Below are 72,089 nucleotides of genomic sequence, written 5' to 3'. Positions count from 1 at the left end.
GATATCGATATAATAAGTATACGTTTTGATAAAAATATGTCTATTAAGCGGGCCACCTTGGGCTAAAATCCTGGTTCTACCACTGTCATGTCCACTTACAATTCCAAACTACTTTGTGGGTGAAGCACAAGAAGTGAGATTATTATGCAACTACATATTTGAAAATGAAAAAAATTGTGAATGCCAATTGCAAAGCCCTATGTGTTTCTGTTCTTTGGTTGGACTATAATTAATTTAATACCTCAATATAGTGTTTTGTTCATATATTTTTTGTTACTAAGCTACTTGAGTTCAAGTAATTTTTAAATACCCTGTTAAAAATTGCTATCAATGCTCCATTCCACCGTCCAATAGTCAGCTACATGTGTAGGTAAGAATGTTTAAATAAATTAACTCTAGTTCATATACTATGAACCCTATGTTTTGGCTTCGATAAAATGACCAAATAATCTATACAGTGCAAAATAAGTTCTCATAACAAAATTACAGATTTACAGAGATTCAAAATTTGATAACCCGTGCAACTTCTTGAAAAAGAAATAAGACAACAAGGAAATACAATGTGATAACCAAACAGGCCTTGACTACAGCGAACCATGGATGTGTTCAAAAGCATTCTAATGCATGCAAGTCTTACACACTGCAAAAAAATTTACACACATCGAATGACTCTATATGCATCTATGTTTAATATGTAACCTAATATGTGTGTCCCATAACTTAGACTTTCCATTTATATTCACCATATATGCAAGCACCGGAGATTAGAAATTTAGAATTTGTGATTCATGGCATCTGAAAGATGTTAATTTATACAATACCTTTGGAAAAATCAAATGATTGAAAATAGTGAGATAAAAGTAGTACCGGTTTTTTCTTTTTCATTCTAAAAAAGAGAAGAATATCATTAGTCCTAAAGCAAGAATAGATAAACCAAGATATTTGGTTTATAGTCTATACAAATTCTCTGAGTAGACAATACCATGTGCGTTATCCAAAAAAAGGCAAAATGAAAGTTGTTGACTTTAAATAAGCATCTTCTAAAACTAAGTTGACTTTTTTTTTTTAAATACACTAAGACATATAATTAAATAATATATTCGCACGCAATACCAAGATACGATTATAGTAAACCCTATCCAACGAGGAAGATTTGACACACTAACTCCTTAGATAAAGATAGATGCGTAAAAATCACTTACACCCCACATCTATCACTTTTTATCACTTACACCCCTCATCTTTAAAATTTATCACTTACACCCTCTCATCTACCAAATGTTATCACTAAACCCCCTTACTTAAAATAACCGTCCAATTTATGGATGGAAAATGGTCAAAAGTGAAGAACAGGTCAAATATACCCTCCATTTTGTGGAGGCAATATTCCCTCCACTATTGCTCTCTCTATATATCAGTCCACTAGACTAGAAAAAACCTAGGTTCTCCCTCACCTTTTCCCTTTCTCCTCCATTCTCTTGCTCCATATATCAGACCAAAACCCAGATTAACTCCAAGCCTAACCTATTCAACAATCACAAGGCAGTAGCATTCAAAGCACTACACTAGCAGTGGAAGTATAAAAAATTGCAGTTGCATTCAAACTTACCAGTTGGATTCGAACTGTACCAAAAGAAAAAAATCACTTGCAATTGCATTCAAACTGCACTTAAAAAACCACAACTTCCATTAACTGCACTTTGGTTCAAAGAAAAGAGTTCACAGTTGGATACCGTTTCACAGTTCCTTACCAGTTCACTATTTGATACCAGTTCATAGTTTGATACCATTAACAGCTTACAAAAGCCAAAAAAATGACAGTGACAAGAGCATACTAAACCCCTTAACTGCAGCTTACAAAAAAATGCACTTGCATTCAAAGTTCATGTGAGAGAATCCCAAAAACCAACTGAAAGTGAAAAGAGCATACTAAACTCATTAAATGCAACTAGAAGCGTAATTACGTTTTTTCTAGAAGCATTTTTGTTTCACGCCTTCCTTGTTTTTTCTTCTAACACAAAAACACGGGGCTCTAATGGAACTTATGGAGAAGCTGAGCACCGAACTCGATTCTCGTTCGATCAACTGAACAAACAAGAGAAGACCATAGACGACATACGTTTTGAATAATGATCAGTTCCCTATCATCACTCATTTTGTGAGAATAAATTATAATATGGCAGCCTCTGAAATAAAGTTAATCTTTGTCCACTCTACATCCTCGTTAGAACTCAACCATTCACTTCAACTTTGCAGCAAACCATGGATCGATGACGACAAACCGATCAATGGGTCATTCTCCACGGGCTAGACCAAGACCTTTTCATGACCCCCAAATTTGTGCGGATTGTAGGGATTTGACATCAGCCCACCTTCTATTCGACAAATTATGGTGACCAAATGTGTTTGCTTGGACTGCAATCCTTTCGATAGGTTTATTTGTCGGATGAGTGCATTGGGTTTCAATTTCGAATACCGGTTACATCTGATGGCATCCATGCACCTTGAAGGTGTGTAACTTTAGGCTCCACAACAAGTTTGCTAATGAGAAAGGTGTGTATGTGTTGACGCACTTTTCTCGAAGAAGCAGGAGAAATAGAGCCCAACAAAAGTTGGCGTGTGATGAGTGAAATCACCTAGCGGGACCAAATGAAAAGTGTAGGGCGTGCCAGGAGTAGAAGAGCTCCACTAATAAACTGAAATAGCGCCTAATCTAAACCTCCTACGAGTGACTGGATGAAATTCAAGAAGAGAAACAAGCTAACAAACTGGATTCAAGCTGCCTCAATGAAGATGACTTAAAATTCATCAGAAACTTAAACTAAGTTAACAAGTGCTAACGAAAAAGGAAATTTGCATTATAATGACTAAAGTGATTGAGAGAAAACAACGTCTAGCTAGATAACTAAGAATGATATTGAACTAAGAAAAGTGTATGACTGTTATAAACTTTATTGGTTTGTGGACCCCTCCAGAAATCGTCTAAATCTTGTATTTATAGGCCTCCAACTGTCCCCTAGAATAGCTGAAAACAAACTGATCTATAACCCATGTTTTATGCACATGATCCCCTGAAGTACTCAAAAACTACCATGTGTCCCTTGACCAAGTCCAAGATCCTTCTTATTCCTTGAAAACGAATAAAAGGCTGCCACAAGTCCACTTCTTCCAAAATTGCTTCAAACCGTTTAAAGAACATGGGTTGAAAGTGGGTTCAATATTACACGTACACAAGGCCAAAACAATAGAGATAAAAATTAAATTAACCCTTAAGGAATAGGAACCAATTTAAAATTTATATTATCATCTCCACAAAACACGGGATCCTCCAACCTTCCCATCTTTGAAAATAAGCTTCTCCTACTAAGAAGCACTTCGGCTTTATCCAGTCGAATTTATTTAGTTAATGTAACGCCCCGAATTTTGGGAACGTTAAATAGACAATTTTCAATGAAAACTAAATAGAGTTTGGCTCAATATTACAGCATAAATCTCAAAAGACTACTTTTGTTAAACAATAGGAGGGAAACTAGGGTTCCTAACTACAGCTCTGCCTGCTCCTCTATTCTAGCCAGCTCTTCAGCTCCAAAACTCTCCAAAGTGAACAGTTCGTCTTGATCATCTATAAGGTTTGACAAATTATACCAACGTCGCCACCGACATAATATGTCAGGGTCACCAAAGGTAACACCATGAGCTACAAGAGCTTAATAGAATAATCCATACTCACTAACCCATAACTTATAAACAATAGAGCAGATACAACAGACAATAACAATAACACATCCATATTTGCTATTCAAACTATCGTTGGTGTCCCTGATTTTTTGAGTATCTCTTACGCGACTCATCGTAAACCGTGTCATCATTTTTATATACTGATCAGTATTTCCAAAATCATTTTCAAAACACCCAACCTCGGTTCCACCGCGCCGAGTTCCCATTGGCACACAAAACTTTGCATTGGCTCATCTCCGCGAATAACCAAGCCATATTACCAATGAAGCTACCACGTCCGGCCCCGTTGGCAATCTTCACAATGGGCTACCAAGTCCGGCCATATTGTGGTTTTCACAATCCACGCAATGGGCTACCAAGTCCGGCCACATTGCAAGTTTTCATTCACACAACGGGCTACCAAGTCTGGCCATGTTGCGGTTTTCACAATCCACACGATGGGCTACCAAGTCCGGCCTCATCGCGGGTTTTCATACACACAATGGGCTACCAAGTCCAGCCATATTGCGGTTTCAAAACACATCTCTTCATTAACCACACCCTAGGTGTTATGTTTCTACTTTCTCGATTTTTGTGTCTCGTTTCATGCGACGACTCCGCGGTAGGACTTTTCACGTATACATAAATCATTCATTGTAATCTTGAAACTAAACTAGCAAGATCATCCAACTCTATGTTATTTAGCATGCTCAAATCACAACTTAAAGCATAACGCCACATGTACGGACGCCTTTGGAGTGAAAATCACTTATGCTTTACAACAAGGCAAGTAATACAAACAATTCATAATACATGCTCATATCCATCTTAAAGATTAAAATAAGAATACTTCCATGCATTTCGATATACAAACAACATACAATATACGTAGAGTAAATAAGTAGAGGTATTCTACATATACTTAGAGATAGGGGATAAGAATAATCTTCATGCATTACAAACCATGTATACTTAGAGATAGTGATTAAGATTAATCTACCGTTCTTCTTGGCGGTAAGGCGACTACGGAAAAGTAAGTCGGCTATCGGACGGAGTGACTTCCTACGGTAAGCTTCCGGTAGCTTCGAAAGAGAAAGGTTTCTCTCGAAACTAGTTCTTGACTAAAAACTACTAACTTTTGGATCGAGAGGGTGGTCGGGTGGCAGTTTACTGGCGGCTTAGGATGAGCTTCAAGAAGAACTTCAAGAAAAACTCAAGAACTTGAACTTTGGAACAAAAGAAGCTTAGAAATTCTAGAGAGAAATTGGAGTAAGGAGTGAAGGTGTGAGTTTAAGCTTAGAATGACTTGCTCTTTATAGGCCAAGGCTCCTCTCTCTCTCTCTCTCTCTCTCTCTCTCTCTCTCTCTCTCTCTCTCTCTCTCTCTATATATCTCACTTTTTTTCTTTTTGTCAAGCTTGATAGGTTAGGTCATTGTTTGCTTGTATAACTCCTACCTAGTTCTTAGGCATGCAAGGCTAGATTTGGTACTTTGGATTGGATTATGGAAAGATTGGTGGATGAAAGGAGGATGGTACAAGGTTTTATATTGGTAGATGTACAAATAAGGACAATGTGAAGGGATTTTGCTTGAACAAGTGTATATCCATGGATTGTATTCAAGTCAAGTACAATGTAAGAAGATCAAGGAAGATCAAGACAAGGTACACTCCAATCTCTCTCTCTCTCTCTCTCTCTCTCTCTCTCTCTCTCGGCATTTTCTCTCTCTCCCCCCTCTCTCTCTCTCTTGTACTTTGTAAATATATATATATATATATATATATATATATATATATATATATATATAAAAGTATGACCATGTATATAAATAAAGGTACAAGGTACTAGGTGATCTTTAACTAGATTTCCAAATCAAAATTCCCTATTAAAGAATTCCAATTTGGCACTTGAGTACTTTGTAATAATATAAGTGTATATAATAAATATATAAGTCCAAGTACACACACACACACACACACACACACACACATATATATATATATATATATATATATAAGTGTGTACCATGTAATCTAGGTAGATTTTCAATATACAATAAAAAATTATAAGATCAAAATTCCCTATTAAAATAACTTATTAGGCACATGCTCCATTAAAATATTAGATTATGTTCCTAGGATATCTTAGGGTAATATATTATATAGTACATACATATATATACATGAGTATATCATCCTATGGGAAATCTAGGAAATGATTTAATTAAATAACATTGGTACTTGTTGGCAAGACTAATACTATTATCCAATGGGTTATAATTTTCCTAGCGGTTATTGACCAATGGATAAAAGGGTGAGGTACTATATACACTAGAATAATACCATATGTCCTTTAGGCATGTGTATATATACCTATATATAACTATATATTTGTACTCAACAATCTTGCATAGATATCTTTTTAATGGAAGGTCTATTATCCAATGAATAAAAGTTTCCCTAACTTTTATCGTCCAATGGGTAAAGATCCAAGATGACAAGTATGACTTGATTGACTAGTCATATATATATATATATATATATATATATATATGTATATAATAATAACCTAGGTCCAAAAGGTTTCATTAGAGTTTGAAAGGTTCAAAAGGCTCATCTAGGGTTAGGAGAAAGTAACTAGATGAATTGGTAGTTAGGTTCCTCTAACTAATTGGTTAGAAGCTAATTATACTTGCCAAGTAGGGCTTTTAATCAAGAGACGAATCTAATTATGACGGATTTTTAGAAATTAAAATGAAATTTTTGGAAGCGAATTCAAGTATTAAAATAAAATTCAAATTTTTAACGAAATTTTTACGTACTAAAAATCAGGGTCGTTACAATCTATCCCTTTTAAAACAATTTCGTCCCCGAAATTGGCGCGTGACTATGGATTAGACATAGTTGCTATGCCGGTTAGCGATCTAAACAGGATTCTAGTATTCTGGCGACCTACAAAAACGGTTTGGCACTACACGATCACTGTCTAAAGGCTCTGGCAGGTCTTAGAGGTATGACGGTGCTTAAGGCATCCTTCACAATCTTATACACGTTTTGTTAATCGAATTAAGCCTCATTACTTGCTTAAAGAGATGGGGTTGAAGTTGCTTCTGCTGTCGCACAATTTTCCTCGTCGTACGCCTTTGGTAAGGTTTCTACTGTAAACACCAACGTCAAATGCAAAACCTCTACCAAATCCTCATGTGGACCCGTATCCTACAAACGTTCCATATCACGTCCCTATCGAATCAGTATGCTTCCCCACTTAAACCCGTTTCTAAAACTAAATAACGGATCATTTGGGCAGATTCACTCTATCATCGTAAAATGTAAGTACTCTATCCTTATCCGGAAAAAATCGAACATCAGCAAGTAAGCCCTACGATACAAACTCGGATAATGTCCGCAAAGGCACTGAAAGAACCTATGCAGTCCCGGGAAAATAAGACTTTGGCATCATCGACTTCTGGCGGTAATTTCAGAGGTATAGCTGCTTGCAATCCAGTATTGCTTTAATCTTACTTTCGCTCACCTCGATTCCGTCCTTGGACACCACATGCCCCAAAAACTTAATCACTTCGCATATTCTTGCATTGGTATAAAGTTGGCTATCTCGGAGTACTTGTAGTATCATTCGAAGGTGTCCTTCGTGCTCTTCTTAATTGATCAAATAGGTCATCGATCCTTGGGAATGGATATCGGTTCTTAATTTAGCTCCCTATAGTTGATGCATAGTCGAAGAGTCCTTTCCTTCTTTTTCGCGAACAGTGCAGGTGCTCCCCATGGTGACGTATTTGGCCTGATAAGCCCTTTGTCCAATAGCTTTTGTAATTGGGTCTTGAGCTCAGCTGGGGCCATTCGGTACGGTGCCATAGAGATTGGTGCCATTTCCCGATTGGAAATCTATAGAGAAGTCTATCTCTCTTTTGGGTGGTAAGCCTGGAAGTTTTTCAGGGAAAACATCAGCATACTCACACACGATGTGTGGTAATCCCACTTCCATCCTATCGGCTTCTCCTAACTGGAGGCTAGCTAGCCATCCAAACAGTTGATTCTGCCACCTGGATCTTCTCGTCGTCGGGCTCACTGTTTGTCTATCCCCCTTAAATTGGAAATGAGTCCCTTCGGGGGTATACACGGTCACCATCTTCTGATGGCAGTCTATGACCGCTTGATGTGCCGATAGCCAGTCCATCCCTGTGATTACGTTGAAATCCGCCATGTTGATTACTCTAAGATCGCAGGTCAAACATAGGTTGGCTATTACTAGTTCGCGCCCTTTACGCACTAGACTAATAGCTATACTCCCTTCAACTGGTATGTGGCCAAGGCCACACAAACCCCGTCTTGGGTGATCCCTAAGGTTCTGAGGATCATTTTGACCTCATTTAGCCATGTCTCGGCCACGACGGGATTGGTGTCTCTGTGAAAAGTTGGGGGTCGGCGTTTGCAGAACTCGTTCAACGCTCAGGTTCGGGTTATAGGTCCGTCGTTGTGGTTTCGGTTTTGGCGGCTGGCGTTCAAGACAGTTATGAACGCTTGCATGATCTGGGCTAGGTCGGGGTTTACGTTTGAGGGTTTCCTATTATCGTGTCCTAATCCACTACGTCGGTTCACATCTACGAGTAAAAATTGAAAGGGGGAGTTTTAGTCTACCTAAACAAATTTTCTTTTTGCAAATGGTGTTTCTTTCAAAAGTTGAAAGTAGTTTATCAAGTAGTATGCAACAGTACTCTCTTAACAAAAGCAAGCTTTTCACAAATAAGCAGAAAATTACAATCATAAGCATAGAGTTCCACTATAATGGCAAGTAGGGATAAGGATAAGCGTGTACATGAATAGTGATCAAGAGACATATAAGAATAAGTAGTAACTGAAATAAGCATTTTTATTATCAAACGAAAAAGTACAACTTAGGGAATTTTTAAACAGACAGCGGTGATCCTAATTTTTCCAATATCCTACATCCCGAAGGATTACAGTCGTTACTAGCTTTATCTAAGGTACGCCTACTTGGCTTCCTTGGTTTTTGGGGTCTCGTCTTCTTTGAGATTTCCTTCACCTAACAGGTTTTCCTCCTCGGTCACCTCATTGGCGTCCTTATTACCATCGACTTCTTCCTCCTTAACTCCAACCTCCAAGTTTTCCATCGGGTGTAAGGCACCAAAGAACCCATAGAAGGCATACAGGATTGGGAACATTTCAGGAAACCAAGGGTCCTCCTCCACGGGAATAGGGGTATTCTGCTGCACCCTCATGAAATCTCGTTGTTCTGCGAGTACAGCGGCAATAAAGTTGGGATTCTTCACTAGTTGAGTTGTCATGGCTTCTATGGCATCCTTGAGTTGGCGAGCTCCAACCAATAGGTCAACTAGGTGGTTCATCTACAAGAAAGAGTTTTAACCTCAATTAGTGATGTCTTAGGACAAAGGTTTACTATCTTCTAGAGAAAATTTTCAAGTTTCTAGTTCCACATTCGATTCTTGATTTAAGTCATCATCCAATTGTTTGGGAATTCCCAGCTCGGTGGTACTACCAATTTCCACACCTTGCTTCAATCCGAAGATTGTTGTGTCAGAATTCCACCCAATTTGGGACGGTAAACTTAAACTCAATTCTCGTTTATGCAACGGTCAAACTATCTTACGGTTCTACCCATGGCCGAGATTTTGAACTTAAAGCTCTGATACCAAGTTGTAACGCCCCGAATTTTGGAAATGTTAAATAGACAATTTTCATTGAAAACTAAATAGAGTCTAGCTCAATATTACAGCATAAATCTCAAAAGAGTACTTTTGTTAAACAATAGGAGGAAAACTAGGGTTCCTAACCACAGCTCTGCTTGCTCCTCCATCCTAGCCAGCTCTTTAGCTCCAAAAGTCTCCAAAGTGAACAGTTCGTCTTGATCATCTACAAGGTTTGACATATTATACCAGCGTCGCAACCGATATAATATGTCAGGGTCACTAAAGGTAACACTATGAGCTACAAGAGCTCAATAGAATAATCCATACCCACTAACCCATAACTTACAAACAATAGAGCAGATACAACAGACAGTAACAATAACACATCCACATTTGCTATTCAAACTATCGTTGGTGTCCCTGATTTTTTGAGTTTCTCCTACGCGACTCATCGTAAATCGTGTCATCATTTTCATATACTGATCAGTATTTCCAAAATCATTTTCAACACACCCAACCTCGGTTCCGCCGCGCCGATCTCCCGAGTATCCTCACAATGGTTTTGCCGCGCCGGGTTCCCATTGGCACATAAAACTTTGCATTGGCTCCTCTCCGCGGATAACCAAGCCATATTACCAATGAGGCTACCACGTCCGGCCCCGTTGGCAATCTTCACAATGGGCTACCAAGTCCGGCCACATTTGATTTTCAGAATCCACGCAATGGGCTATCAAGTCCGGCCACATTGCGAGTTTTCATTCACACAACGGGCTACCAAGTCCGGCCACATTGCGGTTTTCACAATCCACACGATGGGCTACCAAGTCCAGCCTCATCGCGGGTTTTCATACACACAATGGGCTACCAAGTCCGGCCACATTGCGGTTTCAAAACACATCTCTTCATTAACCACACTCTAGGTGTTATGTTTCTACTTTCTCGATTTTTGTGTCTCGTTTCATGCGACGACTCCGTGGTAGGACTTTTCACGTATACATAAATCATTCATTGTAATCTTGAAACTAAACTAACAAGATCATCCAACTCTATGTTATTTTTGCATGCTCAAATCACAACTTAAAACATAACGCCACATGTACGGACGCCTTTGGAGTGAAAATCACTTATGCTTTACAACAAGGCAAGTAATACAAACAATTCATAATACATGCTCACATCCATCTTAAAGATTAAAATACGAATACTTCCATACATTTCGATATACAAACAACATATAATATACGTAGAGTAAGTAAGTAGAGATATTCTACATATACTTAGAGATAGGGGATAAGAATAATCTTCAAGCATTACAAACCATGTATACTTAGAGATAATGATTAAGATTAATCTACCGTTCTTCTTGGTGGTAGGGCGGCTACGGAAAAGTAAGTCGGCTATCGGACAGAGCAACTTCCTACGGTAAGCTTCGTTAGCTTCGAAAGAGAAAGGTTTCTCTCGAAACTAGTTCTTGACTAAAAACTACTAACTTTTGGATCGAGAGGGTGGTCGGGTGGCGGTTTAATGGCGGCTTAGGATGAGTTTCAAGAAGAACTTCAAGAAAAACTCAAGAACTTGAACTTTGGAATAAAAGAAGCTTAGAAATTCTAGAGAGAAGTTGGAGCAAGGAGTGAAGTTGTGAGTTTAAGCTTGGAATGACTTGCTATTTATAGGCCAAGGCTCCTCCCTCTCTCTCCCATCCGAATTCTCTCTCTCTCTTTCTCTATATCTCACTTTTTTTCTTTTTGTCAAGCTTGATAGGTTAGGTCATGGTTTGGTTGTACAACTCCTACCTAGTTCTTAGGCATGCAAGGCTAGATTTGGTACTTTGGATTGGATTATGGAAAGATTGGTGGATGAAAGGAGGATGGTACAAGGTTTTATATTGGTAGATGTACAAATAAGGACAATGTGAACGGATTTTGCTTGAACAAGTGTATATCCATGGATTGTATTCAAGTCAAGTACAATGTAAGAAGATCAAGGAAGATCAAGACAAGGTACACTCCAATCTCTCTCTCTCTCTCCCCTCTCTCTCTCTCTCTTGTACTTTGTATATATATATATATATAAGTATGACCAAGTATATAAATAAAGGTACAAGGTACTAGGTGATCTTTAACTAGATTTTCAAATCAAAATTCCCTATTAAAGAATTCTAATTTGGCACATGAGTACTTTGTAATAATATAAGTATATATAATAAATATATAAGTCCAAGTACACACACACACACACACACACACACACACACACACACACACACACACATATATATATATATATATATATAAGTGTGTACCATGTAATCTAAGTAGATTTTCAATATCCAATAAAAAATTATAAGATCAAAATTCCCTATTAAAATAACCTATTAGGCACATGCTCCATTAAAATATTAGATTATGTACTTAGGATATCTTAGGGTAATATATTATATAGTACATACATATATATACATGAGTATATCATCCCATGGGAAATCTACTAGGAAATGATTTAATTAAATAACATTGGTACTTGTTGGCAAGACTAATACTATTATCCAATGGGTAATAATTTTCCTAGCGGTTATTGACCAATGGATAAAAAGGTGAGGTACTATATACATTAGAATAATACCATATGTCATTTAGGCATGTGTATATATACTTATATATAACTATATATTTGTACTCAACAATTTAGCATAAATATCTTTTTAATGGATGGTCTATTGTCCAATGGATAAAAATTTTCCTAACTTCTATCGTCCAATGGGTAAAGATCCAAGATGACAAGTATGACTTGATTAACTATATATATATACATATATATATGTATATGTATATAATAATAACCTAGGTCCAAAAGGTTTCATTAGGGTTTGAAAGGTTCAAAAGGCTCATCTAGGGTTAGGAGAAAGTAACTAGATGAATTGGTAGTTAGGTTCCTCTAACTAATTGGTTAGAAGCTAACTATAGTTGCCAAGTAGGGCTTTTAATTAAGAAACAAATCTAATTATGACGGATTTTTAGAAATTAAAAATAAATTTTTGGAAGCGAATCCAAGTATTAAAATAAAATTTAAATTTTTAACGAAATTTTTAAGTACTAAAAATCAGGATCGTTACAGTTAATTTGAATATTAATCAATTAGCCGCTTAATTAATTTGGGAAATCCCAAATATGGCCCAAACAGTATGGTGCGCATGACACACGTAGAAAAAAACAATAATTTTTTTTTTTGGAAGCATGCATTAGTTAGCGAATCAGTAGTTTCTAATCTAACTACCACTCAATATGAGGTTATAGCTTAAGGGATAGGCTTCTCAAATGTGTACACAAAACATACCAACAAAAGTTTTACAATGCGACATCAGTTAGGCTATTCATGAAACAGGGCATCAGTTTGATCCACTGGCATCAAGTTTCGGGAAAATTAACTTCAGGGACTGAAGAAGCTTAAAATGGTATTTTCTGGATATCAAGAAACACAATACTCTTGACAAAGCTCAATGGAGATAACCTCAATTGATGGGAACTTAAGGATCGATTTTGATTTGATAATGAAAATTTTCTGCTGAATCGAAGTCCGGAAGATCATTTTACAAAGGGTTTCTTATTATGATCCCAATAAAGATGTTTGACATTGTGATTTGGTCAGGGTCACATTGTGAAGGGAAGGCAACAAGGATTTGTTGTTCAAAATCTCCTTCTCAGAAGTCAAATATCATGTTTGGAAGGAAAGGAATCTTACAATTTCCGAGAACAAAGGAAATGACAGTCTCAGTGTTGCTCCAAGTCCGAGCATAGTGAAGCACGTGGGAGCCTTCTGCTTGGAGGAATGTTAAGTCTACTAGTGAAAATTAAATAATTTGTGAGCCATGTGGTTTGTTCGACTCATTTTTAGGTCAAGGAAATAATTGGAGAAGAAAAGCAAACTGAGAGGCTGTGCTAATTTTTTAGTCAGTTTATGCTGGTGTTTATTTACTGCATTGTTGGTTTGTTCAGGTGTCCTTAGGTAAGTTAGCTAGTTTCTTGGCCTTTGTTAGCTAGGCTGTGGTTTCTGTGTTTTTGATTTCCGAGGCTATACCCTTGATCCTCTTGATGGTGGTTTCTTAGTGAAATTATTTACCTCCCAAAAAAGAGAGCTTGATATGTGGACTTATGTTTGCTGTTCTACTAGGAGCTAGAGGAATGTCTTTGATGGGGTACATGGCATAGTTTGTTAGTTTACTTTTATTCCTTGAATGCATAGTTTGGCTTATATCATTCTTTAGGTGATGTGTTTGAATCTTGAATCTGTTTATTTGTTTTGTTTAGTCCAAGACCTGTTGGGTCTTATTTGACTTCATCCGCTGCTTGAATTTCTCAGAGTTAATATGGGTGATGGGGATCATCAATATGAAATCCGTGGTGGGCCCAGAAATTCAGGTTCAATTCACGTTGAGAAAAATTGAGTCTTTGATATGAAACTGCAATACACGCCAGGTTTTTCTAGTCCACAAACGTTTTGGCAAGTGACTTACTAGACATCCCTCATAAACCCCCAAAAATCATTTGCGCTATCCTATGACGAGTTTCTGATCCCCCTGAAATGCCAATTGTGTTGAGGGTATGCACGAAAATGTAGCCCCAGCGATCGTTTTTCCCTCAAGGTTTGTTGATGGCTTTGGTCATCTAGTAGGACGTAAACATTTGAGGATCACAAACGCGTTGCGTTCACGTAATCTTGGGGCGAATGAGCCGGTACACCTGCAATTACCAATCCGATTAACCGGACCACTAGAAGAAGGAACCCTTCTTTGTACCCTGGTCCTTTGGTGTAAGGAATAATGAGGCTTCTAATGAGTTCCCAAGCTGCATTTATGATCTTGGGTATGTATGACGATGGTGAGAAGTAGTTCTTGTTTGGCTGTTCTCCAACCACCTGCCATAATATAAGAACTAGTAACACTTTCCTTAGCATACAGTTTTGCACAATACAAAATCCTGAGAGCCAGACCTATTATTTTCAATAGTTGTTGACAGTAATTATGTAAGAGAGTAGCGGCTTCGAAAATTTTGCACGAGATTTAGTAAACAAATGAAAGTGTCTTAAGCTATTTTGCACACGCCTATTAATCTAACCAGTTCAAAAAACACATATGGGAGCTTGTTATTGATTAGTATTTGAAAAACTGAGATGAATTTGAGTTTACAAAATCTCGTCAGTAGTTTAAACAAATTGACAGGTCATTCATGGATTATTTTCAACCACACGGCCTCACTTCGATAATTAATTAAAACCATTCATTTTTTCAGTCCTTGTGTATAAATTATGGAGTATAAAAGAAAGTTTGACCTCCCGTAAAACTACGCACCCAACTAGAAATAAATCTAATTCTTCCTAATATACGCGTAAATTCAGTGCCAGAGAGAAAGAGAGAGAGAAAGAGATGCCCACCTTGCCTTCATAGAAGCTGTTGAAGTATATGCAAGTCCCAAAGTGCTTAAACATAAGTGTGGTGCCATCATAAGGCAACCTAGGAACCATATCATAACCATACACAAACCTGTAATACTTAACCTTATGCTTTTCAAGTTTCTTCTTCATAAACTCCCCAAATTGCTCATCTCCAACTCTTGGTTGTCCAAATGTGTAAACACCCTCTAATCTCTCCAACAACCAGTCCCACTTCTCCCCATGATATGCTAAAACTGCTGGAAACAATATTGCCAGGGCACCACCCAAGCTGTGACCAGTCAATATAAACCTTGCTCTATCATTTCCCTGTAGAAGCCCTATCAGTAATTTCCTAATGGCATAGTATGCCGGGGCCGGTTTGTCATCAGCCCACGAGATGTCCTCAGGCCAATCTGCCTTGTTTTGCATGCCCAGGGCCTTTGTAAAACCGCTATGCACCTTCCCAATGTCACGTAGCTTGTACCAAGAGATGTCGAAGTCGGTGCACCATGCATCTGCATCAAAGCTTTCAGTGCCCCTAAACGCCACAATGATCATTTCCGAGTTGACATTCTTCTCGCGAAGAATGAACGCTTGTGTCGTAGCTTTCTTTTGGTACTCTGGCAAGCATAGGATTTCACTGATCAGTTGACTTTATAATGTAGTGATTCAACTTTGCATAAGACCTATAAATAACATGACATCTTTTGTGTGCAAAAGCAAGATGTCCCCAGTCACAAGTTTCTCTCACTTGCACAAATGCATTTGTTGTAACATTATCTTGTTAATAGAGGCTGGATGAATAACCAAAATGTTCATGGCAATTAATTTGATTTATTAGATCAACAATATCGCCGATCTCAATCTTCTTTTAGTCGCAAAATATCAAAATTCTTGCGACATGGCCCAAAAAAGGCACGAGGCATGGAATCAACAAGGCGCTTAGTTGGCAAATCTGATCCACTTTCTACTTCAGAGATCACGGGGTCAAATTTTTCCATATCTGATTCTTTCTCCTATTTAGGATTGAGTCTTTAGTTTTCAGTTTATTTCTTTCTCATATGATGTTGTTTCTTGAGTTGCTATGAGTTGGGCCTGGTTTAACTATTGCAGAACTTACATGATAGATATAGTGTCCCGTTATTATTGCTCTTTGAATTTAATTCTCATACTCTAAAACATTTTTCAGTTGCAAGTACGATATGTATGTGATTTAAGACCCTTAAGACAGGGAATATGGTACTTTTCAGATGGAGAATCAAGTCTCGTGCATAGATAGTTAATCACTCAATGCAAAAGCATGATTCTCACCATTCCAAAAATCATAGGAATCCAAGAACTCCATCTGCAAGGGCATAAATACAGAAAACATTGTTAGACATTTCAGGTACTACAATGCTCTTGGTTACAGCAGAATTGGAAAGAGGAAAAAAAAGAAAGCCTAGAAATTGTACCTTCCAGTGGTCATTGACTGTAGTTTCAATGTAGGCTTTGTTCTCATAGGATGCTTTAGAAGCCATCATTGAGAGTGCCCCATAGTATCTGATATCACCATGTTTGATGTTTTTGTCTAATTCCACCCGCTTGTCGAGATTCCCAATAAATGACAAGAATGTTTCTGAATTTTTATCTGGCATCACTACCTTCCCTGCAATAATCCCTCTGCATTTTTAGCACAATGTCTATTTTATAATTGCCATCATACCATGGATATCAAGTGAATGTAGTATTTCAGAAAGAACATTTGAAAAAGAATTACAATTACCTATTTTAGCAAGTGGTCGTTGCTGAGTGCTGACGTAAAACTAGGAACAAAGAGAAAATTAAAGGAAAGAAACAGAGAAAATATTTAACTCTTTGTAGAGATGGAATCATGCCAAGCGTTCTTTTAATCTTATTTTGGAGCTAAAAGTCCCAAATTAAGTTCACTTATTCTTCTTAATTTATGTCAAAATAAGTTTTGGGTCAACGCTTTCCAAAAAAGCCTGCAACCACATGTGAAATGACAAAATGCACCTCTCTCTCTCTCTCTCTTCTCGATCGGACCGTGTAGATGCGAACAACACTCCCTCCTCCTCTTATGCCGAAGCTACTTCCCAGTGACCGAAGGCTACCAGAACATCTAAAGATCTCAAATCTGTGGGAAGCGCTAAAGTTCATCCCGATTCCAGTTTCATTGCCACCGGCCGTTTTCAGACTCCCAAAAACCAAAGTACGTCATCTTTTCTTGTTTGTTTGCTTCTAGTGTGCTTGAATTTCTGTTTGTGTTTCTCCAGCCAATGGCAGACAATTCTTGGATGGGTTTTCAATTTTGAAATTCTGTTTGGTTTGTATTAGAGCAGGGAAAAAAATTTTAATTGTGTGGTGTTTGCAATATTTTATAAGGAAGGGCAAAATGATAATATTATGCATTACGGTGTGGTGGCCGAAAAGAGTTGAGGCCGATAAGATTGCATTAATGTGGATAACTTTTCAAAATGGAAAAGGCAATACTATACTAATTGTGTTTGTCTAGGCCGAATAAGTTTTTAGGAGAAATAAGTCTAGCTCCTATTTTAAGTTCAGGAGAACGCCACCTAATTTTGCATTAACAACTAAATAATCGACTTTAATTAGATCAAATCAGTAGGGGGAAAAGACATCCCCCTATGTTTGGTTATTTTCCCATCTAAATTCTTTTGTGGTATACATGATTTTTTCCTAGGCTTAATTTTTAAACTCTAGGTTCAGAAAATAGAAAGTAATTCCCATCAGGTCTCTTCTAATCAGGTCTCTTCTAATTAACGAAACATTGAAACCCTATGAAAGTGCCTAAAATCATAAACCGTGAAAGTGCCTAAACCCTAAGGTACTCTATGAAAGTACAAAAACTGCAAAAACCTATAATAGGAAAGTGCACTCTAAAACCCTTATGAAAGTGCCTAAACCTAAACCCTAGGGCTCTAAAAAAGCGCCTAAACCTAAATCCTAGGGTACCTAGGGTATCCTCAACCCTAAAACCCTAGAATACCCTAAAACCTAAGGTACCCTAAAACCCGAGTACTCTAAGATTTTAGGGTATCCACTAAAGTCCTAGGATACCCTAAAACCCTAGGGTGACACTTCCGTTAATGGTAAATGTATTTTTGTAAAAGTGGACCTAGTGGTCATTAAGTATTTCATCTCTCCTTAATGGGAATTAAGTTTCACTTTTCTATACTTCGTGGTAAAAACCTCTTTTTTGCTCGGATCGATTCCAGTGCATTGTAGACATTTGTTCCACATTTAATCACGATCATAACACTAAGGTAATAGCTTTTACTCTTTCTGTCCCGAAATGGATTACAATATACTTTTTTGAACCTTTGAAAAAACAATTTGTAATTTTCAGTTATAAAATTTGAGGAATGATATGCCACTTCCTTTTTTACCAATGTCACTCCCCTTTTTGTCTTGTAGTGTATGAATTTACACAATAGTCCATGCATTTTGTGAAACTTTATTACATTGATGGGTAAATTAGTAAATTCACCTAACTAAAAGACAAAAGGGGAGTGGCATTGGTAAAAAAGAGAGTGGCATTATCATTGGCCCAAAATTTCTATATGTAATATGAATCTTATTTAATAGATCACAATCGATTCTATTAGACAATATTTTCAACATTAAAGGAAATTATAAGTTACATAATGGAATCAAATTTTTGGGAGGCACAAATGTAAAACTTGTCATCCATTTTTTGTGACGGGGTGATTTAGTTTGGTTTTCATGAAGTTCCATCAAATTTTCTTAGGGAGTCCAAAATAAGTTGTGAGACCGACCATAAAAGTCAAGAATGTTGGAGAGACCTGTAGAGGAATTTGTAGATGGAAAAGAAATACTCCTATTAGTCCTATAGGGGATTTCCCATCAGAAAGAGAATTTCCCTCAACTTTAAGTTCCCCCTACATGGCCCAAACACATCTCCTAGTGCATCATAATTCCGGTAAAAGTATAGTTGTCGCTTCTGTCCCCACAAGGAATTAGCTAGAAGAATCTAGCTTGGAATTAATTGATTGGACAATATATAGAGATATCATTGCTTAGAATCAGTTGCGGATAAAAAAAAAAAATTGATTAAAATCAGTTGCAAATAAATGTGGAACACATGTTCCACCTATTCCTTTGTTCAAAGGAGCAATAATTTTCCTGATCAATGTCCCCACAAGAGGTCCTCTTTCTAAGGGGCAGAATGAAAGCAATGGCTAATATTTGAGGTGCAATAGCATTTATCAAAAACAATCATTCTACCACTACACCCAACTACACACGTAATCACACATCTATACTCACAATAGAGATGAAACCTGCACACACTACACATCCAATATGTGTGAGACCCATACTTATTGTGAATGAGTGTATGTAGTTGGGTGTGATGGTAAAATTATTGTTTATCACATGTCCAGCGGGTCGCTCTCACCTTGGCACCAACGTGCGCGAAAGGCCAAAGGAGCATCTTTTTTCTATTGTACACCCATAATGGAAATCATAACCCCCACTAATAGGGCTTTCATGATGGCTTGCACCGTTTCAAAATACCTTATTAAAAAATAAGTACTTATTTCACATTTTTAAATTCATAAATAATGTAAATTAAAAATAATTTTTCAATTTTTTGTACTGTTCAAAAGATCTCAATGAGATCTATCAAATAAGATCTATATTGCTAGAAAAATTATTTACGTAAACACATTATTTTTGAATTTGAAATTACCTTTTAAAAAATAAGTACTACTTATTTTGAGTTCGGGGACGGGCCTTTATAATATTACTACTTGAGAAAGACTTCTTTACGGAGCAATCCATAAATAAAGTTTACGGGGCTCAATCGCATGCGTCCAAAAGTGTTTTGGACAGTTTAGATTGAAAATCAATTTTGATTGGTAAAAATTAATTGTTATTGGTCAAAATTGAAAAGCAGATCTTAATCATTGATTACCGAAATGGACAGTTGAGATTGTGTGGAGCCATGAATAAGTTTTCTCTCATTACTACCTCCGTCCCAAATTGTTTTATCTATTTTTTTTTGTGATCTTACAAATATTGTCTATATTTCATAATCTATAATATTTTTGATAATTTTGAAATCTGTATTTGTTTAAACAAAATTAATTGAGATCTATAAAATAAAATTCATATTTCATATACAAAATATTATAAATTAAACGATACAAACAATTTTTTGAAACATCCCAAAAAGGAATCAGGCACAACCTTTTGGAATGGATAGACTAGTAAATTCAGGGAATCTAACTACGGGGCAGTTTTGGAGACACCTAAAAAACACCCAAAGTTCCCAAATCGAGCACTTTTCGGTCATATTTTGAGTTGATTCTAGCAAGTACTCTTAAAAACACATTTTAAACATATTGAATGGCTCGGATCATCAAAATTTGATCGGAAACTGTGAGATTGAAATTTGAGATATTTATTTAGGTGTCCCTGAAACCGCCCCGATCTAATTATATAAGATCAAAGTCGCAGTTGGGGGAGGTTAGGTGAAGTACAAAATTAAGCGAAAGTGCCTAGCACATGTGTACATAAACTGAATAATGTACATCTTGTTACTATGTTTTGCCTTTTTCGTGATCAACTATTTTGAAACTATGTTTACTTTATGCTAATAGAATTTCTGTATAGATTACGGGTCGGGCTGATATTAGAATTTTCTTCATCTTACACTAATTTTTCTTATTTTGCGTGCATGTAACATTTGCATATTATTAATTGGTTTTTCTGAACAAGGGCATAACGAATAAAAAATTAACAAAAGAAACTTTAAAAAATCTCACTAAAGAAACAAAAATGATTCCAAATTAGTGAATTTTTTGGATTGTAGGGAACGTTTTAATTTTGGAACATATTTATCTTTGAAAAAAAAATGGTTTCAACACTAGATTGAAACCCATTTACTTGTTTATCTGAAGATTAAGTTGTCCTGAAATCATATCAAATGGTAACTGATCAACTTAATGAAATCACATATATAAAAGAAAACAAATTAGATTGCAGAACCAACCTCTCATGACATTCAACAGCAGGACACTGGCGTTCCGGTTACAAGACAGAAGATTCAGCCACATCTCCACCAAGTTTCCAAACCACGCCAATGGCCCAGCCACTAACTGCAGAATTTTCTGCACCAAAATGGACACAAATATCAGCCACCTGTATTTAAAGCTTTCTTCTGTCCCCCGAGGAGAATCAACGAATTTCCTCTTCTCTATATCACTGTGAAATAAGATCCGGATGAGATCATGTAAACCGGCATCTTGGTGCGTCAGCACCATATAATTGTCGGAAAAACTCTTCGTGGAGGCCATTGCCGGCGTTGCCATTGGGGTGAGAATGAGAGAGGAGAGTGGGGAGAGTGCAGATTTAGAATATAAGTAGTTGTGTTTATATATTGGGAGGCTGTTAACTGTTGATAAAAATTAAAGATTCCTTTCCTTGAAGTTTACCAATAAAAGCGTGGAGTATAGTTCCCTTTAATTTATACTACATGTGGGAATAATACATTTGAGATATTTTATAATGTTCTTTCATAGTTCATACCTGGTAATTGTTTGTTGGTCTATCGTTGTCTTCTCATTGTTTGTCTTCTTCCTCTTTTTTTCCCTAGAAAAAGCTATGATGCACATGGCGTGTACGCAACAATATTAGTATGTACTTTTCAATCTATGTGACGCATTTTTTTTGGGTACTTACGAATAGATATGTATATATAGTAAGAAAGAGAAGGTACGTACGCCCATATTATGCTCGGATACAAGTTTTGTGGTTATTTACGAGCCTCAAGGTTCATGTGTTAAGATGTTCCGGCATATATTGCTCAGTGGCTTTGAACACGCTCTCCTCGGAGCTCCTCCATCTATCAGGTCGAGAGATTATTCTCACCAGCCCTTTTCCTCCCCCCTTAGAATAGAATAGATGTTGAATTTGCCTTGTTAAAAAAAACAAAAGGTTGATGTGCTATGTATTCTTTTTGTTTGGTTTTTTGGCGTAATTTTTTGGTTCATTTGTAATTGTCTATCACGCATTTTTCTAGTCAACTACGTATGTGTATATGCACGAAAGTATTACGAGTTGTTCCTGCAAGTAGTTATGAAAATATATGGTTATCACTATGATTTATGTTTTGTGAAAATATAAGGTTGAGTTGTTTCTGCAAGTTGAAAATACAAAGTACTCAAAAAATAACTCTTCTCGTCCAATTTAATGTCATTTTGAATGTAATTTTTTTTTTAGTATGTGTGGGGTACGAAGATTATCTAGTGGACGAATTTGAGACAAGATTGGATAGGTAAAGAAATAAAAACTGAGAGACGACATTTTGTGATGTTTCCATCTCTTTTCCGTCTACCTTTTAGTTACACTTTGTTTCTTTCTTTTGGTTCCGCCTTGATTGTGAACTCTCTCTTTTTTTGGCGTGATTATTCGGTGCCCTTGGCCTTGGGGCATGGTAGTAGGTAGATCGAACACCTACATATATTGAATTAAGTTGAATTTTCAAGGGCCCACTCGATAATTTTAAAATTATTGAACAGCTCGGATAATCCGTACAGGATCCGGATTGGGCCCCGTGTGCCGGGACGTGCACCGTCGGTGGTTGTAGTCTAGTTGCCTAACCTTTTTTGGAGACAGATGTCTCACCCCATCCCGATTATATATGGACGCAGACCTCTCATACCATCCGCTCTCAATTTTGGACTCAAACCTGTCACAGTCCCTTTCAATTTTGAGACACAAACCTCTCATTCCCCTCTCTCTACATCCCATCCCAAATTTGGATGCTCCCCAGTCCCCACCCATTTTTGTGTGTGTCCATCATATTTCTCAAATTCAAATAGTGGGTATTGGGGCAAGCTAGAAGTGAGAAAAAACACACACCTAGAAGTGAGGGCACAAACCAGGGGTGGATACACATGCACCGCTTTTAATGGACACACTCACACTTAAGTGAACACACACCCAGAAGAGAACACACACACACTCACACCCATACTTTATCAAAATTCTAAAATGCTCCTCGATTTGTAGACAAAATCATTAATAGAGTAATCACATTGGCCCTATTTTTTCTTTACCCATATAGCAAACCTGGTAAATGATCCCTATTCCCTACCCATTTGATTTCCTTTTATTGAAATATAAATGCATTCCTCACCTTCCAGACAAACCACTTGACTGCAAATAGGATGGTATCCCAAATGAGTATATTTTTTCCTTTTTTTTGTTGTTCTCACCTTTCCACCTAGGGTTGTCCACGGTCCAAATTGGATTGGAATCTTATGAATCCAATCCTAATCCGTATCTCACGGTTTTTAGAAAATGCAATCCAATCCTAATCCAAAAGTCCTACGGTTCGGTCCCGATTTTATCCACGGATTTCCTTCCATTAAAATAAAATGATGCTATTGCCAACTAAAAATGCAAAGTGCAAACACTTATTGGTTATGACATTCCATAACATTACACTTATTATCCCTTAAGTTTAATATATCGTCATATGTAAAATTATTTAAAAAAATCATAACAATTAGTAAAGTTATAATTATTTACAAATATTACGCATACACATGTATTTTTTTTAATTTTATTTTTTTAAATATCTCATGGTCCGGTTTAGTTAATCCATGGTTTTGAAAGGATAATCCATGGTTTTGAAAGGAAAATCCAATCCTAATCCGTATCTTACAGTTTTTAATTTTTGAATCCGTATCCGGACCATTAATCCACAGACAAAATTCAAAAGGCACGGATCGATTCGGTCCGGACTAGTTTCACGGTTCTCGATCTTGGACAGCTCTATTTCCAGCTCTGTGAAAGAGTTGAGACAGAGGGTGAAGAGGGCCATTATTGGATGCCCCACCAGTTAAAGATTTCAATCCACAACAAACTAAGGGACAGTGGAGTGGTACATGATCCATAATTTCTAGATCCACCCCACAAAATATGCAACCTGCATCCATATCTTCATGTAGAATCCCCAGTCTTAATAGGTAGTCAGCAGTTTTCAATCTACCTAGTTTAACTATCCATCCAAAGCAATGGACTATATGAGGAGCTTCATTGTGCCATATCAGTTCTAACACTTTTCTTTCCTCAGCAGTTGGATTAGGTTGATTGAGGTTAACAACTAGCTTGTACATGGATGAGACTGAGTACTTGTTTGAGATGCAACCCTTCCATATCAAGTGGTCTCTATTGTTTTCTAGATCAAAACTTATCCTTTCCAGCATTTTAGAAATAGAATTTATCTATTCCGCTTCCTAAGAGTATAGAATTCTTCTAAATAGGAATTCCCATGATTCTAGTTCCTCTTTTCTCTATAAAACTGCAGCCACGGATTATTGTTTGAGTGACATAATGCTGATGATTCTAGAGAAAGTAGAACATAGTATTGATGGGGCCTCAAGCCAAGCATCCATCCAAAATACTGTCTTAGTGTCATCCCCAATCTTGATACTGATATTTTCCTTCAATTTTGCAAAGGCAATTGGCCTTTTTGTTTGAATTTACATGGCATTCCGGATTGGAGAGACCTTGTTGTTTAACTCCATGTGTGTTAGCCAGCCAAATGCCAAAATCGATGTGGTAATTTGAATTGAGGAGTCTTCTCCAAAGAGCCTCTTTTTTTGTGCCAAATCTCCACCACCACTTAAGGGACAAAGCTTCATTCATTTCCTTTAATACTATGATGCCAAGGCCTCCTATTTCCTTGTCTTGCATAATTTTGTCTGTAACGCCCCGGAATTTTGGGAACGTTAAAAGGACAATTTCATTAAAAAATAAATGGAGTCTGGCTCAATATTACAAAATAAATTTCAAAAGAGTAATCTTATTCAACAAAAGGAGGATAGACTAGGGTTCCTATCTGCTGCTCCGCCTGCTCCTTCATCCTAGCCAGCTTCTTAGCTCCAAAAGCCTCCAAGGTGTACTGTTCATCTTGATCATCTACAAGGTCTGACACATTATACCAGCGTCGCCACCGATATAATATGTCAGGGTCACCAAAGGTAACACCGTGAGCCACAAGAGCTCAGCAGAATAATCCTATACCCACCAACCCTTAACTTACAAATAGCAGGTCATATATATAGCACACAAACTCATGATTGTCACATAACTCATGCATAAATGAATAACAATGACACATCCACATTCGCTATCTTCCTAGCTTTGGTGTCCCTGACTTTCTGAGTTTCTTCTACGCGACTCATCGTAAACTGTGTCTCATTTTCACATACCGTTCAACATTTCCAAAATCCGTTTTTAACACACCCAACCTCGGTTCCGCCGCGCCGGTCTCCCGAGTATCCTCCCAATGGTTTCGCCGCGCCGAGTTCCCATTGGCACACAAATTGCATTGGCTCCTCTCCGCGGATAACCAAGCCATACCTCACCATGGTTCCGTCGATCCGGGTTCCCATGGGAACGCACACAACATCACAATGGTTCCACTATTCCGGATTCCCATTGGAACACACACAAAACCCACACCACACAATGGGCTACCATGTCCGGCCACATTGCGGTTTTCAAAACATTTCACCTTTTCAAAACACGCCTTTTCATTAAACACACCCTAGGTGTCATGTTTCTAACTTTCTCGATTCTCGTGTCACGTGTCACGTTTTCATGTATAGACTCCGCGGTATGACTTATCACAAAAGTAAACATAAATCATTCATGGTAATCTTGAAACTAAACTAACAAGATCATCCAACTCTATATTAGTAATCATGCTCATAACCATCTTAAAGATCAAAATACGAATACTTCTTATCAACGATAAAGTCTTATTTTTCAAAAAACCGTTCTTTCCTCCTTTTTGAGAAGTTTTAAACAACATATGTTTATTCGTCGTTAAAAGTTGATTATTTCAACATGCTCATTCTTCCATTATTACAATACACTTGTTGAGTACCATGCATGGCGAAAATAAATGATAGATAACCTTATCTACTTGAAACTAAATAATAGATAACCTTATCTACTTAAAGAAAACAATGAAGATATTGATACTTTGAATCAAGAACATTCTACTTTCCAACGTACGATTCTATGCTATACGTAGAGTTATTGGACTAGGGTTTCTACCTTACTTCTTGGCGGTAGTGGCGACTACAGAGGGAAAATGGTACGTCGGACGGAGTAACTTCTTACGGTATGCTTTCGGAAGTTTCGAAAGAAAAAGGTTTCTCTCGAAACTTGATCTTGACTAAACTACTTGACTTTTTGGATCGAAAAGGGGTTTTAGGATGAGTTTCTTGAAGAACACAAGAAGAACTTCAAGAACAAAGAAGAACTAAGCAAGAACAAGCAAGAACACAAGACTTTCTTAGAGAGAGAAGTTGGAGGATGAAGGTGTGAGTTGAATGGAAGGTATGGGGTCCTATTTATAGCCAAAACTTGGGCTCCTCTCCTCCCCCCATGGCCGGCCTCCTCTCTCTCCCATTACCCATTGGATTTTGCTCCATGTCTTGTCATTTCAAGCATGCCATGCCTTCCATGACTTGTCAAATCCAATCTTTAGGCATAAGGCTGTAAAATCAAGTAGGATCTTAGGCTTTCTAGGTAAATCTAGGTGATCATAATCTAGGTTGGCAAGTCTTACAAGTCTAGGGTAGGGTTTGATTAGGCTAAGGCATAGCCTTCCATGTTTAGTCATTCATAGGTCTAGGTTGTAGTCAATTTCTAGGATGATTAAAGGCTACTTTGGAATCAAATATAGGATGATTAGGGCTAGGATTCTATGCTAGAAATTGACTAGAATGAGTTGTCTAGTCAATTGGACTTAAGGCTAAAATAGGGCTAAAGAGGTAGCTTGTGCAAGTGTATAAATCTCAAAGCACACACATGCACCTCTCTCTCTCTCTCGGCCTCTCTCTCCTCTCTCCTCTCGCGGCCTCTCTCTCTCTCTCTCTCTCTCTCTCTCTCTCTCTCTCTTATACCATGCATATATATATATGTGTGTGTGTGTGTGTGTGTGTGTGTGTAGGAAAATCTAGGAAAGTAAGTCTATGATAATTAGACTTAGGGCTATACCTTAGGCTTGCATGCATGGCATGCATAAAGATTGCCACCTTTGGAAGTAAAATGATGGTCATGACTTGTCTTGTCTAAGTCATACATTCATTGGCAAGTCAAAAGCCCATTAACCAAGGGATAATAATTCTCCTAGCAAATATTATCCAATGGTTAAAGAGGTAATGATGATAGATGTGACTAGATATGGTTAGGTCCAAGTAGGCTTATAAGGCTAAGGTAGGTCATGATTAAAGGTTAGAGTAGTGCTACAGGCACCGACGGGGTCGGTACCGAAATCGTAGGGACGGCCGCGCTGGGCCGTCTCCGGCCACCGGACGGCCGATCCGAGCCGTCCAAAAATTCTAAAAAAAAAAAACGAGGGGGCCTGCGCGAGAATCAACAGCATCCGAGGTGTGTAAGGTGCTTGATCCGAGCACCCTTTTTTCGTCGGATCGGCCGTCCGGTGGCCGGAGACGGCCCGGCGCGGCCGTCCCTATGATTTCGGTACCGACCCCGTCGGTACCAATATCATTTCTGTAAAGGTTAAGCTTCCAAAGGTAATCTTATTGACCAATGGTTAATAGTTTCCTCGAAAGTACATTTATGGTCAAGTAGTCATGATTAAAGTAGGTTATGAGTGCTACTTTTGGTAGTATCATGATTATTATCTTTGTCCAATGGTTCTTAAATGCTAGGGAAAAGTAACTAAGTCAATTGGTACTTAGGTTCGCCTAACTAATGGTTAGAAACAAAACCTTTTACCCAAAGGATAAGAATTATCCTAACAACTATTGTTCAATGGGTAAAGAGAAAAGATACCCTTGGGAGATGTAATGATGAGGAATGAAGTCAAGAATTGACTAGTCAAGAAAGTGCAATGATTTCCTAGTCTAGGGTTGCATGCATGGCAAGGCTAAGGTTGCTTCTTTTAGAAGCAAAATGATGGCTTCTTTTGGTATGACTTGTCTTGTCAAGTCAATACATTCATTGGCAATTTCTAATGTCTATTGTCCAAGAGATAAAAGTTTCCCTAACAATTATTGACCAATGGGTAAAAATATAAAGAGATAGGTATGGGCTGGAATGACTAGTCATGGGGTATAATGATTACCTCTAATGGCCTAATGGTTCAATTAGAGTTAGGAGGGGTTCACAAGGCTCAAAGACGGTAAAAAAGGTCCATCTAGGGTTAGGAGATTGTAATTAGGTGAATTGGTAGTTCGGTTTCTCCAACTAATCGGTTGAAAACTAATTCTACTTGCCATGTATGATTTCTAGCCAAGAAATAAAATTAAAGATTTTATTTAACTTGTTAGTAAAATATACAAGTGCTTTTATAAGCATACTTGTCTTTAGAAAATGAATAAATTGTTCGGTGTGAAAATATAAAATTTTATAAGTCTCAAATCTAATTATGACAGATTACTAGAAATTAAAAAAAAGAATTTAAAAAAAAACAAATCCAAGTAATTAAAATAAAATTCAAATATTTAACAAAATTTTTATTTACCAAAAATCAGGGTCGTTACATTGTCCCAGTTAACCATGTGAAGTTTCTTATTAAGATCGGCACTGCCCCATAAGAAATTGGCTTGAATGATTTCTTTTTTTTTTGGTCAAGCAAAAAATCGGCTTCAATGATTTCAATGGTTCTTATTACACCCTAAAAAGAGACATGTAGTAGATGGGAAGATTGTTGAGAACAGATTGAATCGAAATCGTTTCTGATGAAGCGTAGACGATTGACGGACTCGAGCTAATGAGGGAGCCGATTAGGGGATGGAAGTTGGGGAGCAAGGTCAGGCGTTGTGGTAGGGGCAACTCTTGCAAGGATGGGGAGCACTGAGGAGATGAAGGGGGAGCAAACCCTAGAGAGAGGAAAGAGGGAGGAGTTACATTCTAGTGGAGAGAGAGGAGGGAGGAAGGAACGGGTTTTGAGGAGTACTAGGTACACAATGTCGTCTTAGTAGAAGGGCAGAATGGTGATTAAAATAGGATACCATTACATGGTGATTTGGATACATGAGACCATTGAAGTTGGTAAATAGACCTAATCAACTCCATTGTTCGGTAATATGTGGTGTAGGGTTAATTTTTTATTTTTATTTTTTAAAAAAGGGAGAGAAGGATATGTATGATTTGAAAATAAAAAAACAGGGTTAAAGTAATTTTCATAAATAGTTAAAAAAACAAGGGTGAAAGTAATTTTTGAAAAATAGTAAGAAAAAAAGAATTATTGCATATTTATTTATTACTAAAAAAAGAGTTAAAAGTTAATTTTTGGAAGTATAAAGTAAAAAAAAGAGAGGTTAAAGTAATTCAAAATTTCTGAAATTGGGGCAAGGGCTTTTGCGGTTGGTTGTGAGGTTGATTAGTGGTGTGGAGTCGAATGTCAAAAAAAAAAAAAAAAAAGGAGGGGGAGAGAGAGAAAAAAAAAGAGTAAAATTTGAAAGTCAAAAAGGGGGAGGTAAATTTATTTTGTAAATAATAAAAAAATGGTGTTAAAGTAATTTTTTACAAATATTAAGGAAAAAAAACTTTTTGCGTATTTATTTACTACTAAAAAAATAAAGAGTTAAAAGTAATTTTTGAAAGTAAAAAGTAAAAAAATGATAGATGGATAACGCCTCATCCGTTACAAATTGACGAAATTGGATGGTGGGGGCCTAATTGTTAACGGAATGATAAGTTCAAATATCTTTTTATCATTAATTAAAATCCAAATATTTTTTTTAAAATTACTGAAAGTTCAGAAGCATTTTTAAAATTTTCCCTATAAAAAAGCTGTGATAATAATTGCTCTTTCAATGTCACTTTTGTTTGTAACAAAAATTAAAAAGGTTCTCGATCCATCGTTTAAAAACCTACGATCCATCCTTCCTTCAAAAACCCACGATCCATCATTCCTGCACGCCCTTTCCAAAAAATCATTCCTGCACGCCCGCTTTTCGAGAGCGCCCTCTCTCTCTCTCTCTCTCTCTCTCTCTCTCTCCCCCTCCCTCTCCATCACCCACCGGCCTCTCGATCTCCTCCTCTCCCTCGACCGGTCGACCCTCTATCACAGTGATTCGCACATTTGCCCCAACGACGTGTTCAACAACTCCACCATTCTTCCACAGGTTTGTTCTACTCCTCTCTAGCTTTGTACGTTTATTTACCGCTCTAAAACACCATTGTTGTTCGAAAACCACAATTTCTGAACCCTAAATTGCTGGGTCTAAAAAAACGTTGTATTTGTGCTTTGAAAGAAATTAGCAGTGAAGCTAGGGTTTGGTTACGGAATAGAGTTCGAAAGACGATTGATTGAGGGCTATCTTCTCACGCTAAGGTATGACCCGAATCTGAAAGCTAATGTAGCCCTTCCATCGTTTCCATTTCGTGTGTGAAAAAAAGCGTATTGAAGTAATTAGGATAGTTTTGCTATCTTTGTTTGAATTCATAAACCAGGCATTTTGTTATGCAAACGTATATATGATAGGTGTTCTGTGGTGCTTATACTTAAAATATTTGTTCTCGATATCATTTTGAAAGTTGAACTACTGTAATTTATGTCGTAGGTGCTCCTTGTTTCACCAGAGGTTTTTAAATGTAGAGTTTATGTATATATTTTCTGCCACTCTAGTGATATCACTTTTTGGTGGTGGATGAATCTCATTGTGTTTCGGAATGGTGAGTTGTTGCAATGCCATTTGACTTAGAACCTTCTAACATGGTATTACCGGATGATTAGACTAAACAGAAAATACTTGTACATGTCACATTATTTCCGGCCTTCAAATATGAGGCTCAGGGCATCCTTACTTCATACTAGGCGTAATGTTCACTGCATTCTGGCAATGACTGCAACCGTCAAAACTTTGGATAGTGTAATGTGTGCACTGGAGATTCCACAAACAAATTTCATCAAGTCAGCCCATATGAGGGACGACTTACTGTTGTCAGTTAGTTTGAGCAGAAACAGGCTAGTGTGGATCAGTAAAATATTTAGGTACAATGCCTTCGTGTTTTTATGCGTGGTGGACAATTCCTTACCTATATTAATATTAATCACTCGTTGCTTTTCATTTCATCCTTTACGGTACGTCTTTGATTAATTCCCGAAAGTTTTCCATTATAGAATGAAGGATCTGACGATGTTACTCAAGTCCTCCCCCTTTGTGGACGTTAAAGACTAGCCTTGATTAATCAACTTTTTTGCAGTTTACTACTTATTTGATAAGCAAATACTTATGTGACAACAATATTTCAGCGATGGTTAGCTTCTCATTTACTTTCTTGGTTCACTTGGATATACTTTATAGAGCATGAAACTAATTTACTCTTCAATTGTAACATGGCATACTTCTCAAAATGTTAGAGTTACCATAGTGGATGTAATGTCAGTTATAAAGGGCTTGTCCCAAGAAGTTGCATAGTCGAATCTTACAAAGGCCAAAATTTTCAAACTTTGGGGCCACTGGGGGTTTGCCTTATTGTTAACTTCAGACACCTGGTTGTCTCATGTTGGGATGCAATGTCGATCATCACGATGTTAGTATTTGGTATATATGAAAAGGTTTAGATTTGTGTTTGTGTATACGCATACGTTTTTAAGTACTTGAAACATTTTGGGTTGTGAGAACTAATCATAGACTTAAATTAGCTAATCTTATCCAAAAACTGATGAAAGATTGTTGATTGAGGGGATCACAACTCCATGAGAGTAACAGAACATAACCAAGAGAAGGGCCATTAAAAAAGCAGGATTGTTTGGGATAGATAAAAAGATCAGTAATGAGTGCCTTCTAGAGTTTGAAAGCTAATGCAGGACTGATTCCTTTCCTCTTTCACTTTTGTCATGAATCCTTGATGTTCTACTTTGTTTACATATCAAGTCCATAGCCAATCATAATTTGTTGTATGTAGACACCCTAATTTGGCCTAACGATTATTTCAAGTCCCACCTTGGGGACCATCCTGATGATGAATGGATACAGTGATTGCTGATTGACTTCTCGTAAACTCATGGACTTATGGTGAGTACTTTTAGCCACTTAGATGACCCAATCCAGAGCCAAATAGCCTTTTAGACAAAAATACAATATCCCAGGAAAATCTATCTTTCGGCCATAACAATGATCTCACGGTCTCAACATCATTCTTTCACCCGTGAAACATGTTGCTTGAAAATCTCCTGAGAGATCGATTCCGCGGCAGCCAGATTGATTCTTCGGCCGCCCAAACTATCCTTCGGCCGCCAGATCCAGGGGCGGATCTAGGATTTAGTAGCAGTGAGGTCAAATATCTAAAACATATATAATTTGTTTTTCGTACATAAAAATCAGATAAGGAATTGAATTATACAAAAATGAAAAACAAAGAGTAGAAACTATCATATTAGCATATTAGTACATAACTCATCTACCGTTGCTAAGAAAAATTGTTACTTGTAGGAATTGATGATTCTTATGGCATTTTTTTTTTCAAATCTCTCTTTAGAACCGCAGAAAAAAAAAATTGAAACATAACATATTTAATTCCTCCATCTGTCCTTTTTTGTTTGTTATTTTTGATATCTTTGTCTATTTTCAATTGTTTATATCTTCTAATATGAATTTCTAAAAATTATGCAAAATATTATAAATTGAAAGATATAAACAATTAAAAAATAGAACAACATTCAAAAATGGACAAACAAAATGAGAGGGAGGGAGTAACAAATTGGACAACACTAAAAGATTACTTACCACAATGCAAATTGCACAGATAGAGTTTTTAGTTTTAACTTGGAGAAACTATCATATCCAAGCTTTTTCACATTAATTGGTAATTGTCTGACCTAGCTTCTATCTAGATAGACTGTGCACCGATAGAGATTTTTTAATTTGAACTTGGAGAAACTATCATATCTAAGCTTTTTTACATTAATTGGTAATTGTCTGACCCAGCTTCTATCTAGATAGACTGCTTGCTTTTGTCTTTGCAGGAGCCTATGCTTGCTTTTGGGGAGGGAGAGAGAGAGAAACAAGCCAGAGTATAGAAGTCTATAGACTCGTAGACTTTGTGGACAAAGAAAAAATGTTGAGTTCTTTAGACTCTTAAAACATTGTGGAAAGAGAAAAAACGTTGAGTTCTTTGTATAACGTTACAATCAAAGAGGGCAAGAGTTGTAAATCCTGTGGGATTTTTAGGGTAATAATATTATCTTTTGGGGCAAAATTACAGAATATTCCTCCAAACTATACCTGCTCTACGGATATTTTGGGACTTAGTGGGGTCAAGTGACCCACCTTGACCTAGTGTAGGTCCGCCCTTGGCTCCTTTAACCGGCCGCCAGATTGTCTATTTTCTAGATTCTGGAATGTTTTATCATACGTTTGATCCGATCCCCAAAACCCTAGCAGCCTTTCTTCGATGCGTTTAGGCTACGAAAACAGATTCGTCTAGAGATCTTATTGACCTAGAAATCCTTATTGATTCACGCCATTTGATTGGCCGAAGTGAGTCACCAATTGCCTATATAAAGAGGCCCTTAGGGTTCCGAAATTAAGATGTACACACACCCTCTCTAGCCACGGAACTCTGCAAATATACTCTCTCATCTCCCCTCTATAAAAACCCTAACCTTCCGAAGACGGCCATAATCCAACCATCAAAACCCTGAAGTTCAAACCCTAACCCTAGGGTTTTCGAGAAAGAAGTCAGTCAATCTCTTTCAATCCGAAGCAATCAAGCCACTGAGGGATCAGGGTGGTGAGGCCTAGGGGCCTTTGGTTTGTTTTATTTTCAGTTTATGCATGCTAATCGTAGTACTTTAACTCTCTGTTAGTTGTTTAGTCTGGTGTGAGGAAGAACATCGGCTGGGTCTTCGATTCATCGGTTAGTACATCAAACCAGGAGGATCCCTCAGCCGTGACATCTATTCACCGGTCATGGGATCCATCTCCCAGGGATAGATTTGTTTTATCCTGCTTTTCTGATGCATGCTTTCAATTACTCTCTGCTCACCATTAACTGCGTAAAGGATAATTAAATAGATTACTTGTTTAGAATTAAATAAAGCAAGCATTAATCATATGTCGAACAATTATGGGCTAGTCTCACGGTTGGGCAAAGAGGGGTGCCTAACACCTTCCCCTCATTGTACTTTTGGCTCCCATACTCGGAATTTCTATCTGTTTTTCCTAATTTTCATAAACTAGGTGGTGACTCTGTTTTGATGATAACCATTATTGTGTGGCAATGTTCCTAGCCATGGGAATATCCACGATCTTGGTTTATGAAGCAAACAACCAAACAAGCAACCAACGACGATCAATTTGTATGGCGATGCCCCATTTGGGAGGTGGCTACAGTTTTTGGCGACTCTGCTAGGGACTTGAGAGCCATAACCAGAAAGTTCGACATAGGATTAACACTTTGTTTATCTACTCCTTTTATCATTTGCATCGAGCAGGCAACCTCGTGTTCACCTAATATTTCGGCATGTCACGGGCTATGTTAGGGGTTCCAGCAAACTCCATAGTCACATGTACCTAGTGGTATATCAAAAAAGGAATCACCCGATTATCGCCTATGATGGGCTGGTGAAATGACTGGTGCCCTTTTGACAACGGAGCACCTCTGAGACTATCCAAACCTTTCATGTGTTAGAAAGCCATAGAACATATCAAAATAAGACTGGAACCTGCAGGCTAGGAACCTACTTACATTTGTTTGTAAAAGTTCTTCTTCACACCCATTGTACATGTGTATGTTGTAAAGTTCTCTTTTGTAGGTTAAACCTTTGGGACTTTTGAAATCAAGAAGAAAGGGGTAAGCTAAACCAATCTAACTAAAGGAAAATTTTCAAGTGAAAATGGCTGCATCACTATTCATGTTCGATTCGCACTTTCAAAATGTCACCAAGCTGTCTGGCCCATTCTATCCTGCTGCCCAGATTCTTGACCCTTCCAAGTACATCACTTTTGTGGATTAACCAAAGCCTACGGTGATTATCTCTGAGGATAACCACATCATGTTCACAAGGATAATCGACGATGAAGAGATAGAGGACATAATTGAAGAAGAAGGGCTTCGCAAGGTCCCAATCTATTTCTATGAGCCCTATGCATCTACTGACGACTACTGGCCACTAGACAAGTTCGACGACCCGAAGTTGAAGAAGTAAAAGAAGAAGCGTTTGTTGACAATGATCCACTAGATGAAATATCACTAAACCTACTCTTTGATGAGGGGGTTACCAACAATGAAATAAGGGTGATCCACCCCATCACAGATAGGTTTGACAACTGGTGGGGATTTGTTGGCACGCGAAAAGCCAACAACACCGATGAAGCAGAAATCGAAGCTCAACTAGAAGAAGCAACAACAGTGGCAAACAAAATGGCCCTCCAAGACTTGCAGGGTGACAATAATGAAAGTGCGAATCAATGTGACAGTGAAGTGCTGATGATCTACCTTGGTGAGGAAAAAGATTGCTTTGAGCTGATTGTGGATGCTGCAAAAGGGGCTTATCCAAATTGGACCGTAGAACACACTTTAAAATACTAAGTAAAAAATGCTGATTCCCATCTAAGTTCCGATTCTGATTCCGACTTCGAGTCAACCCAGTTTGAGTCTAGCTTTTCATCTTTTCAAACAACCGAGTCTAGCAAGAAAAGCTTGGTCAAAGCACCAAGGCATAGTATTTACTTTGAATTCGACTTTGTAATGTCTCTTGACAATTTTAGCAATGAGAAGGAAGATTTAGAGTATTTCGCTTTGCCTATGAGTAACTTTGTGGATTCTGACAATTCAATTTGAAATTCCAAAAGAAATTTTAGAATTCATCGAGAGAGAAGAAGAGAGGCACGCCAAACCTTTTTTTGAGGAAATAATCACAACAAACATAGGCTTTGAAAACGAGCCCAAATTGGTTAAAATTGGTGCAACACTATCTTCTCAAGAGAATGAAAAACTAACCCTTTTACTTAAAGATTACAAAGATGTTTTTGCCTTGTCTTACAAGGACATGCCTGGAATAGACCCCGAAATTGTTCAGCACAAAATTCCCCTCCATCCTGATGCAAAACCAGTTAAACAAAAGTTGAGACGTATGCGCCCTAATTGGGTCTTAAAGATAAAAGAAGAAGTCACTAACCAAATCAACGCTGGTTTTCTCACAGTCACCGAATATCCTCAATGGGTAGCTAACATCGTTCTAGTACCAAAGAAGACTTGGGGAATCAGGGTCTGTGTAGATTTCCGAGATCTCAACAAGGCTAGTTCGATAGATGAATTTCCATTACCGCACATAGATGAACTAGTGGACAACACCACAAGACATGCATTGCTATCTTTTATGGATGAGTTTTCTGGGTATAATCAGATTCTGATGTCTCCTGAAGATAGAGAGAAGACCACCTTCACCATGCCATGGAGAACTTACTGGTACCGAGTGATGCCATTCGGGTTGAAGAACGCTGGAGTCACTTACCAAAGGTTGACAACAACACTACTGCACGACATGATGCACAAAGAAGTGGAAGTATATGTTGATGATATGATAGTCAAATCAAAGGAAAAGGGAAAGACACTATGAAGCATTTTAAAAGTTCTTTGAGACGATTAGGCAATACAAGCTACATCTTAATCCTCAAAAATGCACTTTTGGGTGGGCGCTGGAAAGATGCTAGGATTTCTTATCACTCAAAGGGGAATTGACGTAGACCTTTCCAAGATACAGACTATCATGGAGATATCACCACCAAAGATAGAGAAGGAAGTAAAGAGCTTTCTGGGAAAAGTGCAGTTTATCAGCAGATTCATCTCCAAACTCACAGCCACCTACGAACCTCTCTTTAAGCTTTTGAAGAAAGATACAGATTTTGAGTGGAGCCAAGATTGCCAATAAGCATTTCAAGCAGTCAAAGAATACCTTCAGAATCCATGTGTGTTATCACCACCCATCCCTGGAAAACTATTGATTTTGTATCTCTCAGTAATGGACACAACCATGGGATGTATGCTAGCGCAAGAAAAACGATGCCAAAGTAGAGTGTGCCATATACTACCTTAGCAAAAAGATGATAGACTATGAAACAAGGTACACTCCCTTGGAAAAAACCTGTTGGGGGCTAGTATGGGCCACAAAGAAACAAAGGCATTACCCATTAGCACATCCGGTAGTCCTGGTTTCTCGTTTAGACCCAATCAAATATCTTTTCGAGAAGCCAACACTTATTGGAAAGCTGGCTAGATGGTTGTTGTTGCTAGCGGAGTTTGACCTCAAGTACATGACAAGGAAATCAGTGAAATGAAGGGTTGTGGCAGAATTCTTGGCAGATCATCCTGTGACAGAGGCCGAGGCAGAAGACTTCATGTTCCCAGACGAAGGCATCTTATTTCTCCTAGATGACACCTGGCAGCTTTATTTCAATGGAGCATCAAACCAATGTGGATATGGCATAGGGGTATTGCTAGTTTCCCCAAACGACTCTCATATTCCTTTGTTATATAAACTGAGGTTTGAAGTCACCAACAACCAAGTTGAGTACAAAGCTTGCATAGCTGGAATGGATGCAGCCCTGGAATTAGGGACAAAGAGGGTAGAAGTCATTGGAGATTCGAACCTAGTGGTTTCCCAAGCAAGTGGAGACCAGAAGGTTAAAGAAGACACGCTAAAACTATACCACTCTGTGCTAGAAGCTCTAATTCCGCAATTCGACTCTATTGTCTTTACACACACTCCACGAGTGAGCAACAGATTCGCAGATGCACTAGCGACATTGGCCTCTATGGTCGAGATACCCCTGGGGTTCACAATGCAGCCGCTAATGATCGAGCAAAAGGTCAAGCCGACATGTGAGTGCACTTTCACTGAGGAAGGTGAGGATGATGGAAAACCATAGTATGAGGACGTGAAGAAATTTATGGAAGAGGGAGAGTATTCCTCCGAAGCTATCTCAAAGGATAAGATGGCTCTACGAAAGTTCGCCGCCCGATTCGTAGTTTGTGGTGGAGCACTGTATCGAAAAGCAAACCTAGGCCCCAATCAACTTTGTGTCACAACAGAAGAAAGCCAAAAGGTGATGAAGGAAATATACGAAGGAATTTGTGGGCCGCACATGAGTGGGACAACAATGGCAAAGAAGATCCTACCTCAAGGATATTATTGGACTACGATGGAGGCTGACTGTGCTAACTATGTTCGCCGATGCTATAAGTGCCAAACTCATGCTGATCGTTTGCGCATTCCTCCTACAGAATTATATAGCATGACATCCCCTTTGCCATTTTCCACCTGGGGAATAGACGTCATTGGGAGTATAAGTCCGAAAGGAAAATACAAGCACCAATTCATCCTAGTGGCCATTGACTACTTCACCAAGTGGGTAGAATCAACTTCTTATGCGACCCTCAAAGCTACTCATGTAGCCAAGTTCATCCGCACCAACATCATCTATCGGTATGGTATACCTTATGAGTTCATCTGCGATAACGGATCCCATTTCAAAGGGGCAACGAAGAAGCTTTTCGCTGAATTTGGCATACAGAATCATCGATCATCTACATATCGGCCTCAAACCAATGGAGCAGTTGAGGCCGCAAACAAAAACATCAAAAGGATTCTATTGAAGACAACCTACATCTACACAGACTGGCCAGAAATGCTACCCCTAGCACTATAGGGTTATCGAACAACTGAAAGGACTTCAACTGGGGCTACCCCCTATTCCTTAGTCTACGGGATGGAAGCTGTCTTGCCTGTCGAACTGGAACTACCCTTACTAAGGGTTTTGGCTGAGACTGAAATGATCGAAGAGGATTGGGTTCAGAACCGCTACGATGAGCTAGCATTACTGGATGCAAGAAGGCTGAGGGCGTTATACCATGTACAAGGGTATCAATGCCTCATTGCACGAGCATTCAACAAAAAGGTGAAGCCAAGGGACATCAAGGTGGGAGATATGGTACTCAAATCAATCCGTCGCCACATTTCAGACCCGAGAGGCAAGTTTAAACCAAACTGGGGAGGACCCTACTTCGTCAAATGCATATTATCTGGAGGAGCAGCATACATTGCAGACTTAGATAGGATGGAATTCGCAACACCAGTCAATATCGACAAGCTGAGGAAGTATTACTCCTGAGAGACACTCGTTGGACCGAAAACCACAAGGGTGGGCGGACCCAAACAAAAATTAGAGCAGCCTGCCAGGTCGAAAACCCGTAAGGGCAGCTTAGGCTAAAACTAAGGCATAAATAAAGAGCTCGCTAAACTGAAAATCCGCAAGGGCGGCTTAGGCAAAATCAAAAGCACAAAAGGAGAAGAAAATACTCGAGGACCCTTGCCAAAACAAAAAACAAATCTTTTTGGAACTACGTTTATGGCCTGATTCCCTCCATGGGATACGTAGGCAGTCCCTAGATTGAGATTCGGCCATTGTTATCACTATCACTTTCGAATTTCTAGGTCTATCCTAAAAGCATACTATCAAAACCATGGCAAAGATTTCTTACTTCTTTTTTTTTTATAATAAAACAACCAATGTTTTAAGAAAAAAAAAGGGGAAAGGCAAGCTTCAACAATTCTTGATTTAATGAAAGCTAGAATCAAACAAAGAACATCTTTTACAGCATAAGCAATACATCAATCTCTAAGTCGTCCTTCTCTTTGCACTTTTATCTTCCAAAAGGTTTTTCTCCAACCAACGCTTATACGAACCAGATAGCTTGTCAGCAATATTGTCACGCACTTGATTTCAACATAATTAAATAATCCATTTGAATAAAAGATCCTTGCCTAACATAAATATTACCCAAAAGAGTTCCCAACAATTTAACTTTACAAATGAGTCCCCAAGTTTAAGTAATTACAACTTTGGCACTACGACCCAAAGCAACTTAAATACAAGTATGAACCTGTTTAAGATATTACATACTTTATAATCAAGAGGAATTTAAGTACAATTAGTTACAAACTCATCTTTATCAAAAGAAAGCCAATATAAGATGTTTAAGTAACTAAAACGGTATTAGCTCCCAAAACTCATCTTTATCATCCAGCATTTTGTCCTAAAAGAAAGATTAGGTTGAGCTACACTAGCCCAGTAGGAAAACCTTTACCAATTCTATATGTAAACACGATGAAATGTGCAGGTAAAATGAAGACAAGAAGTACGGCTCAATCAATAGATAACAATTGATTCAAAGGCTTTCCAACGTTCAATAAGATCATCCTAACGCATGCCCATAGCTCAATGTACCACCAAGTTCACACGAAGTTAAACAACTCAAGTAACCTTGACACAACTCACTATCGCCAATCATCTCCATTGGTATTTCCACCCCTTGCGTTACCGTATAACACCACGAGGATTACCGTGTTATCACCCCTTGCGTCACGGTGATCCCTAACAACTTGGGTCACTGCATTACCACCCCTTGCGTTGCGGGACCATCTAAGTCGTCGTATTACCACCCCTTGCGTTACGAGACTTCCTAAATCAACTTCCGACACAAATAACTATTTCCTTACTCGATATACAAGCTATGACCGTCCCAAGACCGCAATCATACATGAAATATGTTACGACATGCCAACTATATCTCAAATATGCCACAAACATTCATAAATAATCAATCAATCACAAATTGCATCATATTGACATTTCAACCAAGTAAACTATCATTTAATCCTTATTAATGGAAGGCCAACGGTCAAGAATAACATTCACTAATCATAGGACGTCAATTAGATAAGCAAAAGATGGACTAGAAGGCATCCGAAAGGGTTTAGAAGCGATTGGGAATTGAAATGATTGAAGGAACACAAGACAGCATCGAAGCTATCCAGGACAACAAGGGGTATTGATACCCCTGAGTCGGGTATCAATACCGGACAAGCTGGAAATCCAAAGAAGGATGGGGTATCGATACCCCATATTTGGGTATCAATACCCCGCTGTTTCGAGGCGATTTTCTGCAGTTTGACAGACTTTCAAAGCAACAAAGGGGAACGATCCAAGCACGATCCATACACCAAATCAACATATATACACATAGAAGAGGTAAAGAAGACCCTACCTCGAGTCAAATGCCGAAACCCAAGAGATTTGAACGAGCCCTAGCTCCGAGCTCCTTGAAATCAACTGAGATCTCCTCTTCGAGCTTCTCCTAACACGATACGAGCTTGGGGTTGTGTTCTAGAGGTGATAACAAGATGGATTCTTAAGGTTTTTGAGGTATATGGTGGAGTTTCAAGTGAGAGTAAGAGATGGTAGAGAGAGAGAGGGATGAGATGAGAGAGATATGGGAGAATTTAATCTCCTACTCACACACACCACTATATATACTAGCAAAAGGGAAAATAACACCTACACTCCCTCTAGTTTCCATTCCATCACTTAAACCCCAAATCAAATAATCTCACCCTTTTCTTATTATCCCAAAATTCGATATTTATAAAACCTTTAAATAATTTTCTGAAAATACGGGTCGCTACAAATATCTTGCATCACCTGATTCGACCATAGACAAAGCACATTGCAACGAAGGTTGACATTATGGGCCTTGGAAAAACAGCATACTCAGGATCACCCAGCACTTTAGCTTGTTCAGCCCCGAACTGTCTTTGAAAACGAACAGGAAAGTAGAAGGTAACTCGAGTGATACCAATCACCGCAACACCAAAATGGCCCATGGTACTCATCTTCATGCTTCCAATGCCATACCAGGGGCAAACCCATTGGATTCGATTGCCTTTGCGAGTCTCCATCCACGCCTTCCAAGCAGCCTCAGTTGGAAACTGTCTGGTTACATGACGATCCGTGCAATGATCTGAACTATAGGGAAGTCACTCTGGCGCATCCCATACCCTCAGCTTCTCATAAAGCCATGCCTATAGAAAACAAGGGAAAATTGCGAGTTGTGAGAACACGTGAGTCAAAATAAAAGAGTGATGAGCGGAAAGATAACTTGACAATAAACAAGTAAAAAGTGAACCTGTAGTAACCTATGGAGCACGTGTACCGGTACGCGGTACGGGTACGGTACGGGTACGGGAAACGGCAAAACCCCAAAAAAGTAGGGTACGGGTACGGCGGGGGTACGGTATATATATGCATATCTACTGCATATATACTGCATATCTATTAGTATTCAGAATTTCCGATACATATATACATATACATTACACATGCATACATTCGTACATATATACAAAGAGAGAGATTATTCCGATCGATAAAAAAAATATACAGAGAGAGACGAAGAGAAGAGAGATGGAGAGAGAGAGGGACAAAGAGAGAGAGGTGTTTATAAATGACAAATAAATTACGTAATAAACCCACATTTTATAATTATTTACAAAAAAATCCCAGAAATTTTGAAAAAATTTCATTTTGGGCTAAAACGTACCCTTGCCGTACCCGTCCCGTACCCTTGCCGTACCCGTGCCGTACCCTTGCCGTACCCGTGCCGTACCCAAAATTACCAAAAGTACCCGACATAATTTTGCCGTACCGGGTACGTTTTTGCCGTACCCACGCCGTACCCGTACCCGTACCCGTACCCGGTACGGGTACGGCGACATTTTCGAAGTACCCGTGCTTCATAGGTAGTAACAAAGGACTGCCTGAGAACTGGGCTGTTTAATTACCCTTCACTGCATCAAGACCTATCAAGGTCTCTGCCAACAGTAAACCAGCAAAACCTACACGGTTTCCAATGTATTGGGCGAAATCAAGCAACATAGAATCAGCATGGCCAAAGGAGGGGCCAAGCAAGTGATAGTGGAGAAGACAGACACAGTGTGTGAAAGCACGCCTACTGTCGAGGAATCTGGAAATGAGCTTCAGCTACACCAAAACGCTTAATATGCTGCAGAGTTTCCAACTTTCCGTTCACCATGAAGAATCTGACTTCGTGTTTTTGAACTTAGAATGGAGCCTTCAAAAGGTCACCACGATTAAACGGAGGGTTAGGGATAATGAGATCTTCTCTATCCGAATGACTCATAATGGCTGCAAACTCCTCGATGGTAGGACACAACTCTTCCCTTCTAAATCAAAAAACATAAAGAACAGGATCCCACAAGCTGGTGGTTGCACGAAGAAAAGCAAAATTCACCAGAATTTGGCGAAGGGAGAAGAGGAAATCCATGCCAAAGGACTTAAAGAGTAGACGGTCGAGGCCATTGAAGGAATTCAACCACTGATCAAGAACCGGTTGTGCCATATGTAAGAAACTACTGCTGACGAAACCATTGGGTTCGTAGAACGCGTACTTATAAGCTAGGTGGAGTCCTAGTTCGAATCGGAATCAGATTTAAATTTGTATTAATCCAGTCGATCTCTCGGTCGACACTTCGATATGGCGGCTGTAGGATCTATTCCTTGGCCCGTGAACAATCAGGGTTGACTCAAAGTCAAACCCAAAGAAAACGAATCGATCTCTCGGCCGCCTAATCAATGGCTTGGCTGCCAGAACGACTGTTTTACAGAGAAGTTTCACGGTTTTGTCCAGTTGATTGAAATACGAATTTCATACTAAACAAAACAATACAAATGCAGCATACACAATCACATATCAAAAGAAAAGATTTTGTTTTATATAACAAAAGCTTTTTACATCACAAGGTGGATCATCCCATGTTTCCTAAAAACTATACATCAGTTTCCTGTCGGACTAACATATGCAGAAAGAAAATCAAAAAAAAAACAAGGAGAAGAGGATATGCCGAATCCTCTAGTGGTCCGAACACCAGAGACCATGTGCAAAAAAGAAGAGGACACCCCCAAGGTGACGTATACAAGAGAAGTGCTGCGGTGCAGAAGAGACATCACATGGCTCAAAAGAATCACCACATGGCCCAGAAAAATCATCATACCATGTACAAGCGACACCCTAGAAGTTCCACGTCACGTAAGCAAGTCCCCCCACGCGAGGGTCCCAAGTCCAGCATCAAGACAGGACCAAGAATGGCGCGGCATCCCTCCGTGCATGCCAGCCACGCCGGCATATCCCCGTCACTCGAGCCCAATGAAGAAACCAAAGGAGTTCTCGAATGTGGAGAGAATGAAGAGAAGAGAGAGAAAGGAGAGAAATGAAAATAAAACGCCAAGGTCGTGGCCTTTTATAAAGCTCTGGAAACCAAGCGATTACACGGCCGAGACTTCGATCCTTCAGCCGAGACATCAATTATTCAGCCGCGAGATCGATCTTCTGGCCCTCTAGTCACTCATAGCAGCATCAGGTTTCGCTTGATGCACCAATTCAAGCCCTTATGGAATTCTGGGTCCTCGACCAACAAAATAAATGACTGTGGATGACGAAAATAGCCTTGGGGGTACTCCCGAGTAAATGCAACGTGATCAGAACCAGCCTTGGGGCATCCCCGAGCATATGGAATCTCAAGCACGGGTATCAAGCCCATTTTGGAATTCTCCATAAGCTTTCTCACCTGATCAAAGGATCTTTGATGTCTCTGATCATTGTACTTCAGAAGTGCTATGGCTATCGCATCCCTACACTCCACCATCAGCAGCTCTAAGCTAGCTCAGCTGCCCCGAGCTCGTCGCCTCAGCATCTTAGCAGCTCAGAAACACCACGTGCTCATTACTCAAACCCTTAAGCAAGCACTATACTCTTGATAGCTTAGCAGCCTGATGGTGCCAAATTCGGTAGTCGTTGAAGTTTACCAAACGGCCGTCAAATTCAATTATTTATTAATCGGACTACAACTAAAGATTTGCATAGTATAGCGAGGAAGTCCGAGTCGATCCATAGGGAGCTCGAATATAGCTTGTTCGGATTGTAGGTGTAAGGGTTTGTGGCGTTTAGACGGCCAACTTTTGGTTTTCCTTTGAAAGGTGGAGAAACACTCTTATGGAAAAGACTAGAAATGAGTTTTAACTAAGAATTAAAGGCGGCAAGGCAATGGAGTTACTAACGCCCGTAACTTAAGCCATCTAACAATTCTCAACGAAAACACGGTTGAATTGCACGTCATAGGCTATCAACCGGAAGATTTAGCTATGAAAATGGTTAGACTTGATATAGAGTTTGAATAACAAGCTAAACACAAGGCGTGACATCGCTCTCGGAACCATGTGAGCGAGCACATGATCACCAGAGGTTAACAACGCCAAGACTTGTATTCAAACTAAATATCAAGGTCATGAACTCAAAGCACAATTTGGAAAGCGAGCAAGTTCTTTGGTTCTTTTGGCAAACACAAGGCGAGACATAGCTCACGAAACCATGTGAGCGAGCACATGATCACCGGAGGTTAACATCGACAAGTTTTGTTACATAGAAGGTGAACCACGCACATTTACAAACCAAACCTCAAGCCATGAGTTGAGAAAGACAAGATAAACATAAGTCACAAGGTGTTATTCACCCATGGCCAAGCCTTATTGACTACTCACACATAAGGAAAAGACTAGAAAGCATGCTAGAATTGGAAAACATGTTTAACCGATAGAAACGAAAATAAACTTGGTATTAAGGAGAATCTAGTCCGTAGCTACAACATTAATAAACGAGAAAGCATCAAATTAGGAATTAAACTTACAAGTATTGAAGCTTGAAACTAAGAACAACAATGGCAAAAAGACTAGAAAGAAAACTAACCTAGAGCATAAAGTAGATTTTTAACTAAAGTGAGAGAGAAGGGTATTTATACAACTCAACTTCTCTCCCAACAAATATCCTATAAACATACCAAAAGTAGCAACTATTCCATAAATGGAAGGTCCAAAAAGCAGCAAATATCTGGCCGAAGGCTCGTAGTATCGATACGGATTAAGCAAAGTATCGATACCACGCTGCTAAGTTGAAAAGGGCATTTCCCCGTAGTGATCCCGTATCAATACGGGTTAAGGCCGTATCGATACAACAAAACCTGCCTTCCCACGAAGCTAATGTGTATCGATACAGAATAAGGCTGTATCAATACGGGGAGGTTATCTCCAGTTTTTAGGCCAGCCTTCAAAACTTGGCACCCGACGGCTCCCAGCAGCTTCCACAGCTTCACAGCACCTTATTTTCATTCTCTAAACTTAAGTAAAGACTACATTTTAAACCTTTCTTTTACCTTTTCTTTACTTTATAATTTATTTAATGAAAATAAGAAAGTATCCCCCATTTGAAAACAATGGCATTACCAGAATTTCAAGATTCCAATTAAATCAAAATGTCAACCCCCCACTTTTAGTGTAAAATGGAGAACTTCACATTTTTCTCAAGAAAAATGAATCAAAACATGACCTTGCTCTTCAAATAAAACCTTGTAACATTGTAGTTACTCTTAGAAAAATTCAAGGATCAATTACCGCCATTTTTAATCTCGAAAATCGATACTTTTCCAGAAAGTCATTTTTTCCATACTTAGACAGATTTTAAGGGGCCGACAGGGTCTTCGGGTATTTGGAAGTACTTGGGCCATCCATAGCGTTGAAATGCGTCTTATTTGCACGTTTTACCTGAAAACACTAAAAACACACCTTACGTGCAGTATCAAATAAAAGCTAGATAAATGCAAGTTAAAACAACATAAAATGGGACTAGTCGCACCAAATATCAACAATATTAGGTGCTCATCACAGCCCTGTGCCCATTACCTCAACTATTGAACAGCTCTGTACTCGTTTATTGCTTCAAGACAATCAGCGACTCCATGCTCACTATCTCACTATCTCTGCAGTTTTGTGCTCAAGTCACTCAACAGCTCCTTGCCAACTACCTCAACCATTTAGTAGCTCTGTGCTCACCATCTCCATGCTCACAGCTCAGTGGGCCTGTGCCCATAAACTCACTATCCATTTCAGTAGTTCCATGCTCACTACTATCAAGCTATTCAGTGGCTCTACGCCCATGCTCATTATCACTCCTCCAGCAGCCCTGAGCTCAAGTCATTGTCGGCAGCTCTAAGCTCACCATCTCAGCAGCTCTAAGCTTGCCTAACAACCCTGAGATCATCATCTCAGCAGCTTCATTCATTCAGCGGCTCTACACCCGCTGCTCAATGGCTCTACACTCATAATCACCTCAACAGCACCATGTACTCATCAGCACTATGCACATCACCACAGCGGCTTTATGCCCACATTCACTATTGCTCAACAGCTCTACGCTCAATAGCTCCATGTCCGCTATCTCCATTTTCCAGCGACTTTACGCCCACAAACACAAACGGCTCTATGCCCACTATCTCAATGGCTTCACGCCCATTATCTCAGCTGCTCTGTGCCCATCAACTCAACGGCTCTACGCCCACTATCTCAACTGGCTCCACGCCGTAACCAACCCACAAGATATCATTCGTTCTCAAGCTCTACGCTTGAATGCTCAAAATCCAACATTTTGAATGCTCAAAGCTCTTCGAATGCCCAACCATTGTGTACTAGATGCTCAAGTTCTACACTTGAATGCTCAAGCTCTACGCTTGAATGCCCAACCACTGTGCACTGGATGCTCAAAGCCTGCACTTTGAATGCTCGGATTCCATCCTCCGAATGCTTGAGCTCTATGCTCTGAATGCTCAAGTCCAGAACTTGAAAGAAGCTCTACGCTTAAAACAAACACACACGCACGGGCCCGTACACATATTGCATTGTTCACATCGAGTCTACATCAATTACATCACCATATCCATTATCATATCTAACCATCACCATTATCATCACATACTATAATTTGCATCTCTCTTCTTACTCATCAAACAAGTCAATCCTGCAATCATTCGGCTTCGCGCCGCAGTTTTATTGATCGATCCAGTACCTCGATCCTCTAGCTCTACGCCAAAATTTATGATGGGAAAGCTCCGTGCATAGACGTTCAGACTGCAACCGGCTCTACGCCTTGGTTCTATCAAGCTCCAAGCTCCAACATCCTAAGCTCTCGCCATATGATTGATACCAGCTCCGCGCCTCGGTTCTATCACCTCAAGCCCAAAACTCTGGCTTCGTGCCTCAATTTTCTCATCTCAAGCTCTGCGCTCCAGTTACTGGCTTTGTGCCCCCCATATTTCAAAAACTGGTGTCCAACTTGTCTCCAGAAGATGGCTTGGATCCCACCCCATATCTCAAAACCGGCATCCGATTGTCTCCAAAAGATGGTTTGGATTCCACCCAATTACATCTATTCCATCAAGCTCATTCGCAAGGATAGGCTATTCTACTGAGCTCCCCTCAGTCAAAGTAGAGATGATCAAGAAAAGCAAACGACTCGCCCGCTATGTATTGATCTACCTCAAAATACTAAAGATGCTCTTTGCAAAAAATTTCTCCGGCAGCTCTGCGCTCCTTCAACTACTCTCTGCCAAAATCCCGGCGTTACCTGGGTACGTTGCACTACGGCTCTTAAAGCCTGAAGATACGTCTTCTGTTCTCAACCCTCCAAACTTTTATTTTTTTCTATTGCTCCCGAACTACAGTTGGTCTAAATTTCCCTTGTGGAATACGTAGGCAACCTCCTGGCCCGACTATAGCCAAAACCTTTTTCAAAAACCCTTAGAATAGTGGTTCGACCAAATTGAAGTTGTTTTACGGCTTTGACTCTTACTTAAACATGTCTCGCGATCTGTCTAAGTTCAGTCAAAGAGGGGCATCTGTAGACACCCCAATTTGGCCTAACGATTATTTCAAGTCCCACCTGGGGGACCATCCCGATGATGAATGGATACAGTGATTGCTGATTGACTTCTCGTGAACCTATGGACTTATGGTGAGTACTTTTAGCCACTTATAGGACCCAATCCAGAGTCAAATAGCCTTTCAGACAGAAATATAGTATCCTAGAAAAATCTATCTTTCGGCTGTAACATTGATCTCACAGCCTCAACATCATTCTGTCACCTGTGAAACATGTTGCTTGAAAATCTCCTTGAGAGATCGATTCCGCGGCAGCCAGATCGATTCTTCGGCCGCTGCTTAGCCTTCAAACCTCGCCTTCAAATAAGGTTGAGAAAAACCCCAAGCGTAGGGCTAGGTCGTCGATAGCATAATAACCGGAAAGTCCATGATTGTTCCCACAGAGAATCGAATATAGCTCAATTGGATTGAAGGTTTTATATGGTGGTTTGGGCGTTTAAGACGACCAACTTGGTTTTGCTTTAAATGGTGGAAAGACTAAAACGACAACTAGAAATGAGCTTTATAAACTAAAAAAGGCAAGTCTAGGGATCGTCTAACCCTTGACGAAGGCCGTTACCGGTTCTTAATATAACTCGAGCAAGAGTCACGACCGCGTGCTCACACCCGGAAGATTTAGCTTTAACGATTAGGTTTAAAGAAAGATGTGATTAAGCGGAGCTAAACAAACGTATTTTTGCTAATGTATCTAACACGTAGGAGGCCACGAGCCCTCAATATGCCGCTTGCCAAGACCGCTCGACTAAACGACATATTAAGGAGTTAACACCCCTCGCTTAGACTAAAATGGCTAGGTTAGTTCAATTCCGAAAACCAAAATTTTAAGCCCGAATGTTTGAGAACCAAATAACCTCCTAAGTCCTCGGGAAAGATTATCCCGAGACTTAGCCAAACGACTACTCACACATAGCTAAAGCATAAGAAAGCATAAAAACGAGACATGATTTTTTAACCGATGAAAATGAAAACAAACTTGATATTAAGGAAGATTTAGTTCGTAGCTGCAACGTTAATAAACAAGAAATTAACACATAAGAATGACTTACTTGAGTTCTTTGGAAATTAAACTTGAAAAGCTTAAAGAGACATTAATGGAGTACAAACTAAGAAAGTAATGGACTAGGTAATAAAGGAGGGAGAGATATGGTCCTATTTATACAAAAAGACTATCTCTCTCCAAAATATCCAAAAATACACCAAAAGTAGAAAGTTGCCACTTATGGAAAGTTAAAAGCTGTCAAAAAGTAAGTCGGTAAGCCTCCCGTATCGATACTTCATCTCCGTATCGATACCGAGCTGTTTTGCTCTGAAATCCAGGATTCCCCGTAGATGAACCGTATCGATACAAAAGGAACCGTATCAATACTCCGAAATTCGTATCGATACACTAAAGCTTGCAAAACCCACTGTTTTAATGAAGTATCGATACGCCATGAACTGTATCGATACGGATCTGTTTCCTGGCAAATCAAGTCCCACGTGCCCAGTTTTGGCACCCGACGGCCCTTGGCACTATCTAACCTTCTGTTTGATCATTCCAAAACCCGACGGCTGTATTCTTCAAGGCCTCGCCACTCAGATTCCCTCAAGGGTTGTACAAAGCACCAAAATAAGGCCTCTTATTCACGTATTACCTGAAACGCTCAACGAGAAACCTTACGCGCAAAATCACTTAAAACAGCAAATAAACATAAAGCAAATGAAATAACACGGGACTAGGTGCACCAAATATCTACAATATTAGGTGCTCATCAGCCGCCAGAATTATCCTTCGGCCGCCAGATCCTTCAACCGATCGCCAAATCGTCTATTTTCCAGATTCTGGAATGTTCTGTCATACGTTTGATCCGATCCCCAAAACCCTAGCAGCCTTTCTCCGATGCGTTTGGGCTACGAAAGCAGATTCGTCTAGAGATCTTATTGACCTAGAAATCCTTATTGATTCACGTCATTTGATTGGCTGGAGTGAGTCACAAATTGCCTATATAAAGAGGCCCTTAGGGTTCCGAAATTAAGATGTACACACACCCTCTCTAGCCACGAAACTCTGCAAATATACTCTCTCATATCCCCTCTACAAAAGCCCTAACCTTTCGAAGGCAGCCACAATCCGATGATCAAAACCCCAAAGTTCAAACCCTAACCCTAGGGTTTTCGAGAAAGAAGTCGGTCAATTTCTTTCAATCCAAATCAATCAAGCCATTAAGGGATCAAGGTGGTGAGGCCCAAGGGCCTTTGGTTTGTTTTATTTTCAGTTTATGCATGCTAATCGTAGTACTTTAACTCTCTGTTAGTTGTTTAGTCTGGTGTGAGGAAGAACATCGACTGGGTCTTCGATCCATCGGCCTGTACATCAAACCAGGAGGATCCCTTGGCCGTGACATCTATTCACCGGCAGTGGGATCCATCTCCATGGGACAGATTTGTTTTATCCTGCTTTTCTGATGCATGCTTTCATTTACTGTCTCGACTCACCATTAACTGCGTAAAGGGTAATTAAACAGATTACTTGTTTAGAATTAAATAAAGCAAGCATTAATCATATGTCGAACAATTATGGGCCAGTCTCACGGCTGGGCAAAGAGGGGTGCCTAACACCTTCCCCTCATTGTACTTTTGACTCCCGTACCCGGAATCTCTATCTGTTTTTCCTAGTTTTCATAAACTAGGTAGCGACTCTATTTTAATGATAACTACTATCGTGTGGCGATGTTCCTAGCCATGGGAATATCCACAATCTTGGTTTATGAAGCAAACAACCAAACAAGCAACCAATGACGATCAATCTATATGGTGATGCCCCGTTTGGGAGGAGTCTACATTGTATTCGTTGTACATGCCCTTTCATGGCAAAGGGAATTATCTGACAGATGCTTAATGGTTTTTATTTTCAACTAAGGTTTAAAAGAATTTGCAAGCTTGATTTGGCGTTTTTCATTTCTATACTTGCAGTTTATCTATATGTGGCCAAATAGAAATTGTATTGTTGGATTACTGGTTTTTATGATTTGTTTTTTGTGGTTCCCCCTTTTCATCTTTTTGACATAATGGGAGTGACTCCAATAAGGCCTTGCTCACCATGTTCATAAGTAGTTCCTTTGGAATATATCTATTGATTCTTGGTCAAATTGGTAATTGAAGCTCAAGATAAGATTGTGGATATCGAAATGAAACTCATGGATGCCATCATTTGAGTTCACATGGATTCCAGAATCAGTATTCACCACGTGGTTCTTTTAGGGGGTTAAACTTGCTATCGACAAACTAAAATTGCAATATTCATCTCACTCCTAGTTCTACTATATATGGTTGGTTATTGCTGTGTTGGATCTTGTCTATAAACATGGTTTTCTATTTCTAGAAGATGGACAGACTCTCCAAAAACAAGATAATATTATAGATTAGAATCAGCCTAGAATATTTGAAATGTAGGTTCAAAACTTGGAAAAATTAGTGCCTCAAATCGCTAGAATCAGTCTAAAGTGCTGTAAATGATTCTTGGATGCTTGAATTTAATGACTAGACACTAAAACAAAAGTGGCTTTTAATAGCGTTGGCTTATAGAATTTTTTCCATCACGCTATCTATTAGGTGTATCGTAAAAAAATTCTGACCCGCGTACCTTTGTATTTTTGATAGCGTTTAAATTGAATTCTATAGTGTTCGACCTCAAAAAATAAAAAATCATAAAATTTTCGCACTTGTGCTTCGTACTAAAGTGTAATTTGGGGCTTCTTACTATCGTTCTTGGCCCTGTTCTAGGGTTTGTGTTTCAGTAGCCCTCCATCTCTGCAAATGGGGTTTCAATGGAGTCCATTTGTGTCCCCAGTGGTGTACAAGATGTCTCTGGCATATTTCTTTGCAACAATCCGGCGATATCATGGCTTGCTTGCTTTGCGGGATGGAGACGTGTGGTTGGGTTGGTAGCGGGAGCGATCTGCCCTGATCTGTTCTCTTCTCCACGATTTGCTGGCTTCACGACGGTTCTTTTGTCGGCGTTCGGTATTTTCCACGGCGTGGTGGTTTTGGGCTGCTGAAGCGAGGTATCCAATTTCTTCTTACTCTCTGATTCACTACTTTTACACTCGATGTTGCTTGATGGTCATCTCCTACTTTTATGTTGGGTGCTTCAGGGATTCCATGTAGGTCTGCTGACTTTGCTTTTAATTGATAACAACTTAACAACCATGAGATTGTTGTTTCTTTTACTTTTCAAACCAGAATTTGTGTTTTTTCTATCATTGACTGTTAACTTTGAACATCATGGCAGAAAACTGCAGATTCGAAGTGATTGCTTGTCATTTGATCCATTATAGCATATGGGAAAAACCGTTTGATGGTCTCTTGTATGAATTATTGTGTTTGATGGTCACTCGTGTAAAATTAACAGAGCTTGAAATGGTTAGTGAACTTAATTATATCCCTTTTATCTTTCGGCCAAAAAAGAAGAAGAGAGATTTGTGTGGGACCACTTTGTTGTTGAGTCCGACAACTCCGCTCAATTGAGGAAGACGAGTGGTTAAGCATCATAAAGTATTTGATTTAAACAATCAAACTCAGAAACTTTGTATGGGTTTTGATTTCTTTGCTATGATACACCTAGTATAGTAGTACATGTTAATTTATTTACAACCAGAGATAATAGAGGCCTTTTCATTTGTTTCTTGTAGTTTAGAAAGATTACAACTGCATCCGTTGGACCATCTAGGTACTGAAGTTGAGGGTTTTGGGTAAGGATGTTTATTCAAGGCCACCATTGGATGTATATCGTGTTAAGGTAATAAGATGCAATAAAAAAGTTACCTTATCCGTATTATATGCAAATCTCTTATTGCTCAATTTTTCTATGATGCCCCAATGTGGTATTGGGGCATGATGCCCCCATTTAATATGGACCTTTAGATCAAATTTTAGGTGAATCTAAGCCCTTTGATCAAAACCATCCCCAAAAAGTGAAGTGGTTTTGCATTTTTTCAGTTAAAAAACGTAATTATACTTACCATGAAAACATACTCTTCTTACCATATTTTATGCTGATACTTACCACACAAATATTGTATACTTACCACAACTAAAGGCTAGACTTCAACGTTTTTTGCCCTCTCTCTCTTTAACCAGTTCTCCAGGTTTGGCAGGAAAATTTTTTTTTTGGCGGGAAAATGAACCTTTCTGCAGAAATTTTTTTAATTATTAAAAATTTATAAATTGACCCCACTTTTTGTCCTATTTCCCCTACTTTTTGACATTTTCTAATCATTTGTGTAATATACTACCAAATATTTGGTGAAAATATAACTATAATTTAATAATATTTAATTTGTAAACCAATTGTAACAATTTTTTGAAACTAATTATTTAAGCCAAAAAATTTCCTTTATTTTATATTCATTTTTTAATATATTCTATTAAATTATTTATAATTATGTATTTAACAAATATTATTGTAAAAATAATTATTCATTTATTGTTTTGAATAACTTACAATTAATGTTAATGTATTTCATTAAATTTTTACTTTGTGTATATATGTTTCTTATAAAAAAAATATAAAAATTAAAAATATAAACCATATAATTGTAATAATCTCCAAATTATATTTAAATAATTTATTTGAAATAATTTCTGCAATTGATTGACGTGATATTATAACGATTAGTAGCTATAATATGACATTATACTATTCAATTCGTGGTAGGGTAACGATTAATCACTATAATCGACTATAGTAGTCAGAGTCATATGACTAAAAGCTTAATTAATTGATCATATTTAATGAGTGATGATTGACTATAGTAGTCGAGTCATTGGCCAATTGTACTAATGCTATAGTGATGATTGAGCATTAATAATTGACTAAAATGAAATGGTTAATGTAGGTTGATAGTGGTCAAAGTCATTAGTAGATGTAGTAGTTAACTATAGTGTTGATTGCGATCAATGAGTGACTGATACAATTGGTTAATGTAAGAGTAACCGCTAACTATTGATCCCTAATGCCGCATTCAATAATCATTTAGTTTCATTAATCATTAGGTATGATGATTTAATTACAAGGTAATACAAATTAAGTAGAACTAAGTGACATCAAATTTTGTTGTGGTAGTTAGCTTATTAACTACCATTATTATGGTACATTAGTTATGTTAGAAAAATGTGTATCTACCCGTCATTAATGTCATACTTACCACAAAATAAGGCTATGCATACTACGCTATCTGATCATTATTACAACCATAATACTCGACTATTACTTCATGATGTGTACATACCACGGTTTATATTACCTTTTGAAAAGGATACACTTGCCACAAAAGATCAATGCGTACGTTTTTTGTTTGTATAGATAACAATTACCATAATATATATCAATCGATTACCACGATATATGAAATTACTTGCCACAAACTATGGTTGTATTTGACCATAATCTGAATTTATCTTTATGATTACCTTTTTTGTTTGTTTAGATCATGCTGACCATAATGTATTGCATTTTATACCACTATATAAGAAAACTCTTGCCATTGATTGTGGTCGTAGTTGACCAGATTTGGAGAGATGGATGACAACGTTCGTTCGAAAGGAAAGAATGTAATGATAGACATTAGTGATGACACTAGCGATAATGATGGAAATGACGATAATCGGTTTGTTCTAAGAAACGACGTTTTTACCACATCTTAGATCCAATAAACTCATTATAGTTAATAAAATTGGTTTGTTCAATTCAACAAAAAAAAAATTAATTAGTCTGATAACTCAACATCTTGAATTGAATAACGAGTTCACTAAACTTGAAAAATGATAGCTAGCATTAGTTATTTTCCCACGTCCCATAACCAATTCTAACTCCTGTATGAAAGTCATCAATCACCTTGCCTCACGTTCCATACATCAGAGAGCTTGCCAATTCTTTTTAGGTGCAACAAGTCCAGTTGCTTACTTATCTTCGTTGCAGCAACGGATGCAGTGATGCTAAGTTTTGAACACAATGGATTTTTTTTAGCAAAAAATCATCCAAGCTATCTCGTTGATATGATAGCTATCTATATATTCAAATCATTAATTTTTTAATCATACTTAATTTTTTTGGAGCACTTAATATGATTAAAAAATTAAGTACTCCAATTTTCAATCCTTTTGAACTTTTATGAAAATCTTATTTTTGTGATCATTTTATCCTAAATGGTCGTAATTAATTTTTATCTGTAGGACTCTCATAATTAAGTATCTGCACTTTATTTGGGACCATATAGAGTAAAAACTTAATTATGAGAGTTTTAAAGATAAAAATTAATTATGACCTTTTAGGATAAAGTGATCAGAAAAATAAAATCTTCGTACCGGATCAAACGGATTGAAAATTAGAGCACTTAATTTTTTTAGACTATTTATGTACTAAAAAATATGATTAAAATTTAAGTGCTCCCATTTTCAATATGTTTAAACCTGTGTGAAGATCTAATTTTTTTTTATCATTTTATCCTAAAAGGTTATAATTTTTGTCTTCAAGACTCTTATAATCAAAAATAAAATCTTCGTAGCGATTCAAATAAATTAAAATTAGAGCACCTAATTTTTTTCACCATATTTTTTAATATATTAACGATCTAAAAAAAGTTAATTTTTTCACCATAAACAGTGTAAATGAACTTAATTTTTTCATCATAATTTTTGTGCCTTCCGCTGTAAGAGAGAGCACAATGGCGTAATATGGAGGAGATGATTTTGTGAATAGGAGTTTGGGTTTTCAAATACACTTTTGAGTCAAGATAAAAAAAAAAAAAACAAGAGAGTACACTTTTGAGTTTTCACCGGCTGGACAAGTTTTTCTTACTTTTCCTTGAACGGTTGTGATGTTTTTACTTTAATCTAATGGCTGGTAACACTTGGGGGCATGATGCCCCAATACCACTTTGGGGCATCACAGCTGGCCGCCGCCTTATTGCTTGTTGATGACCAAAACGTGCTTGTATGTACTAAGTCATTGTATGTCTTAAATGATTATACTACAACAAAAAGGGCTTTACTCGGCATTTCCTTCCCAGCATTTGACAAAAACCCTAGTAAAAGTAAAATTTTACTCGGGGGCACGGAGTGAAAAGTTAAAAGTTGCCCCCCGGGCTCCCTCCCTCCCTCCCTCCCTCCCTCTAATTTGCACTCAAAGACAGAGATTGAAAAAGCCCTGGTTCTCTTGGAATCGACACACCTGCGTTCTCTTGGAATCGACACACCTGCTCTGGCAGTTCTCCCTCCCTCCCTCCCTCCCTCTCTCTCTCTCTCTCTCTCTCTCTCACTCTTGTTCTCGCCCTTGCCTCTCCTGGAGCATTACATATCTCAAACCAGTGTAAGCTCTAGCTCTCTCTCTCTCTCATCTCGTTCATAGCAAGCCCTAAAAGTCCTAATTCTATTCTTGCTTCAGAAACCACTACAAAAAAACGGGGTCTCACGACATTTGAAAACCAGCACCTTGTGGAACGGCATCATTGGAGCAAGTACATTGGCTCTTCCTCCAACGTTGAGACACTGAGTTAGTTTTCTGCTCAAAATCGGATCTACCTGAATCTCTTGTTTGAGCTCATGATCTACCTGAATCTCTTGTTTGAGATCAAAGAATTGTAAATCCGAATCTTTCTTCGACTCTGTCAATATCTCTTTTAAACCCTAATTTCTAGAGTCTAGGGCGTTCAAATCTTTTGATTTCTCTTTTAAGCCCTAATTTTGAGAGTCTCTCTCTGTGTGTTTGATTTTGTCGATTCCTTTTTTATGCCCTAATTTTGAGAGTCTCTCTCTTTGTGCGTATACATAGACATATAGAGATATATGCATTTGTAAGTGTGTAATTAATTCTTTGCTCTTTCAAGTCTGCAGCTTAAGCTCACTCGGATCGATCGCTCTGTACTCTCAGTTGCATCTCGTGTCCCTATGAATTGTGATCTCCGTATTTTATTCTTTTAGTTGTATACGCTTCAAGTTTTTCAATTTGCTATACAGTTTGTGAGTGTATTGCCTGAATTTTGAATGCTAACTGAGTAATTTTGACACTCTAGTTTGATTATTAGGAATATTTTGCTTGTTAAGTGTTGATTGGATCTATCGTAAATCTTATTTTGAGTAAGGGTTGGATTTACCCTTACGAATGCTTCTAAATTTATCAATTTATGTTTCTTTGTTCTCATATGCTTTTCTTTTCATGGCTGATTTTGTTTTTTATTTGATTTGGATTTCATGTAAGTCCTATTAAACTTTTAAAGGTGAAACAGTAGAGTTGAATTGCTCTTCTGACATGAATCTGATGAAGAGAAACAATAAAGCTATTAGTGCCGGACATCCTCTTGGGACCAAAATGTCTAAATCACCAAAATCAATGATGAAGGAGTCAAGAGGGCAGCTATGTTCAAAAATGGAGAGGAAGGGACAAATTGCAGATGAGTCCAATATGTTTTGTGAATCATTGTTCGTAATAATAAAGATGTTGTTTGTTCCTCCCTTAAATTTTCTTATTATGATGTAAAAGTTGGTGGAAAACGGGACACAATGTTTTCAGGTGTGCTGCATATGTTAGAGCACGGACGTAGTTGAGCATACATGAGGCGCCGAATATCTTGACAATTGTTTTGAAGAGATTTCAATTTTCTGGTACTATTATCTGTTCTAGGTCTACATTGTTTTTTGAAGTTCTTTTCATTACGACATTAAAGGTATTATGTTGGTGAGTATGATGTAAGTTGCCCTTTCCAATTACGTGTGACTAAGACAAGACTGGTGATTTCTCTCTCTCTCTCTCTCTCTCTCTATGGTGTGTGTGTGTGCTTTATACACTTAATTAGCTTGACTTGACTTGACTTGTCAGCTGTATCTTCTTGTTACTGTAGCAATTCTTCGCCTCTATCATTTTATTTTCTCCTTAGGTAACAAAAGTTTCATACTAGAAGAAACTTATCGGGGTGTAAACTTATCTGGGCAGATTCAACAATATTCTGTTACTATCACTTGTTCCCAAGTCATTTCCTCCTCTCCTACCTTTTTTTGATTCAACTACAATCATTCCCTACTTAATACTAGATCTATTCTGATTGTGGACAAGACTTCAAATGAGCTGGGTTGATTGGTTGCATGCGTTGGGCACTGTTTGTACCAAACTTAGATTAAAATGGTTCCAGTAGAATAGATCGAATTGAGGTTCACGATGATTGCATGCTTTTTTACTTCCTTTGTACTTCTAGTATAGAATTTGCCTTAGGGAAGTTGACGGTGATAGTATATTGGAGCATGCTACGTTTGATAGGGAATTGGATACTTTCATCTATTGGAATCTCATACTTTGGTTTATGCTTTTCTTGAGTGTGAGTTTGGAGGCTTTGAATTTGCAGCAATGAAGTTGGTTTTGATTACACAATATTGACATGCTTCTTGATCCCTTAATTCTTTTGGCAGTCAAATCTCATTCATAATTTATCATCAGAATCATGCACTTTGATGACTTGCGGATTAGTTGGGAAGACTAGGTTCTCTAATGTAAATTCGGAATTGTGTGTGCTTAATGGTGTGAGTTTTACTTTTTCTAATACCGTTCAATGATTTCCCAAGTTCTAGCACAGGTGGAGGTTGATGGACAGTGATCTCGTTTTGTAATCATAATTATAACCAGCTAAAATGTATATCTCTTTCTATCGATTATAGTTATTTGGTAGCCGATAGAGTTAACATGGACACACTATTCAAAATTTTCTATTAGCCTTATTAGTTAACACACAGTTATCATTATTATTTTTTTGTCTATTTGTTGGTAAGATTGAAGAAGAACGGGTGTCCAAGGAATGCGAATCAAGACATATTGGGTGGCTTCAAAAAGGGGCAGACTTCTCCTGTTTACTGGGTGTCCTCTCCTCCTCAGTAATTTTCTCATTTTCTTGTACAAGACAAGGACTAGGAGAGAGCCCTTAGTCCTCTTGTTTAGTGTCTCTGTTTTCTGTTATTCTCTGCTGATTTTCTTTTGAATATCCATTGATAAAAATAAAAAATTTGCATGGTGGATATCTGAGATGAATGACTTTTACTTTTTGATATAGAAGAAATACTTGTGTTGTAGATTTTGAGAAATGCTTGAGTGGATGTATTGGAGAGATTTGGAGACATTGTATGGATTATGTTGACTTTTATGGTACTACCGAATATGTAGGGCATTTTGAGAACTTATGTTGGATGTATTTGAGATTTTTTTATGTCACAGATATCATATTTGTATTTGAATTGATTCTTAAACAAGGGAAAAATTGAAAAAACAAAAAGCAATCCTTTTTTTTTGGGGTAAAAAAGACTATTTCCGGCGTTTATGAAAATGCCGGGTATTTTTCCCGGCGTTTTAACAAACCCTGGTAAAAGTCGCCGGTTTCAGTCACTGGAAAACTTTTGCCGTTTATGAAACGCCGGAACAAACACCGGGGACTTTCCCGGCATTTTATAAATGCCGTGTAGTATTTCCGACTTCGGCAGTCACAGCGTTTACCAAAAACGCCAGGAAGACTTTTACCGGCATTTTATGAACGCCGGGAAATCCATTTTTTCTTGTACTGTTATCTGCACACTTCCTCGACTACTGTCTTTGATCCTGTCACAAGTTCTGCTTTGAATTGGTCTTTGTTGTGTGTAGGTGAAAATGTGCAATGTTCAATTGGCAAGGAGGGTTTTCACATAGGGGTGATCTTGCTACTTTGCTTTGTCCGGGCAGCATAGGATTTCCCTATTGCTTGGTTTAATATCCCTTGCTTTGTCTAATATTTTCATTCGAAAGGATAAGACGTTATTCCAAATCATTGATCTTCTGTCTTTGGTATGTTATAGCTCTCTATGCTAGAGATTGGGATGATAGTCCGAAAGATTTAGGGTCTTATCAAAACCTTATCATCTACCGCACCCGGGATTCCGAAGGCAATGTTTTTCTGTCTTTATTTGAATTGTTCTAGTTACAAATTTTTTCTATTCCTTCTGCTCGAATATAACATGAACTAGATAGTTTATATTGCTTTTTTCCTATTCTGTTAGTGGATCAACTATTGAGCTAATTAGACAGTTTCGTGATTTTCATCACTAAAAATCTGCTTTTAAGATTATTTGTTTTTACATAAGTTTTGATACTCACCGGCCTTTCTTCCCACAAGTCCCATTTTTCTAAATCCTTTGCTAGTATGTGCTTAGCTGTTAAATTCTAACTCAGCTAATTTTTTGATCTTTATAAATAATTGAATGACAACAATTTTTGCAGAATAAGTTTCAATGTACTTGTATGGTTGTTTCTTTGGCCCTAGATTCCTTATGGTTACCTGTTTTTTGATGCCATATTTGTGTTCTGTGTTCATGATGCAATTTATCGATTATTCAGGATATTCAAACCCTTTTGGTATAAAGTACAAGTTCCACATTGAGGTTACATTTCCTTCATCTTGCAGGTGGATTTACATCTTGGTGACTGGTTGGACAAATCACATGGATATGGAGATTTGTTCAGGTAACCAATTTAACTCCAATGTAAATTCGTATCGAATGTCTGAGACTTTTAATAGCATTGGCTAATACGGCGTTTCTTGGAACGCTATGTATACCTTTCGATAGCGTTTTTGGCATGCTATAGAATGTGATTTTTGTTGTAGTGAGAAGCTGAAGTAGCTTCTCCAAGAGTTGTTTTTCATGTCTGGCTGCTGAAAATTGCTGGAACTAACACTTTGATCCATGTCTTCAAATGCTGAACCTATGAATTGGAAGCTTGAAACTGTATTCATTTTTTTGCCAAAGATGTTTAAACCATATACATAAATGCCAAATGCTGAACATTAGTTAACGCAGAAAATTATATGTACATATATAATGAATAAGGAAACACTCTAGCTGCCCTTGCTTTTTATGATTTTTGTTTTCTTAGTTCATACCATGATGTTCCCACTTCAAAAAATTTGTGATCTCCGAACCGTTGTTTAGAAACGGTTGAAAAACCGTCGATATGGATGGGGTAAACTAACGGTCTTGGGGTAAACTAACGGTCTTGAAGATGTTACTAGAAATGGGACTTCAGTGGAGCACTTTTTGTTGAACCATTATTGGATAACCAATTTTTGGTAAACGGCCCAAAATAAATTGTTAGTATAGACCCTTCCCTTTATGCCCAGCAAATATAACCCGCCTAATATTTTCGCCCAAATATTTTGATTTCGTGCTATTATCCATTCCCCCCAATAAGCTCTAAGGCTTTGTTTGGAACTTAGGGAAAGTGGGAAAAGAAATGAAAGTTATGCTTTGTTTGGATTGCTTTTTGAAAAAAAATTCTCAACTCAAAAAACACGTATTACCCCTCATTCCAATCATTATTCACTCATATCTCCAATCATTATTCTCATTTCTCTCTATATCTTTCTAATTATTACCTTTACTTCCAATCATTACTCTTATTTCTCTCTCCACTCATAACTCTACAAAATTTCTCAAAAACTCATCCAAACATAGCATAAAAATTTCTCTCAAATTGTTAGGATTGGAGAGAGATGAGAGAATAAAAAAAATTCAAGTTTTGTGAATAGTGAAATTTCTCTCATTTTCCCCCAATTTTCTTTTCCCTCAATTTCTCTAAGTTCCAAACAAAGCATAACTTTTATTTCTTGTTCTCTCCCACATTGTCACAATCATAGTTCTCCTCTCGATCTCTTCATCCTACTGCAGCGCCACCATTCGGCCATCTCCCTTGATTTGCAACCATACGCGACCCCCTATTTCTCGGTTCGTCCTACACCTTTCTGGTTCGCTTCTACTCGATTGACAGTGGCCACAACTTGGTACATCTCTCTCTCTCTCTCTCTCTCTCTCTCTCTCTCTCTCTCTCCCCCCACCCCTTTTCCGCTACAAAATAATCAACATCTTCTCTGAATCTCCGAGTTTCTCCTTCTCTGAATTTGATTCAGATTAAATCGGTTCTAAACTTTTGTTTTCTGTTTTTTACCTCTCCAGAATCTTCATGTCTGTTGCTCATCTTCTTCCACGGCACACCAGGTAAACCCCATCGCTTCTGTTCGTTCTTCGATCCATCGTCATCTCTGATACTCAATGCTGACGAACAACACAAAGAATACTATCGACTCAAAGGAGTCAAAGGCCTTCTTTACTCCGGCCTCACCTCCTCCATCCCCTGCATCTTCCACCACCTACCTGACTCCCCACTCCATCCCCGTCGTCGACCTCTCGGGCCCCAAACCTAGGGCTGCAAACGATCCGAGCCGCTCGCGAGCGGCTCGGAGCTCGGCTCGATAACGGCTCGGCTCGGCTCGGTTCAAGACAAAAACGAGCCGAGCTCGAGCTCGAGTCCTGAGCTCGTTTCATAAACGAGCCGAGCTCGAGCTAGTCGAAACTCGGCTCGAATTGGCTCGCGAGCTCGATTATATAATATATTTATATATATATTTATATATATATATTTTTACATATTTATATTTATTTATATATATATTTATATATATTTGTTTCATAAACGAGCCGAACGAGCCAAGCTCGAGCTCCGAAAATACCTATCGAGCCGAGCTCGAGCTCGAGTTCTGCAGCTCGTCACGAGCTCGAGCCGAGCTCGAGCTCATTGTTTTTGAGGCGAGCCGAGCCCGAACATGCCGAAACTCGGCTCGGCTCGGCTCGATTGCACCCCTACCCAAACCCAATCACATGATAAAATTTGCCTTCCTTAAATGCAAGAAGAATGACACTAACCCCGAGAAATGCCTCAACAAAGGGAGTCAAGTCACTAGCTGCATTGTTAGCCTCTTAGCGCATACACATACATTCTATTTTATTGATATGTAAGCATGTAAGCATGTTTGTTCTATGTTTGAGCTGGATAAAATGTTGGTTTAGGGGCTTCTCTATTTTGAATGATGAAGGAGAAAGATTGGTAGTGAATTGAAGAAGTTCCTGTGAGTTTTGTGCATTTTGATAGAAAAAGAGAATTTGATTAGATACATAGATGAACTTGGTTGTCATTTGATGATTTTGAGTCATAACAAGATCATTTTGGTATGGTGAAGCATTGCGCTTTTTGTATTTGTGTATTGATTGACCAAGTATTTTGAATAGTAGTTAAGGATCTGAGCTTATGATAAAGTAGGTAACACATGTTTTTGTGTATGTCTTCATTTGTTCTAAATGGCGCTTGACGCTAGTCGGGCAGCGACCCACCGCCAAACCTGCCTAGGCGCCACCAATGTTTTTTTAAGGCAATATCCCTATTACATCATGTAGTTAAAAACAAACAAGGCCATTGTCCTTCAACTTTCAAGAACCATCCCCAAAACCATATGTTGAAACTAGTATAACAACAACAAAGGCAATGTTCAAACTTCATGTCACAACACCACCACATTCCATGAATCACGGAGCAAAGTTCAATATTCAATATTCATTTTTCTAGCATGACTTGAAAAAGAGAGAAAAAAAGACAAGTTAGTTCTAGCATGACTTTAAAGTTAGTAGCTCGTACGGGATAGTCCTTTCACCTATGAGTAGCTTGAACTGCAACTCTACTATCTATATAACAAGGTAGGTAGGATTAATAAAATGTCAAGTCTCACAAACTATCCTAATGTCATTTCTGATTTTGATTTTGTGGATTGAGATTTCCAAAAGGCCTGATATGCAACTCTGTAAGGGATTCTGTTCATTTTTGGATTGAGATTTCCTGAACTTTTGCAATTGAAAGAGTGTACTGTTGTTTATGTATGAAATGTTTCTAAATCAATTTCTGATGTTTGATTTTTTTGTTGCCGCAGGTCATTACCTAAAAGGTTCATCGGAACATTGAGGTACATAGATTTTTTTTGGATCAGATTTATTCTTTTATTTTGGGTTTTGCCAATAGGGAATGAGGTTGACTGTAATATTGGTTTTTTCTATTATTATTTTGTGCTTTCTTTGTGTACTCCGTTGAGCATGGGTGTTCATGAATGTCTTTACTCACAAGTCCATTTACTTTTTGAATGGTACTAAATAGGTTGTAACCAGTTCTTTGAGAACTCACAACACATTTAGGGGGAGGTGGCATGTACCACGTTTAGGATGGTAAAGAAAATAAATAAAAAGCCCTATTCCTCTTATTCGAAGTTTCCAAAGCTCAAAACACTAAAGCCCTTCTCAGACTACTGTCGCAGCTCAAACTCGCCGTTGTCTACGCCGTCGTCGTTCGAACTTACCGTTCTTTACGCTGTCGCTGGAGGCCATTCTAATAGCCATGGCTAGTCGTAGAAAGTAGAAACGTAAAATTGTGTATACAATACTGTTTGATTTTCAATCTGATTTGTACGATTCTCTAAAACTCCAATTTCTCTGTTGAACACTATTGTCCGATTCTCATCAACTAAGACTCTTAACTCTAAACTTGTCTCACTCTTAGGTGTAACGTGCCACCTTTAGGACGGTTAAGAAAAATAAATAAAAAGCCCTATTCCTCTAATTCGAAGTTTCCAAAGCTCAAACACTGAAGCCCTTCTCAGACTACTGTCGCAGCTCAAACTCGCCGTTGTCTACGCCGTCGTCGTTCGAACTTACCATTCTTTACGCTGTCGCCGGAGGCCATCCCAATCACCATGGCTAGTCGTAGAAAGTAGAAACGTAAAATTGTGTATACACTACTGTTTGATTTTCAATCTGATTCGTACGATTCTCTAAAACTTCGATTTCTCTGTTGAACACTATTGTCTGATTCTCATCAACTAAGACTCTTAACTCCAAACTTCTCTCACTCTTAGGTGTAATGTTAATGTAGGCTACGTAATATACAGTTTGGGAACTCAAAACCCACACAATCTGGGTCACTTGTATTACATCTATACGCTATAGCAGCTAAATATCTTACTTAATTCCTAACATGTATTGTTTACTAATTAGTATTGTTTATTCTCTTCCACCGAACCAACAATGTGACGGAATTCTAAACAATATGTGAAGTACCAACAATCTTGTTTTGTTTATTCAGTAGAAGCATAACTTGTATTGATGACCCACCATCGATGACTCCTATCCTATAGTTTATTTCGATAATCATTGTTTATTCTGGATTTAGTGGTGCGACTCTGATCGCGATCTTATACGTCGCTTTGAGTCTTTGTTTATAGTTGATAACCAATTTATATTGTTTATTCGCAGATTGATTTACGTTGATTTTGGGAATTGTTCCTTCACTCATTCTCGCCGGTTACTGTGGTAATACTCAATCATTTTTATACTCTCAAGGGAGAAAGTGGGATACCCTTGCATCCCTCCTTGACATCAAAAGTGTGCAATTTGTTTTGTTGTGGTGCTTTTCAAGGGAGAAAGTGCGATGCAATGGGTCTCTCTCTTTTAATTACTTCGTATTGCTTATCTTCTTAATGGTTAGTTCTTTTTTATACTCGCTAAGGGAGAAAGTGGGATACCCTTTCATCCCTCCTTGACATTAAGTGTGTGAAACTTGTTTTGTTGTGGTGCTTGTCAAGGGAGAAAGTGTGATGCAATGGGTCCCCCCTTTTAATTACTTCGTAATACTTATCCTCTTAATGGTTAGTACTTTTTTGTACTCGCTAAAGGAGAAAGTGGGATACCCTTACATCCCTCCTTGACATTAAGTGTGTGAAACTTGTTTTGTTGTGGTGCTTGTCAAGAGAGAGTGTGATGCAATAGCTCCCTCTTATATATACTATGTAATGGTTAGTTTTTATTTTTATTTTTATTATACTCGCTGAGGGAGAAATTGGGATACCCTTGCATCCCTCCTTGACATCAAATGTGTGAAATTTGTCTTGTTGTGGTGCTTGTCAAGGGAGAAAGTGCGAAGCAATTGCTCCCCCCTTTCAATTACTTCATATTGGCTCCCCCCTTTTACGAGAAAAACACAGGGCGCGGTTAGTAGGTGTTAAGAATACTAGTCATATGAAAAAAATTGTGAAACACATGATAGTTAATAGGTGTTTAGACTACTAGTCATGTGAAGAAAAAATACATGACGGTTAGTACGTGTTTAGTGTACTAGTCATGTGAAAAAAGAATTGTGATTGCTAGTAAATGTAAAGACTATGATCACTAAGTGATAAGAACTCAGAAAGTGTGCATTTGAGATAGCCAAATCGAAAAAACAGTGGTTTGAGTCGGTTTACTACGGATTAAAGTGTACGTAATAGATCAAAACATGCTCATTGTCCCGAACCGATGTTGCCTGGGTCTACTATGGATCAAATTTTACATACTAGATCGAATAAATATTTGTTGCCTCGAATCGTTGCTCTCACTGCAAAAGTTGGTCAATTTTATAAATCTAGAAACTCGTGTGTTGCTTCGGTTGGAAAAAAAATAATGATGTTTGCTTGATGAGATGAAAATAAAGAAGTGGTTCTTGCATCCTGTTAGTGTATGACTGTTGACGAAGAGAAAAACACATGACGGTTAGTAGGTGCTTAGATTACTAGTCATGGGAAGAAAAATAGTAAAACAAGTGATGGTCAGTAGGTTTTAGACAACTAGTCATGTGAAGAAAAATAGTGAAATATATGAAGGTTAGTAGGTGTTTAGACTATTAGTATGTGAAAAGAGAATAGCGATTCCTAGTAGATGTGAAGACTATTGATCACTAAGCGATAAGAACTCTGAAAGTGTCCATTTGAGATAATGAAATCGAAAAAACAGTAGTTTCAGTCGAATTAAAGTGTACGTAATACATCAAAACGTTCTTGTTGTCTCTAATCGATGTTGCTTGGGTCTACTATGGATCAAATCTTACGTAATAGATCCAATAAATATTTGTTGCCTCGAATAAATGTCGCTCTCGCTATAAGAGTTGTTCAAGTTCTGAGAATTGCTATTGGTACCAACACCTGGTGCAGGGAAATTGTACCGACGGCTGCGTCGGGCCGTCTCCGGCTACCGGACGGCCGATCCGAGCCGTCCAAATTTTTTTTTTAAAAAATCTAGTGGGCCAACACGGGAATTAACGGCATCTGACGTGCGTATGTGCTCGATCCCAAACACCCCATTTTTTTTGTATATACATGGTTTTTTTTTATAGAATTTTTGGACGGCTCGAATCGGCCATCTGGTGGCCAAAGACGGCCCAGCGCGGCCGTCGGTACAATTTCCCTGCATCGGGCGTCGGTACTCATATCATTTCGTTTATAAATCTAGATACTCACGTGTTACTTCGGTTGGAAATGAAATCATGATGTTTGCTTCATGAGATGGAAATAAATAATTGGTTTCTGCAACCTGTTAGTGTATGACTGCTGACTACGAGAAAAACACATGACGGTTAATGAGTGTTTAGATTACTAGTCATGCGAAGAAAAAAAGTAAAACACGTGACGGTTTTGAGGTTTTAGACTAGTAGTCATGTGAAGAAAAGATAGTGAAACACATGATGTAAGTGTTTAGATTACTAGTCATATGAAAAGAGAATAGTGATTCCTAATAGATGTAAAGACTACTGATCACTAAGTGATAAGAACTCTGAAAGTGTGCATTTGAGATAACCAAATCGAAAAAAACAATGGTTTGAGTCGGTTTACTACGAATTACAGTGTACGTAATAGATCAAAACATGCTCATTATCCTAAATCGATGTTGCCTGGGTCTACTATGGATCAAATCTTACGTACTAGATCGAATAAATATTTGTTGCCTCGAATCAATGTCGCTCTCACTACAAGAGTTGGTCAATTTTATAAATCAAGAAACTCGCGTGTTGCTTCGGTTGGAAAAAAAAAAATCATGTTTGCTTGATGAGATGAAAATAAAGAAGTGGTTCCTGCATCCTGTTAGTGTATGACTGTTGACCACGAGAAAAACACGACGGTTAATAGGCGCTTAGACTACTAGTCGTGGGAAGAAAAATAATAAAACAATTGATGGTTATCAGAAAGTCATCACAAGAGTGTTTATGTGAATAAGGAAAACAATGACTATGGGATCATCTTCATATGGTATGTAGTACTACAACAAATTATACTTACGACAACGTAGAGTTATGGCGTGCATTTGAAAATGCTATCAATTGTGATGAATATATAGCGTTTGGTTTTGTAGTTAATCGTGTTTCTAATATGTAGTGTGTTCCTTTCAATAATTTATATTTACAGGTATGTGGATGGCTTTGGGAGCAGAAAGGGGGTATAAGCTCGGCAAAGAAGTAAGCTTCAAGTAAAGAAAATTTGCGGAATGAGATTGTTGATTACATTTTCAGGAGTCTTTTTTCCAATGAGTCTAATTAGTTAGACTCTTTTATGTAGTTTTTCTTGGGAAATTATTTTCCAAGCTAATGTAATGAATCTTTATTCAATGATTGAATTGTGTATTCAATAGTTGAATTGTTTGTTGTACATTGATGGTTGGATATAGTTGGTGTTGAAAGAAATAAATCAATTTTGTTTCTTAAATGAAATTTACCATGATCTTATTTGAAAATACTAGTATATTGGTATTTATAAAATATTAGAAAAAAGGCCAAAAATTGGCTACTTGGCTACTATAGCGTTCATTGCAAGTTGTAAAAAGTAGTATAACATAGCGAGCAAAGAATGCTATGGAAAGTATAAGATAGCGTTCTAAAGAACGCTGTAGTAGCCGATGCTATTAAAAGTTTATCTAAGGGGTAAAAGAAAGCTATTAAAAGTATGTTAAAGACAACGCGCAAAGAACGCTATAAAAAGCTTACATACCATAGCGTACAATGAACGCTATTAAAAGTCTTGACTTTTAATACCATCAGCTAATACAGTATTTTCCGGAATGCTGTCTATGACGTTCAATAGCGTTTTTCGCACATTGTAAAATGTGATTTTTTGTTGTAGTGTATGGTAGTTCGTGTGAACTGTACTTTCGGTGTTGGAAAAGGGGCATTTTGCAATCTATGGCTACCATTTGGAAAAAATTAAAACAAATTCATGAAGTAGTATTTTTTTGCAATTTGGGTTAATTTTTCTCTAGGTTTACGAATCTCTAAAACCACAAAGTGATATCAGATGACAAAGGTATTGAGAGTTGATTATGACACCATAATGCAAAAGGTGAGGCTTCCAAGCACCAGTAATGCCATTTGAATATCCCTGACAATGTGTCAATGAGAGAGAGATTTGATCACAAATGGTAGGAATGTTGTCAATCTGTTCAATAAATCCACTAAATGAAAGGACTCACCAATGACATAGAGGGATTAGTGGCATTCGAATCCTATTAAGTGCTTAGACTACGCCTTTAATTTAGTTATAAGTTTCATTTGTTGGTGATAAAAAAAAGTGCATGTGTCTGCAACTGTTATTTTATCCAGCTCAACTTAAAACTATTGGGGTCAATGAAAGGGTGAGAATGGAATTGTGCTTTTTTACGCGCCATTGCTGTCATCCATTTTGAAACTTCATTTATTTTCAGGATCTCTGAAATCCCATCTTATCTGGTGGTATAAGTAAGTCGGCTTGCATTGTATCCCCCATTTGCAAAAAATACTACTCCATGAATTTGGGGTTTCCCCCCCCCCCCCCCCCCCTAAACTATGCCCTCCATTTCTTTAATTATATCAGTGACGCATGGTTGCTTCCAAAGCCAATGACATGAGAATCCGAACATGCAATTATTTGAACTTGAAATAGTTTAGTTGAAGAGCAAACAAAAAGATTAAACCTCACTTTGAATTTTTGCAAATAAATTACCATTCCAGATTAGGCAAATAGTACTTTGATTCTTAAGTGAGTAATTGAGATCGATCGTTAGTTACTTTCTTAGAATTAGTTTTTTTTTTTTATGCTAACAACCAATTGGATCTGAAATCACTTTGAATGGTTCAAGAATGATTTTCAAGTTTTGGTTTAAATTCTATTATGATTTGGGTTTTTTTTTTTTCCCTTTATTTACTGAGTGGCCATTGATTATGAATCTCTTCATCTTTGTCTTCCTCGACTAAACTTTTAATTGGTTTGGTTTAACCACAAATTATTCGATAGTCAGTTTCTTTGCTTGCTATTTGATAACCGCAAATATTGCTCGGGTTCCTAATGCCCTTCCTTTTTATGGGATTGAAATGTCCTTTTGCTTTCTCTTGTTTGTAGAAGTAGATTTTGGTAGCGTGCAGTTGAGTTGGACTATGGAGATCAATACTATGACAGAATGGTTGGTTTAGTGCGTTAATTTTTTTAACATTCACAGGTAGAAAGGCTAATCAACCACTTTTTGGTGTTTTGTTACATATGTCATGATTTCTTGTGTTATTTTTAAATTTCTCCTCGAGGTACGCATTTTCGTTGATGTGTATCGTTTTTATTTTCATTGGTGTTTTGGATGGTATTTTCCAATTTTATCAAGTTAAATGCATTTGAGTTTATGAATGCAAAAGTAAGGGAGTGAAAAATAATTTGTTCTTTATTGCTGGTTCAAGTTAGCAATGGCGATGGATATGATAGGTTATTGGTTTTTGAATAGTTGAATTTGTTGGACAGGGATTGAGATATTGCACGTGAGTTCAATATTTATTTGTGTGTGCTGATTAATTGTTCGAGTTGTACCTTCAAGCATGAGCATGCATTAGTATATTATTATTAAATAGCCACCTCCTTATTAATCCATAACTTGGACCACATAACACCGCATTAATTCCGAGCTTATATACCAATAGGCAAAATAAAGTTTGCATTTGGTACACCCTTTTGGGGTTGTTTGTTTCCGGAATCATTTTCCAATTTTTTGTTAATTGATTGGCCGAACATCAAGTTTTGGAGCCGATCAAAATAACATCAGGTTTTGGATTATCATCTATTGAACTTTTTGGGTAAAGACGCTTCTGAACAGGTGCGTCGAGAGGTCTTGGATAAGCCTTGGTTTAATGCCTCAGGGTTTTTTTATTTTTATTTTTATAACCATATATCCAGGCCAGTTTGCACGTACATTGACTAATTTTGAGCTTTAACATTAGTGGTTGAGCACACCTTCAGTGGTCCCTACGTTTGGTACGTTTGGCCTTTGTGGAAATTGAACTTCTGACTTCTTGGGAGCAAGTTCTTCACGTTTTAGTAGAGAGAAGGGTTTATTTGTAAGAATGTTACCAAACGGGAATTAGAGGGGAAGTGCTTCCGAAATCTTCTAGCATTCGAAACGTTGTTGTATTTTGTTTTGTTTGTTGGTTTCTGTATTTCCAGACCGGTAGTATTCGCTTTTATTGTACTGTGTTTTTTTATATATATTATCTGGGATAATCTTGTTGGTCGAAAAAAAAAAGCACAATGTTGAGAAATTTATAACTTTCGGCTTGTTATTTTTTTAATCATTTATCAATATCATATCTTGAGTTAAAATTCTTTCCACCTTATGGAGGAAACCTTTGTTTTTCCATAATTCCACCACAATCCGTTACAGGTCCTACAAGGTATTTTTTGTTACAATCTAACCATCCATCTTTTAGGACCTACATAATGGTATATCCACACAAAAACTACGCACACAACCAACACAACGGTTGTGCAAGTAGCATTTTTGAATTTTTAATACACTTACAAAAATGCTACTTGCACAACCGTTGTGTTGGTTGTGTGCGTAATTTTGACCGTCCAGATGT

At 38.1% G+C, this 72,089-nt stretch overlaps 2 protein-coding genes and 1 long non-coding RNA gene across 4 annotated transcripts; 1 reads left to right on the top strand and 2 right to left on the bottom strand.

Annotated features, from left to right (window-relative positions):
* Window positions 1-13,801: 13,801 nt before the first annotated feature.
* On the bottom strand, window positions 13,802-21,187 carry LOC131303694 (triacylglycerol lipase OBL1-like). 2 transcript variants are annotated; one of them, XM_058330682.1, is made up of 5 exons: window positions 20,869-21,187; window positions 16,283-16,476; window positions 16,140-16,173; window positions 14,829-15,448; window positions 13,802-14,312 (listed from the first exon to the last, which is right to left on the bottom strand). In XM_058330682.1, exons 1-5 carry the CDS (start codon window positions 21,185-21,187, stop codon window positions 14,088-14,090), a joined length of 1,392 nt encoding a protein of 463 aa, XP_058186665.1. In that variant the 3' UTR covers window positions 13,802-14,087. The 2 variants fall into 2 exon arrangements, with proteins under 2 accessions (XP_058186665.1, XP_058186666.1); XM_058330683.1 differs by having other exon boundaries at window positions 16,283-16,490; window positions 20,869-20,989.
* A 3,184-nt stretch (window positions 21,188-24,371) lies between these two features.
* LOC131302957 (uncharacterized) lies at window positions 24,372-53,146 on the top strand. Its single transcript, XM_058329749.1, has 4 exons — window positions 24,372-24,446; window positions 29,723-30,001; window positions 30,131-30,210; window positions 52,265-53,146. The coding sequence occupies exons 1-4, from the start codon at window positions 24,372-24,374 to the stop codon at window positions 52,446-52,448; spliced, it is 618 nt and encodes a 205-aa protein (XP_058185732.1). The 3' UTR covers window positions 52,449-53,146.
* Window positions 53,147-57,844: 4,698 nt separating this feature from the next.
* On the bottom strand, window positions 57,845-59,218 carry LOC131303731 (uncharacterized). The gene is made up of 2 exons (XR_009192164.1): window positions 59,102-59,218; window positions 57,845-58,151 (listed from the first exon to the last, which is right to left on the bottom strand). It is a non-coding gene; the product is annotated as an uncharacterized LOC131303731 (long non-coding RNA).
* Window positions 59,219-72,089: the final 12,871 nt, after the last annotated feature.

The sequence above is a fragment of the Rhododendron vialii genome, chromosome 10a (assembly GCF_030253575.1).
Source record: "Rhododendron vialii isolate Sample 1 chromosome 10a, ASM3025357v1".
Classification (NCBI taxonomy): Eukaryota; Viridiplantae; Streptophyta; class Magnoliopsida; order Ericales; family Ericaceae; genus Rhododendron; species Rhododendron vialii.
This window is presented reverse-complemented; position numbering and strand designations above follow the sequence as displayed.

Excerpts from the sequence above, each read along its gene's own strand:
- LOC131302957 (XM_058329749.1), top strand. The coding sequence starts at position 24,372 with ATGGCATTCCGGATTGGAGAGACCTTGTTGTTTAACTCCATGTGTGTT. Across the intron at positions 24,447-29,722 it reads CAAATGCCAAAATCGATGTG|GTTCTCGATCCATCGTTTAA; the intron begins GTAATTTGAATT and ends AAAATTAAAAAG. Across the intron at positions 30,002-30,130 it reads ACTCCACCATTCTTCCACAG|AAATTAGCAGTGAAGCTAGG; the intron begins GTTTGTTCTACT and ends GTGCTTTGAAAG.
- LOC131303694 (XM_058330682.1), bottom strand. The coding sequence starts at position 21,187 with ATGGCAACGCCGGCAATGGCCTCCACGAAGAGTTTTTCCGACAATTAT. Across the intron at positions 16,477-20,868 it reads GCTGTTGAATGTCATGAGAG|GGAAGGTAGTGATGCCAGAT; the intron begins GTTGGTTCTGCA and ends GGATTATTGCAG. Across the intron at positions 16,174-16,282 it reads CAGTCAATGACCACTGGAAG|ATGGAGTTCTTGGATTCCTA; the intron begins GTACAATTTCTA and ends ATGCCCTTGCAG.